Source organism: Canis lupus, chromosome 28, assembly GCF_003254725.2.
Source record: "Canis lupus dingo isolate Sandy chromosome 28, ASM325472v2, whole genome shotgun sequence".
In the NCBI taxonomy this organism is placed as follows: Eukaryota; Metazoa; Chordata; class Mammalia; order Carnivora; family Canidae; genus Canis; species Canis lupus.
Window position 1 is genome coordinate 19,544,635 of NC_064270.1, and position 72,089 is coordinate 19,616,723.

Here is a 72,089-nt window from a genome sequence, read left to right on the forward strand (position 1 = left end):
GGTGTGCAGAAAAGACACGGAGGAGACTGCAAGATTCACATTCAGGCTGGTCAGAATTCACAGCAGCAAGGCTCTGGCTTCTGGGAACAGACTACGAACGAAATCCTGAGTGATTCCCAGCCTCACTAGGCAATGGTGAATAATGTGCCCTATGTGTCCTGAGAGGCAATTATGGGTCCTGAGGAAGAAGCATGGAGAACTTGGGAAAGAAAAGAAGGAAGAAGAAAATCCAGGAGAAGGGTGGTAAGTGCTCAGTACCCCCCTCTCCATTACATGGGAAAAAGCACGTTCTCTTATCCTTTGACATGTTAACTCTTACTCTCTGAGCAATGCAGAATGTCCAGCAAAGGGTCATTCAATAAACTACTAATAATATTTCATTTTCCCCATTTTTAGAAAACTCCTGGTTTATAACACAATTTATTGCTTTAAAAACATGCCAACTTTGTGCTTTTATTTTCATATCCTAAGAATATCTTAGATACATATAATACTTTCAAAGTATATTCACATACATTACCTGTCTGATTTTTATAAAACTCTGTGAAGCAAAACAGATATTAATTTCCCCATTCAAATATTTATTTTTATTTTTATAAATTTATTTTTTATTAGTGTTCAATGTGCCAACATATAGAATAACACCCAGTGCTCATCCCATCAAGTGCCCACCTCAGTGCCCGTGACCCAGTGACCCCCACCTCCCACCCACCTCCCCTTCCACCACCCCTTGTTCGTTTCCCAGAGTTAGGAGTCTTTCATGTTCTGTCTCCCTTTCTGATATTTCCCACTCATTTTTTTCTCCTTTCCCCTTTATTCCCTTTCGCTATTTTTTATATTCCCCAAATGAATGAGACGATATAATGTTTGTCCTTCTCCGATTGACTTATTTCACTCAGCATAATACCCTCCAGTTCCATCCACATCGAAGCAAATGGTGGGTATTTGTCATTTCTAATAGCTGAGTAAAATTCCATTGTATACATAAACCACATCTTCTTTATCCATTCATCTTTCGATGGACACCGAAGCTCCTTCCACAGTTTGGCTATTGTGGACATTGCTGCTAGAAACATCGGGGGGCAGGTGTCCCGGCATTTCATTGCATCTGTATCTTTGGGGTAAATCCCCAACAGTGCAATTGCTGGGCCATAGGGCAGGTCTATTTTTAACTCTTTGAGGAACCTCCACACAGTTTTCCAGAGTGGCTGCACCAGTTCACATTCCCACCAACAGTGCAGGAGGGTTCCCCTTTCTCCACATCCTCTCCAACATTTGTGGTTTCCTGTCTTGTTAATTTTCCCCCTTCTCACTGGTGTGAGGTGGTATCTCATTGTGGTTTTGATTTGTATTTCCTGATGGCAAGTGATGCAGAGCATTTTCTCATGTGCTTGTTGGCCATGTCTATGTCTTCCTCTGTGAGATTTCTGTTCATGTCTTTTGACCATTTCATGATTGGATTGTTTATTTCTTTGGTGTTGAGTTTAATAAGTTCTTTATAGATCTTGGAAACTAGCCCTTTATCTGATAGGTCATTTGCAAATATCTTCTCCCATTCTGTAGGTTGTCTTTTAGTTTTGTTGATGGTATTTTTTGCTGTGCAGAAGCTTCTTATCTTCATGAAGTCCCAATAGTTCATTTTTGCTTTTGTGTCTCTTGCTTTCATGGATGAATCTTGCAAGAAGTTACTGTGGCCAAGTTCAAAAAGGGTGTTCCCTGTGTTCTCCTCTAGGATTTTGATGGAATCTTGTCTCACATTTAGATCTTTCATCCATTTTGAGTTTATATTTGTGTATGGTGAAAGAGAGTGGTCTAGTTAATTCTTCTGCATGTGGATGTCCAATTTTCCCAGCACCATTTATTGAAGAGACTGTCTTTCTTCCAGTGGATAGTCTTTCCTCCTTTGTCAAATATTAGTTGACCATAAAGTTGAGGGTCCACTTCTGGATTCTCTATTCTGTTCCATTGATCTACGTGTCTGTTTTTGTGCCAGTACCACACTGTTTTGATGACCACAGCTTTGTAGTACAACCTGAAATCTGGCATTGTGATGCCTCCAGCTATGGTTTTCTTTTTTAAAATTCCCCTGACTATTCTGGGTGTTTTCTGATTCCACACAAATCTTAAAATAATTTGTTCCAGCTCTCTGAAGAAAGGCCATGGTATTTTGATAGGGTTTGTATTAAATGTGTAAATTTCCCTGGGTAGCATTGACATTTTCACAATACTAATTCTGCCAATCCATGAGCATGGAATACTTTTCCATCTCTTTGTGTCTTCCTCAATTTCTTTCAGAAGTGTTCTATAGTTTTTAGGGTATAGATCCTTTACCTCTTTGATTAGGTTTATTCCTAGGTATCTTATGCTTTTGGGTGCAGTTGTAGGATACAACAATACATTAAGAAGATTATTCACCATGACCAAGTAGGATTTACCCCTGGGGTGCAATGCTGGTTCAACACTCGTAAAACAATCAATGTGATTCATGATATCAGCAAGAGAAAAACCAAGAACCATATGATCCTCTCAATAGATGCAGAGAAAGCATTTGACAAAATACAGCATTCATTCCTGATCAAAACTCTTCAGAGTGTAGGGATAGAAGGAACGTTCCTCAACATCTTAAAAGCCATCTATGAAAAGCCCACAGCAAATATCATTCTCAATGGGGAAGCACTGGGAGCCTTTCCCCTAAGATCAGGAACAAGACAGGGATGTCCACTCTCACCACTGCTATTCAACATAGTACTAGAAGTCCTAGCCTCAGCAATCAGACAACAAAAAGAAATAAAAGGCATTCAAATTGGTAAAGAAGTCAAACTCTCCCTCTTCGCCAATGACATGATACTCTATATAGAAAACCCAAAAGACTCCACCCCAAGATTGCTAGAACTCATACAGCAGTTTGGCAGTGTGGCAGGATACAAAATCAATGCCCAGAAGTCAGTGGCATTTCTATACACTGACAATGAGACTGAAGAAAGAGAAATTAAGGAGTCCCCATTGAAATATTAAAAGTAAGGGAGGCACAGAGAAACTAAGTGCCTTTTCAATTTCACATTTTAAGGAATATTTTTAGCTACGATGAAAATTTGGATCTCTTATTGGAGCACTTGGCTTCAATGTATTATTTGTGTTGAATTAATTGTCCAGGTTTGATTTAGAGAGAACAAAAAATGTCAGCAGCTAAAAGAAGGTTAAAAATCATGAAAACAAATGATGATTGAAGTCCCTTTCCAGAGAGGAACTAGAAAGACTGTAGAGTTATTTTCCAGGTATCCTGAAGTCTTCTTTGGTATAAACTATTTGGATTTGAAAGAAGCCCCGTGAAATGTTATCAATCCTGTCACCAGACTGAACAATATCTCAGAAAATTAGATAATAATGCACTGTGGAAAAGGAGAACACTTTCTGATCCTCCAAGGCAATAGTTTTATTCACTGAAACTTTATTATTCTTTTAGCTGACTTAAATGGAATGGCCACAAATGGTATCGGGCACCAGGATAATACCTGGCGTTATTAAAATTATGGAACAGTTCCACATAACCATGGCCTGCTCTTATGTACTTTGTAGCATTCAAGTGCATCATTCCATGAGTGTGCATCCCATTGGGGTCCAGTCTCAGGAAGTATTTGAAGTTAAAACTCATGACTTACTTTCTGTCCTCAGATTCATCAACGATGAATTCCTGAAATTGTGTGCTCAAATTTTTTGGTAGAATGAAATGACACTCCATATTTTTCCTACAGAAGGGAAAAAAATCAGACATCCCCACCCCAAATCATTAAATCTAATGTGGGTGCATTTTTCAACGAAGTCTTCTGATGATGAACTGAAATCCCTTTGGTTTGTCACAATGAGAACATAGTTCTACTAATGGGTTAGGTTTTGTAAGTCTTCTGAGAATCATTAAGCATCTATGTATTAAGCATGTGCTGAATGTGTACCACAGTACGTTCTGTATCTACTTTATCTTCTGAGATTGTCCACAAGTTTTGATAGTGTCTTTAGGTTGCTCAGGTGATTCCTCTCATAGGAGAAGCATTTTGAGGTATTACAATAGTTTGGCTTATTTATTGATTTAATGAGGGAAAGATTACTTTGTCTCCATATTACAAAATAAAGGTGTAATCTATATAGTTTTATAAAAATAACTGTGGGGTTAAAATAGGGACATTGGGGTGATGAGGTTGGACTAGGGAGGGAGAAGTAAGATGTACCTAAAATTAAGAATGAAGCTGAAAGAAAGTGAAAACCAATGAACTTATGCCATAAAGTTTTGAAATAGATAGGTAGGGCATTTCCAGTCTATATATATTTCTAAAGTTATAGAGTAATGAAGACCAGTCACACCACTCTCCTGGAATTTAAGAACTAATGCCAGATTGAAGGGAGTTCAGTCAGCTTTGTGTTCATACACACACACGCACCTTTTTTCTCTCTCTTAGTGGGTTGCAGAATTTAGTCCAAATGTTATAACTTGGCTTTATCTTCTCCACTTCTTCCATTTTTCTCCCTAGGTTTCAGCCTTGGTGGCAAGGCTGCTGGGAAAGTAGTTGCCCAGGACATTAATCAATAAACAACAAAAATAATGCTCAAATTTTACAAGAAGGAAATATTCACTAACCACAACTCATTTGAGGGTAATTTTACAATGGTTTAAAGTAATATTTTTCTGGGCTGCTTTGGGTCTATAGTGAGACTTCCAAAATGCAAGGTTGAATTTCATCATGTGGCCGCTACACTAGACACTATACTAAGACAAATGTAACTATGAAAGTAACTTTGGCTACAGGTGAACTTGGGATAGACACAAAATTTCCACTGTGATAGAAATGAGGCAGACTCCCAGTAGTCCTTTCTCTTGACCTTTATCTCAATCGACAGTAAGCCACACATTTTTAAATAAGTAATTAGTTATGTGCATGTGTGTGTATTTATATTAATATGGATTTATTTATAATCATCTAAAGAGACACCCAGATATCCTACTTGCATTTTTTGGCCCTAATTCAGTTACACCAAATGCTCTCCTGTTCCCTCAACACTCTGGGCACTTTGTGTCCTTGCCCATTCTCTTCTCTGAGACAGGAACACATTTAAATGCCTCTCTGCTCCTTGCAACTCATCATTTTTATCCTCAATGACTTAATTTAAAACATGCAGCATTTCCTTTTGGCTCAAAGTTACTTGCTTCTTCTCTGTAATCTCCTTGTACTTGGTTCAGACCTTACTATGCTGAGTGCAAAGCCCCTTTCCTATAGCAAGCTTTTGGATCTTATGAACAAGGAGTGCCTAATCAAGACTCGGCATTATAGTGGTGCTTCACAAATTATTTGTTGAATTATTCATGGTAAATTGTATGGTGTGGGTTCTAGTCCTGAGTGAGTTACTAATCACCTACTTAACTTTGGAAAAGCAGCTCTCTTTCTGAGGTGTAGTGCCTTCAGAAACATAAGAAAATTGCCACTGTCACACGTACCTTGAAGAATTCCTTCCAAGTTCAAAGGGAAAATACTTTTAAAAAGTAGAAAAGCACTCTATAATTCACTGACAGAGAGTGAAATGGAATACAGTGGATTAGTGGCAGATCAATGTCCAGGCTTGTGCAAAACATATTATTATAAAGGTTCAATGTTTGATTACAGTCCCTATCTCCACAGTGAAGACACTATGAAATCCATAAACACAACAATTTGGAATCTTCGTTCTTCCAAGAACACCTTCAAGATACGGCATTTATTGTCAGTAAGTATGATGCTCAAAGAGCCTAGCAATCGTTTTGTACCTGAGCATCCTTTGAGACACTGTGGAAAGTGAAGCGAAATCTTAGGAACTGGATTTTAAAATTGAGGCTCAAGATGGCAAAATCTGCTCAGGGGATTATAGAGAGAAAGGGTGTCAAGGGAAGTCTTTGCAAATCCTCTTTTGAAATTGTATATACAGTGAACCTCAATGGATTGAAAGGACATATTGGTTCAAACCAACATTTCTAGATTTATTTATCGCTTGGATTCTCTACTTCCAACCCACCTCATCAAAAAAATTTAGGAAACAAGAAACCCACACCTGCTTCACTCAAATTACTGGATTCCGTATGTGCTGATAGTGGATATATGTTGTTTTATTTGTCCCAAGTTGCAAATAACAAATTTCTTTTCTATTTTAAATTGCTGTATGACAAATCATTCCCAAACTCATTTACTTAAAATAGCTACTTTATTATTCTTGTGGATTGTGCAAGTTGGGAATTTGGTTATTGTTCAGTGGGGTACCCTATCTCTTTTTATGTCTCAAGCCTCAGGTGGATAGTCTCAGAGATTAGAGGTGACTCTCTAGCTGAAAACTAGATTCATCAAAGGGATAATTTACATGAATTCATATGACTGAAATGACTCAACAATTAGCACTTCCAACCTTAGAGTTTACATGTGACCATTTTATTTGGCTTGGCTTCCTCAAAGCATGGATGCTTCAGGGAACTTAAATTTCTTACGTGGTAGCTCAAGACTCCAAAGACAGGTGTTGCAGTGAATCAGGTGGAAGCTGCAATTAATCTGAGTCATACAGTGTCCCTTCTGCTGCACTTTATTGATTACACACAAGTCATATGCCCACTTAATGCAAGGGGGAGTAGGCATCTCAGGGGAAATGGGGCAGCTCACTCTTGAGGGAATCCATCAGTTTGCCCTTAGGAGGATATATGTGCACAATTGGACACTTCATTTTTATCACTCTTATACCAAGCCTAACCCTCTTCCTCATCCCTGGCAGATGAAATGAAGGCATTGAAAGTGAAGATTTGGGATTAATGTAGAAGTGAGGAAATTGGCATTTTGTCTCAGCACATCATATATCACCTAATGTACTGTATGTAAATCAGTTTCCTCTATTCCCCATTTCACAAGCCTGCTTTCTTGTATTTGATTACATTTGTCTTTGACAGCTTTAACATTCAGAAGTTTGCACATCCCATATCCTCATCAGGTGGCTCCGTGACAGTTTCTGTTTTTGGAAAACTCTGTTATGTCATGGGTTCTTCTGATAACATGCCTGGAAATGGGAGCTGGAAAGTTTACATCATATCATGTGTTCCACTATTAAAAAAGCTCTATATAATTGTGATGCAGTGGAATACCTTTTTTTTTTTTTTTGCAATGGAATACCTTTTAAAAATAATACCAATAAAATATTTAAAGATCTAGAGTAGGATATTTTGGATGATTTTTAAAAAATAATACAATTACTTTAGAAATTAATGTACTTTGGTTAGTTTGTGAGGAGAGGAGTTTTATTTTGGTATGCTTAAGAATGCATTTAAATTAGAATGCACTTATAAAGTAGAATACAAAAGCCTAAAAAGTCTCATCCAACTGAAAATATCACATGGAAGTAATTTCTTCTGTCTCCTTAGATGTGGTTTATGGAATCTATATTGTACTAGAGGGACAATAACAAAGTTTGCAGCTCCATGAGGACATTGAAATTGATTTACATTTCTTTTCATTGACGTATACATTTATTTCAGTTGCCATGAGAAAGTAAGGGGTTGATTTTCTAGCTAATTTTTTAAAGCAATCGAGAAACTTATTTTCTTCTCCTGTAAGAAAGCTTCCTAGTAATTTTCGATGGCATAACATTCTTCCCTGGGAAGGTTGAAAGGAGCTTGTATGGCTTACCTGGGAAATTAAATGGTAGAAGATTTCAAGTGAAAGCTGTTGGAAAAACATTAAATTTTCTATGAAACTTAAGTCCTTTATTTTTTTTAGATAGAGAAAGAGAGAAATTTAAGCAGCTCTACATACCCAGCATGGAGCCCGACATGGGGTTTGATCTCATAATTTTGAGATCATGACCTTACCAAAATCAAAAGTCCAATGCTTAACCAACTGAGCCACTCAGGTGCCCCTATGAAACTAAAGTTCTAATCTACTATGATAACTATCATCAGTAGTTATTTTATTAAAATCACCTGGTATTCTTTTGACATTAAAGTGAAGAGAGAGGGAAAGAAACATAGGTACTTATATAGAAGAGATGAGGAAGAGCTAATATGTTTACAGTTCCTCATTCCTATGGCTGTGTATATAATATAGTACTAAAGTGTGTGGCTTTGAAAATGGAATTCAGTAAATAATAGAGTAATGAACATTAGAATTATCAGAGGTCTTACTAGAGCACATGGGAGTTGGACCAAGCCCTGGTGACCAATGGAATTTGAATGAGTAGGTGAGAGGGCACAAAGTTTGGACTGACCCTGGTATAGGGTGGATGGGAATGAGGCATAAGCCTAGAAATCATCACTACTATGCCAAAGAATGTCTCTAGACCTCCAAGAAGCAAGAATGGTGTGACAAGATATGAATTTGTTTCTAATGAACATGATGGGCATCAATACTTTTAGCACATTTTTCAAACTTTTGAAGACTGGATGACACTGACTAAAACAGTTTACTGTCAGCTTAGCACAATGAATGAAAATATACCCAAAGCTAGGAAGATATTTGAGAACTTCAGACTGCCAGGGATAAAGAGAAGATCCCATAAGATACATTAAATATTCTATGATTAGTGAAAGCTTCCAAAAAAGTAAGAATGATCCTCCATCTGAGAGATGGATCAAATAATCCCACAAAACTTGAAAATATTGCAAGACAAAGCAGCACGAGGGTTTGGGTTTTCACAAAATGACCTGATTTGTTGCCTTATCCAAAGAAAGGTGTTAATGGGAGGAATGTCTTAGGAGATTAGAGTGGTCTGGTTGGTGCCAAGCTGGTCCAAGAGGGGAGATATTTTGGCAAAATTGGTACAAAATACATCCTCACTAAAACTAATATTTTGAATTTGGGGACCTCTCTTTGGACTGCTTGCCCAGGTCCCTCCCATGCTTGTGTTGTCTGCTGGAGGTTTGGAATCTTCCCATGACTGCTTAGTGATTCTTATTCCCCAGACTTTCCTGAGACAAAATGGGTCTTTCTGAGTTTACTTTCTTGGGGGTTCTATCATCGTTGTTCCTTTGTCCACAGGGGATGAACCTTTGGTGAATACAGGATCTGAGATCCTATGTATTCTAAACAGGTAATATTCAGTCCATTTAAATCATTCTTTATTGAGCATACCTTTTATTAGTAGCTAACATTTTTCAGCCTATTGAGTTAAAATTGACAAAATTGTATAAATGTATATTTATACATTGTAACATGATGCCTTGATGTGCATACATTTTGTGAAATGATGACCATGATCAAGTTAATTAAAAATATATCACCTCACATAGTTAGAATTATTAATTTTTTGTGTGTAAAATGCTTATGACCTATTTTCATAGCAAATTTCAAGTTCACAACACAGTATTATTAGCTATAGTTAATTTTTAATTTACATAAAAGCTAGTGACAGGGTTCTTTTAGCTTGTAAGCAATTAGGATATAATTATATTTAAGTTGAATTGAACATAACAAAAAATATAGCTGTAATAGATTTTGACTGTGATCCTGCCCAATTTCCTACATTGTACAGTTGAGAAAACTAAAGTCCAACAATGGTGAGATGATGGACCAACAAGCTCACCTAGAACGTGGGTGGAAATAAAATAAAATAGAAATATAGAAATCTTCTTGAAGAGTCCTATGCTCTTTTTTTTTTTTTTTTTACATACTGATCCTCTAACAGGATCTAGAAAATACAAACACCCTAACCCAATAAAGCCTTAATAGTAGAATGACAAGCATGCAGTTGATGTTAGGTGGCAAAAGGCCAGTCCTGAGGTAGATCACAGCACAACACTATGTTTTTGAAACTCTCACTCAAGTTTGATATTTTTGGGTAGAAATATAATGAATTTGAGCTGGTAGAGGAGAATACAGTAACTGTCTGTGATTGAGAGAGGACTGGGTTTGAGGACAAAGGCTCCGTAAGATGTGTATAGGTGTTGTAGATACCCTAGTGGCTCAGTTAGTTAGGCGTTCAATCTTAATTTCATCTTGGGTCATGATCTCAGGGTTGTGAGATTGAGCCCCGCATTGGGCTCTCTGCTGGGTATGGAGCTGCTTAAGATTCCCTCTCTCCCATTCCCTCTGCCCCTTCCCCTTCCTCTCTAAAATAAATAAATCAATAAAAAGCAAATGATTCCACCCTCGGCACAGAGGATTCTTTATGAAAAACAGCTAACACAAACACCTGTCCTGAGCCCAGTATCATGGAGTAGTGCAGGATTCTGTGCTGCCTTCGTTTAGCTACCGATTTCTGTTACTCATAAATGCTTCTCCTTCACAGCTTCCAGATTCTGTCTACAAGATCTTCAAACATGTCCTTACACAAATGGCCTTTTGTAACTGGAACTTTGGAAATGAGGAAAATATAGTAGTAAGGTAGAGTAAGAGGTAGGAAACCTGGATGCCCAGCCGACTTTGCTTGTACCTTATCTCTGTTCATCTCTTCTGCTATCCATAGGTATAAATCACAGAAATGTACATGGTTACCTACTCTGGGGTGATGGCCCCAGCCCTTAACTTCTGGCAATGCCCTTTAACAAAAAACAGCTTCTCCAGAGTTACATTTGCTCAAACTTTAGGCTATTTAAATGCACATAAAGTTCATTCCTTGGCCTTTCAGAAATCTTTTCCATATAATTAACATTGCTTTTAAAGAGTAAAAAGTGCTTCTTCTTTGTGTGTTTGACGTGAAAGAAGTCTAAAACATGAGGCTGACATGGGACATGGAGTGTTATCAGGTGTGTGCTAACAGGGAGCATCTGCTAACATGAACGTGCGCTAATATGGAGCATGCCTTCAACTACCTTAAGTACTCCTGAGAGAAAAAAATCCAGGGAAAAATATCTAAACTCCTGATTACAGAGAGATCATGACACCAAAATGACCTTTCGACAACAGTTTGAAAAATATTCAGGCGCAAGAGGCATAACAATTTTCCTAATATAGAACTTGGATGAGGGACTTCTAAGGGGGTTGGGGTGGGGACATCTAGGGAGAGTGAAAATTCTGTCACAATGGCCAAGCCTCAGTTTCCTGAAGCAGAGGTCAGAGAGCAATTGTTTGCCAGACCCGGTGAAGAACTGCATCATTTGAATCACTCTTATTAGGCAGGTCAGCATTCCCTGGAGCACCGAGCTGCCACAGAGTGCCAATCCCTAGCACACTTGGTGACTTGCACATAAGTTGTACTCCAGCAAACATCTGTTGGTAACATAGATGCAAATGGAATAGACTAGATTTTTTTTAGCTTGTTACGACTCATCCAGGACACAATCTGAAGATTTGAGAAGTCCAAAATGAAGCAAAAAGTTAAGTAAATGGTTATTACATATTTCCCTCCAAACTTTATTTTAAACAATGAGAAATACATCTTTTATTTGGGCTACATTAAGCCCAATGCACATAGAATATACTTAAATGACAGTAAGTTCATTCTTTGACTAGACTGTTGGCTGCAGAAGTTAGAAATTGACACCTCCTTCCCTTTTCTGCCACAAACATTAATGGTCTTGTAAAAGGGAACCAGATTAATCCTTTAACAAAGATGAGCTAAATATTTCCTTCTGTTATTTTGCCAGATAGGCAACCAAGCTGTCTTACTTTGCAATCGATCTTAACTGTATTTTCTATTATGTACTTCTGGTTGTTCCAAACAAGACTAATTTATTTTATGCAAGTCACTGAACAGTCACCACTAAAATGAGATTGATTTTGAATCTCTCTCAAGCAACCCCTCCATGTTTCTATATTTTTAAGGTCAGTATTAAAAAAAGCAGAGTCTTGCAAAATTCAGTTTATGTTTATTTTTTACCTGGAGAGCTGAAGACTTCTAAAAAAGTCGTTCATTTGTGGATCAAAAAAGAAACAGGAGATTTTTTTCCCAAAATAATTTTATAAAATGAAAAAAAGGGGAGGGGGCGGGGGGTGGGGGTGACTGGGTGGCGGGCACTTAGGGGGGCACTTGACGGGATGAGCACTGGGTGTTATTCTGTATGTTGGCAAATTGAACACCAATAAAAAATAAATTTATTATTAAAAAATAAAAAAATAAAATGAACCTGAATGTTCATTAAAAAAAAAAATCTGAAAAGCATTTTGAAAAAAAAAAAAAAGAAGGCATTTCTTTCTTCACATCCATTCCTTGAGGAATAGGAAATACTCGTTATCACTCAAGGATTTCCTAGTAATTATTTGTTCAGTCTTAATCTAAAATGAAACAGGCCACTGGAAATATTTTTATGTTGTATATAAAAAGTGGTATTTTAGTATATGATTCACATGCAAGGTTTTTTTCCCTCTGTTTTTCCCAGAATGAAACATCATTTCAGTTATTTTTTAAATAAAATCTCAAGATGACATTTAGCCAATGCTAGATTAATTTTTTTAGAGGTGGAGAGGGGCAGAGCAATTGGAAGAGAGAGAATCCCAAGCAGGCTCCATGCCCAGTGTGGAGCCTGACACAGGGCTGGATCTCATGACCTCACCTGAAATCAAGAGTTAGATGTTTAACTGACTGAGCCATCCAGGTTCCCCTAGATGAAATTTTGTAGTGTAACAAATGTTCATATGCTACAAAACAATAGTCTAATACATTATCATTTTTCTTTATCTAACCATCTACCAAATATTTAGTTAGCACATATTATGTGCTGGGTACTCTTATAGATGCTATTTATTTTTAATGCTACATTTACTTTTACAACTGTACTTTTCAAACCTAATATAGTTTACCCCACTCCCAATAAATATCTTTAAATAGTACATTAAAAAATAAAAATAAGATTACATTGTCCTGGGTATTTGGATTTTAAAGATCCTAAGTTGAGCATGATATATTTCCTGCTAACCATATTCATTCTAAAAATCAAATGGGAGGTAAGACCAGTGTATACTATAAAGTGTGTATTTAAAATCATTTCTTATATTTATGAAGTAAAGCTCAAGTAAGACCAGTATTTTAAAGCAAATATGCATAGGATTGTGTGCTGGTCCTGTCTGTACTGGAGTTCTTTGGTTAGATTCTATTATAGCTCTCTGGCACAGAGAGTGCATCATAACTTTGTTTTCATACTTTCTATTTGGAGCCTACAGTCATGTCTCATAACTGTTCTTTGTGACAATTGCCAAAACTCAGAATTTGGTGGGATAATATTAATGAAACCACTAGCTTTCGCCTTCATGAATTTTTCCTATTAGAATGCACTTTCTCCATTTTCCCCCTGCAGTTAGCACCAGCACTATAGTAATTGTCCTCACACTCTGAATATGTATGAGTGTGTATGCGTGTGTGTGCCCGTGCATGGTTTGTTGCACTTGAGAGTTAAGAAACTTCTCTCTGAATCCTGGTTCAATAACTTCCAGAGCATGATTTGTAAACTCCTTGGTCCTCATTTACCATGGCTGTCAAATGGGCTTGTTATATAGCTCTTTACAGGATTGTTTTGAGTATTACAAACTTTGTGCATTGGAGCTAGGTGCCCCCGTAGACAGCAGGTGTTTTTATTCTTTTTTTTAAAGATTTTATTTATTTATTTATGAGCGACACACACACACACATACACACACGGGGGGGGGGTGGAGAGAGAACGAGAGGCAGAGACATAGGCAGAGGGAGAAGCAGGCTCCATGCAAGGAGCCCGACGCGGGACTCGATCTGGGTCTCCAGGATCACGCCCTGGGTTGAAGGTGGCCCTAAACCACTGAGCCACCTGGGCTGCCCAGGTGTTTTTATTCTTGAATAGGAAACTATTTGTAATTTCAGTTTTATATCTGATTGAGTGTGTGTGAGAACAAGAGGATGGTTCTCATAAATATAGTAAAGGCCTAATAAATATTTTTAAATTGAATGCCTTTACTCAATATTCTATGTAAAAAAATTCTCAGTACTCCCAATATCAGAAATAACTCTTCTGATTACCCAATTACTGATGAATGTATAAAATATGTTCCCATCCAACACTGACACTTCACCTTTCATAATTCTTCCTAGGAGCAGATACTCCAACTATTTGAATAATTGCCAAATGATTTCAACATTTAGACCTCATTTTCCATAGTTCATTAGTGATAGTATAAGAATTATGTCAGTTTAAAAAGTTAATATTTATAACAGCTAGTTCAGTAAAATTGCAAAAGTCATTTGGACATCTCATTTAAAAAAAGTTGTGCAAGGAGACATACTTTTATTCCATGCTTTTATAAACTTGTTCTTCTCAAGATTTCAAGAAAAATATTGTCAAGTTCTGACATGGTTTAAGATTGAAGCAAATTATGCTGTCATAATTAATTAAAAGAGAAGACATTCTGAAACACATTGTTTGTTTTTCAACCTCAGTCTGACATGCTGATGAAAGCAATTAAGCAGTGAGGCCTGCCACCGAGAACAGCAGCCCAGCCCAAGGGACACAGAGCATTTGTGGAGAACAATTTAATAACTATATTCCCCTCATTTCCATTTAACCAGACTTGTTCTCAGAAATAAAATTCACTTTTTAATTTTATTTCAATAGTAAAACCTTCTTTTTTTAAGGTATCACTACTCTACAGCAGTATATTCAACATGGGCTGAATATAGGATGGATCACAGGAAGTTTCCTGGAAGTCAGCAGATGTGAGGCAAACACTACTTTCAAAGAAAAAAAGAAAAGAAAAGAAAGAAACTTAAAAAATAAAAAATGCTCCCCAGTTAACAAGATATTAATACGTGATAACTAATTTGCTGTTTTCTAAGTCCCACAAGTCCTCAAATAGAAGGAGAGCTGTGCATGAATTTATTCTGAGGAAGATCCTGAAGAAAGCAAGTGGTTACCATATTTCAGCTAATTTCCATACTACTAGCAAGGGATGACTTGGTGGCAAATAGGTAACTAAACCAAGACAAAAGCCACAATTTGGAAACGTGATTATTATGGATTTAATGGGGTTTCCAGTTCCCTAGACCTTTGAGTGCTGCTGACAAGAGCCAGGAGACAATGAATAATGCTTTCCTATTTAGCCACATTTCTATTGCCCTCAGCCTCTTCGAGAGGACCAGCTATAGAATTTATAGTCTACCTGCCTCAAACATCAGGGTCCTGTGAGCTTGGGTGTCACTAGCTTAATTCTGAACTATTATTTTGTAATAAGATATGTTTATATCCCTTAGTTCTGGGGCATGGGGAGTCCTGTTCAAAATTTCTTAGTGTTCACATTTTCCTTGATATTTTTTTCTACCTTAATCAAAGTTGCATATTTTTATACAATTGCAGAATAAATAATTCTGATGTATGGTTTAAAATTTAGTCATTCTATGTACTTTTCACAGTCCAATTTTATTACATCAGAAATTTCCTCCAACTGCTAGAAAGTAAGGGGAATGTATCATCTCCCTTCTAATATGGTTGTGAATTAAAATATGGTACAAAAGACAAGTGGAGTGAAAAACCCCAAAGAGTCTATGTTGGACTTAAATCAGAAAAATTTTAGCTAATTCAAAATAGCTCAGAATAAATGTGTTTCTTTTGTCACTAAGATATAAAAGAACCCAGGATGTATTCATTAAACATCACAGCAGTGTCAGTAACTGATGAACTTCCAACTTGCTTCTTAACCATTTTCATTTTATCGGCCGCGATGCTTACCTGTGCTTTCCAGATCACAACAGGTCACACACTGGCTGCTCATGCCACAGGCCTTCTATGCATCTGTACTCCATGGCAGGAAGAAATCTATGTCCTCCTGCATCTCTTCTGCAAGTATTCCATCTACCTCTCCCATCTCCCCTTCGGCCACACTTGTTTTCTCTTGGTGGATCCTGTCTTCCTTCTTCCAGGCTTCATTGACCTACTCTAAATCCAAATTAACCTCAAAGTAGGCTAGGAAATCAAATATCATCTGAATTTTTAGCCTTTATAAGCATTAAAGGGAGCGCAGAGTTAAAAGACAAGACACCACTTTAATTCAAATAGGGCCATCTGTGGAGTCCCAGCCATTCAAATGTCAGCAGTCTGTATTGTAGATCCTGTGCATGTGCTGTAGTGGGAAGAGTGGAAAGAAGAGATAGAAATGCAGAATGGGAAAGACACTGAGGGATCTTTAGTATGGGCTTTTCCTATAAGCCAGTTTTACCAGTAGGTATCAAGAACTAGTTAGAGGCCAAATGCCAAAGTACTCCATTTGCTTAGGAAATCATCTGGGAAACTGCACTGAAGGATGCTAAGAAATGCAGTTCAGAAGCTTTGTGGTTGCTTGGCAGGGAAGATTTTAAAATCAGCATGTTTGTGGGGCACCTGGGGGGCTCATTTGATTGGGTTTCAGACTCTTGTTTTCAGCTCAGATCATGATCTTGGGGTCTTGGGATCAAGCCCTGCATCAGGCTTTGTGCTCAGCATGAAGTCTTTTTGAGGTTCTCTCTCTCTCTCTCTCTCTCCTCCTGGATCTCCTCTCCTCTAATTATATAAATAAAATTAAAAAAGAAAATAAGAAATACAAATCAAAACCACAATGAGATACCACCTCACACCAGTGAGAATGGGGCAAATTAACAAGGCAGGAAACAACAAATGTTGGAGGGGATGCGGAGGAAAGGGAACCCTCCTGCACTGTTGGTGGGAATGTGAACTGGTGCAGCCACTCTGGAAAACTGTGTGGAGGTTCCTCTAAGAGTTAAAAATAGACCTGCCCTATGACCCAGCAATTGCACTGTTGGGGATTTACCCCAAAGATATAGATGCAATGAAACGCCGGGACACCTGCACCCCGATGTTTCTAGCAGCAATGTCCACAATAGCCAAACTGTGGAAGGAGCCTCGGTGTCCAACAAAAGATGAATGGATAAAGAAGATGTGGTTTATGTATACAATGGAATATTACTCAGCTATTAGAAATGACAAATACCCACCATTTGCTTCAACGTGGATGGAACTGGAGGGTATTATGCTGAGTGAAGTAAGTCAGTCGGAGAAGGACAAACATTATATGTTCTCATTCATTTGGGGAATATAAATAATAGTGAAAGGGAATATAAGGGAAGGGAGAAGAAATGTGTGGGAAATATCAGAAAGGGAGACAGAACGTAAAGACTGCTAACTCTGGGAAACGAACTAGGGGTGGTAGAAGGGGAGGAGGGCGGGGGGTGGGAGTGAATGGGTGACGGGCACTGGGGGTTATTCTGTATGTTAGTAAATTGAACACCAATAAAAAATAAATAAAAAAAAAATAAAAAATAAAAAAGAAAATAAGAAAACCTGTGTATTTGTATTGTGAATGTCACCTATGGGACATCCAAAAAAAGCTATTGGGCTTTGATACTTAAATGCCCAGAGTTTGGAATAAGAAAATGTAGCCTTTAGAAACAGATATTATTTTTTTTTTTTTTTTTTTTTTTTTTTTTTTTAGAAACAGATATTATTTTAATGAAATATTATCACTAGTTTATTTCTTTCAAAGCCAAAAGTTCTGTTTCCAAAATTTCATAGTTCATCATTACAATTTGAGAGGCATCTCAGATTCTGAGAGCCATTTTTTTCTGCAGATTATCCATAGGTGTTTTTATATGAGAATTCACAGAATCATAGAATATAAGTTAGGAAGGAAAAATAATAATCAAATCAAACACTTCTGACCCAGGAAATCTAACCCAGGACAGAGTGGGGAGCTGGGCCCTTCAGTCTTGGTTCTGCGGGTATTTGTACACTGTAAGGAAATAAACATGAAATTGGAAGATACAGACCCAGTCCTCAGAGTGTAGATATTGTACCTAGAGATATTAGAATCACACATGAAACAGTGTAATAATGAACCTTCCAAGAATTTTATGCAGTAGTCCAGAGAAGGATCATGGGCATAAGGGGAAATGTATCTTCTTTGGAGAGTTTTCCCTAAGAGAGGAGAACACAAGTGATACAAAGATAATCAAGTCCTACCTTGAAATCATGGAGCCCTTGAGAGGGTTTGTTTGTCAGTAGTCAATTTTGGATGTGTTAATTTTTTCCCATAGTCAAAGCATAACAAGTAAGTTACTGGGTATCTGTACATCTACCTCATAGCCAAAGATATAGATCATTACCTATTGAATGTGAGCCATCCATAAACTCTCTCAATATTTCATGTGATTATTTCCAAAACACAGTCATGTCCATCCAAAATACTGGAAACTTATGGTGCCAAGGTTATCAAAGACAGGATTTCCTAATTACTTGGAGGATACAAATGGCTAGTCACTCATGAAAATATGTTGTATTACAGCCAAACAAACCCATGTGGTAAAACATTATGGCCTTTTATCTGAATTTTGGTACAACTTTAAAGTTCAGGTTAATGATTTCTTTCCTTAATACCAAGTAATATACCGTGTATTTTTCATAAATCTTTTGTCTTCTCTTCCAAGATAAGGAAACTATACCTCCAAGTAACTGAAATCATTGAATAAGAGGCAGACATGAAAATTAGGGTAATTTGGATTTAAACTCAGTCCTCCTGGCTCTAAATCCAGGTCTTTTTCTCTATTATTAACAACTTTTTCTTTTTAAAAAATATTTTATTTATTCATGAGACACACAGAGAGAGTGGCAGAGCCACAGGCAGAGGCAGAAATAGGCTCCCTGTGAGAAGCCTAATGCAGAACGTGATCTCAGGACCCCGGAATCATGACCTGAGCCAAAGGCAGACGCTCAGCTACTGAACCACCCAGGTGCCCCACCAACTTTTTCATAGACATTTCAAAGCTTATGTTCTGTCATCATTCTGTTTTCTAATATTAATTTATTGTGCATCTGTGTTTGATGGCAAGCTAAGTAATCTATATAAACCTCAATTTACTTACATGAAAAATAGAAATAATATCATAATATATATTTGTTATAGAGTTACTCCAAATAGTAAGTGAAATTATTGTAAAGTGCTCAGCCCCGTGTCTGACACTGTTAAATAAATGACAGCTATTAATACCTTTACTCTTGGAGAAGATGAATTGAAAATTCAAAAGCGAACATTTGAAAGTCTTTTAAAAGGAAGAGTCTGCCCATAGGGTGAATGATGTGGATGTCACTATGGGTGTGATCATTTGTGAGTGCTAGGGAGCTAGGCTGACATACCTATAACTATGTTTGGGCTATGGTCTTGCTTATTATATATTATATAATTATATGTGTAATATAAATGACATATGCATGTATTTATATATATATATACACACATGTATATGTGTGCATGTTTTGTTATTAAAGGATAAATTGCTTATTATTGCTTAAGCTCAGAATTAATCCTGGCCAATTCAGGGGCACAGTGGATGACATGTTTGTCTCCTCAAGGCAAAAGTGTTTCCAATGGCAAACTTGCAAACTATTTGAATATGAAATCTTAAAGTTCATTCTAATGTTTCAAATGCAAAAAACCCTTCATTCCCAGGAAGGCTGAGGAGATTTTGATGCCTGAAAATAAAGAGTTGCTTTCAAAGAACTCTAGGAAGAACAATCTCGTGATATGGATAGCAATATTTGTAGTCTCTCTACAGGAAAGACAAAAAAAAAAAAAAAAACTCTAAAAAAATCAGCACATGTAAAGCATTTCTTATTCATCAGTCCAGATGACCAGTGAAAATAAGTTTGCATCAACTTAGTGGCATTCTTACATAGAGCTTTAAAAATTGAATGTTGCAAATGTCAACTTCAACAAACCCCATGGGCCTTTCTTTCAACCAAACACAAATACTGAAGTGGACAAGAGCATCTGAAGGTACATAGTTTGGAATATTGTTTTATGTAGGAAGCAAAGGAAGATTTATAAGCAAACACCTGACCTTCTCCAAGATACTTTTTGATATAATCTGTTTCACATTTTGCTTTTCCAAGAGAGACTTTTTTGAAGATTTCTCTAGAATGGATGACAATGATGAAATTTGTTAGGACCACAGACTATTGCCAGCCCTAATGTTACCTCAAAAGAAAGCATGGGTAAGAGAAGATCAAGCTTGTTCCCTATCACAGGAAGAATACTTTCCATAGAAGCATCAAGACCCAAGTTTTATCTCTCTCATAAAACCTCTGCCTATCTCCCCTCTCTTAACTTCGGCCACATTTAATTGCTTTTGGAGCTTACTCCAGTCACATTTCTCTTCTGTTTCTTAAATGTACCAAGAGTATGTCTGTCTCCCTTGGGTCCAAGCTTTATCTTCTTTCCAAGTTCCCCCTCTCCTTCCCCTCTCTGTTTCATTTATTTCCATTATTCAGAATAATGCTCACATCTGCAGAATAGATTAATTAATATTCAAAATACAGAATATCTTCAAAGTCCAATATAAATTAAGTCTCCTTGTTTTTCATAGTGGTCTGGACTATTCCTCCATAAGAATTTGATCCTGCATTATGTGTTTGATTATTTAATATTTGGTCCCTCATTTTACTGGGAGTTAAAGGAAGGCAAGAGTCTTCTGTGTTTTATTTGTTAATGTAGTGGTAGGACCTAGCACAGTGGCCAGGACGGAGTAATAATTAGTGTCATTTGAATCAATAAATGGATAGGTACTGTTAGTTCTTACTTCCTAATTCCCCATTTTGTGGAACCTCCACACAGTTTTCCAGGGTGGCTGCACCAGTTCACATTCCCACCAACAGTGCAGGAGAGTTCCCCTTTCTCCACATCCTCTCCAACATTTGTGGTTTCCTTCCTTGTTAATTTTCCCCATTCTCACTGGTGTGAGGTGGTATCTCATTGTGTTTTTTTTTTAATAATAAATTTATTTTTTATTGGTGTTCACTTTTTTTTTCAAAAAATTCCCCATTTTGTAGAATCAGTTTGTTATGATTGTCTTGTTGCCCCCTGTATTCTGTAAGCTCCATGATAGCAGAGATGCATTCTTAAGCCTTTTGAAGACTAACACTATGTCTTTTTTCACAAGGAGGCCGATGGTATTTTTTGCTTGACATTTGAAGTGTTCTGACAATAAACTTTATTTTTTTATTTTTAAAAAATAAACCTTTTTTAAAAGATTTTATTTATTTACTCATGAGAGACACACAGAGAGAGGCAGAGACACAGGCAGAGGGAGAAGCAGGCTCCATGCAGGGAACCCGATGTGGGACTCGATTCCAGGACTCCAGAATCACGCCCTGGGCTGAAGGCAGATGCTAAATTGCTGAGCCACCTGGGCTGCCCGACAATAAACTTTAAATATCTCATGGAGTAAGTTTACAAACATTATGGAGGGTTTTGTTTCTACTTAGGATGTTAAAAGCTGGTGGAAATGCAATATAAGATAGCCACATAGAAAAAGAGTGAATGGAGTCTCTCTGAACTTATGTGTGGGACTCCAAGACACTGCAGTATAATACGAATTTATGCTAACTACTAGAGCTGTCTTCCTGTCTGATGTGCATGTCTAGTGGCAAGAAAAACCAATGCTACAGGTATGAAACAACAAGAATCTATTCTTCAGGAAACTATAATCCATTATTATTATGAAATTGAAATAGAGTTTGAGAAACACTTGGGTAAGATGTTGAGATCACAAGAGGTTGAGGGTCAGATCTGGAGAAGCAGAGACGAAAAATAGCACCAAGGTTTGCCACAGGGCCCTAACCTCCACATCAATGGCAATGAATACCCCCCACCCCCAACTCATACGTACACCTGACCTTTCATTTAAAGACAGTTTCTACCTCTGGATTATGTGGATTTAATAAGGGGGAGGTCAGTAATTTTGCTCTCTCTACCTCTCTCAGGAGTGCTCTGTGCTGAATAGTGATGAATCTGCTAAACCATTTAGCCAGGCATTTGCATGCCAATTGTAAGTCAAAAATGCTCTGATGAAACTGTTGAAGTGAGATTTTTCCCCTCATAAATATATGAAAAATAAAATAGGAGAAATGCTATGTCTATTCATATGAAGCTGAGATTTTTGTTCAGTGATTTTAATGAATGTGTGGACTTACTTTAACTCCCCCTTCCAGGAATTGATTGCCAGATAAGATCATTGCCAAGTCTCTGCAGTATCCAGTTCTCCCATTACTCACACAAAAAGGGATTTCATTTCCATTCCTTTTTTTATTGGTATGACATTCCAGTGCTCCATTAAGAAAATATAGAAGCTGTATACTTACAAACACATAACAACATTCTTGGGCTTTTCTTCCTAGAAAATAGTCTCCCTTGAAGAGACATTGTGATTGGCTGTCACCCACTTAGAGTTCTGAATAAAATGAGTAGATACGAATTTTAAAATGATAGTAATGTCCAGAATGGTAAAATTAAGTACTATTTGAAAACAATTCTGGCCTGATCATATACCAGAGTTTTCTGTAATTTCTCTTCTTGCTTCATTTCAATGGAACTAGCAAAAAACAAGTTTTGTTTCTCAAATACCCAGGAACATTGGGAAAAGATGTTTGGAAGCAATATTTTGTCAATTAAAGGCAAGACTGAAGGATCCCGCCCCTTTATGTAATTGGTTTATTCTCTAAGATAACTGCCTGGAGAGTCTTAATTAGTGCTAGAACCTTCTTGATGTCAAAGAATTAGTACAATTACAGATCCCCACTTGTCTAGAGCAACAAAATGCATATGCTCCTAGAAAGGCTCCTATGGCCATTCCGAATTTTGGTATCAAACCACATTGGTCTTGAACATACTTATGGACTTGTTACCTATTTTAAAACTATTCTTCAAGAAGAATGGCAAGTAGGTCACCCGCATTTTAAAATATCTGTAACCCTACCAATCTTCTACTTTGGTACCTTAAGTGCCTCTTCCATAAAGAGCAAAATGACAAACTCCTGTGATTTCAAAATTAATAAAACAATGAAAATCTGGCTTCAGTTCCTTTTATTATGCAATTAGAACTCTGTCCTATGTCCCATTTCATTTTTGCTTTGGTTCTCTGAAAGATCATTAATGAGTTTTATATTTCATGATCTTATATCTTTTAAATGTTTTTATCTCAGTCCTATCATTATTACTCAGTATTGCTTAATTCTTACTTTTCCTCTGGTCATTATATTTAGCTTTGTTTGAGCTTTGTTTTCATTGTTTTGGGATTTTTAGTCAGTGAGTTTTGTCCTGTTTTGGTATTTGTACATTTTATTAAACACTATTTTAAGTGGCTTTTTGAAAGCTCTTAAGGAAAGAGGAATAACTGATACCTATAAATAGACTGGGCATTTATAGAAAGCAAAATACTTTCACATAAAAGTCAAAGTTCCAGTAAAGAGAGCATCATGTATAAGGCACTCCTTGTGTCTCATAACACTTTCAACACAAGAAGTACTACATTAGGGATCCCTGGGTGGCGCAGCGGTTTGGTGCCTGCCTTTGGCCCAGGGCGCGATCCTGGAGAACCGGGATCGAATCCCACGTCGGGCTCCCGGTGCATGGAGCCTGCTTCTCCCTCTGCCTGTGTCTCTGCCTCTCTCTCTCTCTCTCTGTGACTATCATAAATAAATAAAAATTAAAAAAAAAGAAGTACTACATTATTTCAATCAGACCCTTTGTATGTGAAGTGAAGGTAGAGAAAGGCAAATTACCTAATTTAATGACTTTAGGGAACCAACACATTTTCTTCACAGGCATTGTGTAAACTTAAAATGTGTAATGTAATCTATAGTTTTGATGTTTTCTAAATCCTGTAGTGGAAGTGGGGAAGGCATGAATTTGGGTAGGTTTTAGAGTCAGATGTCTTGGGTTAGGTACCTCAGTTCTTTCACTGCTATGAGACTATTAATAATGTGCTTGACCTTTATCAACCTTATTGTCTTTAGCTGTGAAATGAAGAGAGCGCTAGAATCTGCATTTAGTTATGTGTTCAATCAACAATGATTTAGTGCTTATTAGTGTAAATTAATTTCATTTCTTACTAGCTCATTTGATCTTTTTTCTAAAGAATTTTTCTTACTTTAGTGACAGCATGAATTATGGGGGGCAGAGGGAAAGAATCTCAAGCAGACTCCCCACTGAATTGCAGAGCCCAAGGCATGGCTCCATCTTATGACTCTAAGACCATGACTCCAGCCAAAACCAAGAGTTGGACACTTAACCTATTAAACCACCCAGGTGCCCCAAATCATTTCATCTTTATTGTTGCCCTATGATTTTGGTTTAAAATAGTGGAAGGAATCCAATGCTCAGGAAGACTGGACCAAGATCATGCAGTTAATAAGAAGCACACAGGCTCTGAGATTTTCTACCTTTTAATTGAGCTGATATTGAAATCCATCCTTTGGCATTGTAAAGTGTAAGTGTCCCTTTAGCATGCATCTCATCTGGGAAGTCTTTGCTTACCTCCTTCCTGAGGGTTCACCTGCCGTTTCTTTGTGCTTCTTTAGCTGCACCCTGGTTCTCTCTCACAGGGGGTAGTACCCTATTGCATGGCAATCATCCATATGTCTGTTTCCTCTCACTGGACCATAATATGTTTGAAGGAAGGGATTGTATCTAGCCTTTGTACTATCAGGACCATTATTATAACTCAATCAACATTTGCTTAATGAGTAAATGAGTATGCGAATGAATTAATATAATTTGCTTCATATTTAGATTCCTCCAAAGCAGAAGCTCATCTGCACGAGACTATCAGAGGTATAGCAGACATGGCTGTTTTTCTTCCCAGTATCCCGTCAACTTTTATTTTCCTTTATATAACCTTTATTTTACTTTGGCCAGTGATGTGGCAAACTAAAATATTCAATTTCCCAGTTTTTCTTGAAGGTAAGAGAAGCCAAATGACAGTACTTTCCTAGGAAATATAAGCAAATATCTACTGGGAATTTCTGGAAATAGTTTGTTTTCTAATGCAAGCATTACCATTTATTGTTGCTTCTTTCTTTTCTTCTACATGGAATACTGACATGAGCCAAAAGGAGGAGAAGCCTACTTGCAAGTTGAGAGTGAAATCCCTAAGTTAAGGAAAATAGAAAGAGCCTGGTTCTTTGAGCAGCTGCACAAGCCCAAGATTACCTAGCTCTGGGTTTCATTATACGACGAACATCAATAATCTCCATTTGGCTAAGCCATTATAATAGGTTTTCTGTTACATACAGTCTAATAAAATCCATAACTGACAGCATCTAAAAGATTGCTTGAACTAATTGCTTCGGAGAGAACAAATGAATATGTGTATAACTATGGCAGGGAATAGGAAATTTTCTATTTTGTTTCCAAAACTTAATTAGTATAGGAGTCAGGATCCATTTCTAGGAAGAAATGATAAATTTTGCAGTGCACTTTTCTAGGGTTAAGTGATCACTTGTGTGAAGTTCTAGAATGCAGGCGTGTCCAGAGACTGCTATGTGAGATACCTCTAATATACTCTGTAAGATTTTGTCTTTTAAACATGCACAAATTCATGGCCAATCCCAGCTCCAACTTGAAAGAAAGATATGTACGAAAGAAAGCAACATTGGACTAAAAAGTAAAAGTCATCTGTTACAGACTTAGTTTTTGTCACTTGATGGCCAAGTTATGTAATTTTTAAATGAGTTTCAAATCACTGAGGAAAGCAGCCACCACCTGTCACCCATTTTCCACTGCAATTGAGACCTTATCCTGAAATTAAAACTCCTCTGTTTCCTCATTTACCCTTCCAACTGCTGCCTACTGAGACTCATGGAATTGGCATCTTAAAGGAACCCACACATCCCTTCACACTCTTGAAAACCACAGCCAACCACCCCTGCTTTCTCGCAATTGTTCCCAGGACTGCTTGTCTTGAGCTGTCATCATTATTCACGCAACACCCCCACTGAGCAGGGATCAAGAGAGTGAATTGTCTGAGCTTGCTCATGAGTAAGTTGAGCTGTAAACTCTGAAAAATTGAGTTTTGTAGAGAGAGGCCAGAGTTTTACAGATTGTATTTCTAAGAAGACTTGGAGACAGTTGCATTCTCTATCCTCATCATTTGGTGAAAGATCAAACACCCTCTAGGAAGATGCCTCCCTAGAGGCAGTAACTACTTTGGTGATCCTTCCTTCCTATCACTGTCTGGAGAGCCCATTCTTTTAATGACACAACATATGTAGGGGACATGCTAACAATACTAAATATGACAATTATAATAATTGTAAATCAGATGGTTGTTGGAGCCTCTGGCCCTAAAGATCTAGGCAAAATTGCTTTAAATGTAGTACATACACAATTCCATGGCCTATGGGGGGTCCCCACATCCCCAAAAGATTTCTGTGAATTTCATGTGGGCTTCAGTTTCCTTGACCTCTCCTGCTTCTTGGGGCTGGTATCTTTGTTTGATTCCTGGACACTGATCCAGATTTTAAACTCAATCTTCCAATGCATTCCCCATCAATCCTACCAACACTTATTTTACATCTCTGAAAACTTAGAAGTCATGAAGAAATCATCAATCATGTGACAAGTTATATAGTAATCAATTTGATAGTTTTCATTAGACATTGTCTTCCTGAAGCCCTTTTTAGCACCTTACAACCTGGAATCCAGACCCTTCCCTACCAACTTCTCCTTTCTTTTGTGTAGCCAGCCTTTTACTTTGCCCTAGACTCGCCATCAGAGAGTATCCTGGGATAAGAACACAACAGTCATGCATCACCAGATCTTCAACAATGCAGAGACTCCGAAACCCTGGATGTGTGTATGTGTGTGTGTGTGTGTGTGTGTGTGTGTGTGCATGTGATAGTTCTATCAGTAAGGATCTCTCCATTCACCATAGTCTGTAAGTTTTAGAAATTATAATCAGTAAGGTACCAGATATTCTAATATGCTGGCATCCAAACCACTTTTTCTGGATTAACTTTTATCTCTTGGATGATATTAACTCTATCATCAGACCAAAGTCTTTTTTTTTTTATTGGTGTTCAATTTACTAACATACAGAATAACACCCAGTGCCCGTCACCCATTCACTCCCACCCCCCGCCCTCCTCCCCTTCTACCACCCCTAGTTCGTTTCCCAGAGTTAGCAGTCTTTACGTTCTGTCTCCCTTTCTGATATTTCCCACACATTTCTTCTCCCTTCCCTTATTTTCCCTTTCACTATTATTTATATTCCCCAAATGAATGAGAACATATAATCAGACCAAAGTCTTAACATTAGCCCAGCCACTAGAATCCTTCCGAACCTTGAGTGTTTGTAGAGCACTCTATGTCAGTGTGATATAGAGGTGCAACGAATTTGAAACTATATCTTATTGGGTTAGCATGCATTTTTGGAACATAAGTCATTTTTCTATATCCTAAACTGGTACAAAAATAGTCTACTTTAAGAAAATATCCAACCCTAATCTCTAAGCTTATACCCTGAGAAAGGTGATACATAAATATAATACATTTCTCTTCTTTATCAGGAATATTTATGTCTTATTATATGTTAAAGATTATAACAATATGTAATATGAACATGTGAATGTAGCCAAATATCTTATAATATGAAACAACAATTTTAGCACCTACTCCATGCCAGGCATTTTTCTAAGCATTCATGGAAATTATCTCAGATAATGTCACAATCCAATGAAATAGGTACTTTTGTCACCCATATGTGTTTTATTTTCTGGGATACAAAGCCTGAGTTTTAAACCTTATGCTGTGTCCCAGCATAAGGATTTTTTAAAAATTCTAATTCCAGTATAGTTAACATACAATATTATATTAGTTTCAAGTGTACATACTGATTCAGCAATTCTATGTATTACTCGATTCTCATCATGAAAAGTGTAATCTTAATACCCTTAATCTATTTTATCAATCTCCCCACCCAACTCCTCTCTTGTAACCATGAATTCCTTCTCTATAGCTAAGAGTCTGTTCCTTATTTTGTCTGTTTTTTTCTTTGTTCATTTGTTTTGTTCTTTTTCTTTCTTTTTTTAAAGATTATTTATTAATGAGAGACACACAGAGAGAGGTAGAGATATAGGCAGAGAGAGAAGCAGGCTCCCTGTGGCAACCCTGATGTGGGACTTGATCCCTGGCCCCCAAGACCATGAACTGAGCCAAAGGCAGACACTCAACTACTGAGCCACCCAGTTGCCCTTGTTTTTTTTTTGTTAAATGCAACATATGAGTGAGATCAGATGCTATATGTCTTTCTTTGACTGACTTATTTCACTTAGAATTATACACTCTAGATCCATCCATGTTGTTGTAAATGACAAGATTTCATTGTTTTCATGGTTGAGTAATATTCTATTCTATAGATATACCATATCTTCTTTATCAATTTATCTATCAATGGACATTTGACTTGGGCTGCTTCCATAATTTGGCTTTTGTACACAATGCTGTAATAAACATATACAATAAGCATATCTTTTTGAAATAGTGTTTTCATACTTTTTGGATAAATACCCAGTAGTGGAATTGCTGGTTCATATGATAGTTTTATTTTTAACTTTTTGAGGACCATCTAGGCTGTTTTCCACACTGGCTGCACCAGTTTGCATTCCCACCAACAGTATACGAGGGTTCCTTTTGCTCCACATCCTCGTAAATACTTGCTGTTTTGTCACCCTAGTTTTCATATTAAGAAACTGAGGCTCAGGGATATTAGATCAATAAGATCATAAACATAATTGTGCAAAACTGAGATTTGAATACAGATTTGTGTGGATCTGTACAGTACATCTAACTTCTAACATTTGGTTTGCAAAGATTTTTAATGGACATAGCCATTGAATAAAAGTGGCTCACATGGTTAGATAAATTTAAAATAGTTAAGGGAACTAATAAATGGGGTCAATTTAGGGGTTATAGGTTCAAACAAAGCAAGGAAGTATGTTCCTGACAGCACGTCCATTTATATAAGCCTTGTCAACATTGAATACTCAAACTGGTGAATTCCTAATCCAAAGTGAAGAAAGAGTAGGTGTTCAATACTTACAAGCTTATTGTTTTTATTTATTTATTTATTTATTTATTTATTTATTTATTTATTTATTTTATTACTTATAAGCTTCTTGATTGCTATACCTAGTCATTAGCAACTGCCCCACCCACAACTCCATCACCAACTGCACTACTCTAGTGGGGAAGCTGTTGGAATGTAACAGTCCATCTGTTCACTTGAGAATAAAGGATCTATCTGCTCCCATTCCAATGTGTGCTGCTTTTACAACATTAAATACAGCACCAGAGGTAGGCTCTGGTATTTCCTTCACTTGTTCTGGCATTTCAAGTTGGAGATCCTAAAATGAACTCTAATGAAGTTTATTATCCATCCACATCTCAGATACAATACGCAATACCTAGGAACCGCACACAGATTCCCAAGTGTGGCTTCATTAGGTAATGTGACTATCTAAGAATAAAAGTGTCCCATTGACTAATAAATGATATCTAAAAGGTAACAGGTTACACTCTGCTGTCATCATGTCTTCTTTTCTAAAGTTCATGAGCTCCACATGAGCTCTACTGCTCTGCTGCATTTGGTTGGGTAAATATTCTCCCCTTTTTGTTCTCTTTGGAACATAAGCATTGTATGTGAATGTGTTTTTTTTTTTGGTATAAAAATTATTCAGTGTTCCATTAATGAGATAATGTATTTATGTATTATGACAATAAACACAGCTGCAAAATGGACCATAAAGAAATAGATGACTTGCAGATTTCTGTGCCCAATGTGTCAACTGTAATTGAGAAATAAATTAAATGATCCATCTGCTTCCCATCATGTACTTCTTTATTTTTGTCAGTATCCATGGTTTTTAAAACCAGTCCAAATTATTTATACTAATTACTTACTAAAAAAAAAGAAAATCTATATAGAAATTAAATGACTTTGTAATGCAATTTTGCCAACCCTTAACATACCGTGCTTCTTTCCAACACTCAAATCTAATGACTATGATGAACTCTTTCTCCTTATTAATAGTTTTCACTTTATCATGCCAATACTATTGAATTTTCTCTTTATTACTGTCTTATAGGCACTGCTAAAATAATGTATCATATAATAGACTTAACACTAATCTAATCTATTACCCTGGTAGTGCTTGCCAAGGAAAAAGAAAACAAACAAACAAGGAATAAAAATAAAATAAGCAAATGAACAAAAAACCTATTTAATGTAGGTTACAATGGCAAGACTCAATCTGCTCACTAGTAATATTCATAGGTTAGGGTTAAAATAGCCAACAGCCACTGGAACTAATTAAATATAATTGTACAATTTTTTCCTACTTCGATGTTATAATTATGCCATTAAGAAACTACACATCAGTGCTGGGAAAAGAAGAAGAAATTTCTTTGCTTTCGCAAATATTTTCATGTTCATACTTCTTTATTCTGGAACCTTTGCTTATTTCCTTGGGCCTCCAGGGATACCCTGAGATAATCCTATAAAATATTTGTAGCATTTGGGGTGAGATGGAGGGGAATAAAAATGGGAAACTCTTTTTCAAAGGTATTTATTGGCATCATTTTCTTTTTTTTTAAATTACAAATGAAATCTATGTTCACCATTAAAAAATGAAGGGATATAACACATAGAAAACCAAAAAGAAAAGAAATAGAATTCATCTACACCCTAAATAAGCAAATATTTACTTTGCTTACTTGTTACTACCTCTAACATCTTATTTATTCTGGCAGTGTTTATCTGTGCAATTTTTAAAAAAGTAAATTGAGATGCTGTGAGATTGTTTCATAGCTTATTTTTCTCAATTAACAAGATGGTACATTTTCCATATTTATAGATGTAGATTCATATAATCATTTTAATGTTGCATAGATACAAGTTATGCTGCCAATTCTCCATTGATATGTATACAGTTTACTCTTTAAACAACATGGGAGTTAGGGGTATCAACCCTCACTCAGTCAAATTTCTGCACATAACTTTTGACTCCCCCAAACTTAACTACTAATAATCTACTATCAACTGGAAGCTTTATTAATAAAATAAAGAGTCAATATATATTTTGCATTATTTGTATAATATACTGTATTCTTACAAAAAAAGCCAGCTAGAAAAAGTGTTATTAAGGAAATCACAAGACAAAATACATTTATAATACTGTACTGTATCAGAAAAAAATCTGAATAAAAGTGGACCCATGCAGATCAATCTTGTATTGTTCAAAGGTCAAATCCATTAGCTATGTGAGTGTAGCCAGTGTATTTGGTTCAGTTTCTTTCTGATTGCTCTCTCAGAGTCTAGTGGGAGGAGTGATATGGGATGTCCCTCTAAAATGAGGATGCTGTAGACCCATGCTAGAAGCTCTACGGATCAGTGACAGTAATTCTTCTACCCCAATCTTTTTTTCTAGTTTTATTGAAGTATAATTGACAAATAAAATGATATAACTTAGGGTATATAACTTGATGTGGTGTATCACATATACACAGACATCATGAAATAATCCCACCACAATCAAGCTAATCAAGATATCTGTCACCTTATATAGTTACTATTTTTTCTTTCTTTTTTTTTTGTGATGAGGACACTGAAGAATTACACTCTTAGGACATTCAGGTATACAACACAGTATTGTTAACTAAAGCCACACTGCTATACAAAGTTATGCGAGATGGCTACCTTCTAAAAGTTACTCTTTTTAAAAACTAGATAAACCAAGGCAAAGCTATTTTTAAGATTTTGAGAGTAAATTATTTTTTCCATGTCTCTAGTCTCGGCATTTCCTGTTGTTGCACAAGCCAAATCCTCTGCCTAGTCAAAGTCTTGAGATTTCTGTCTGTGACAGGGACTATTGTGGTGGGCGTAGGGGAAGCAAGTAAAGTCAATTTCCGTTTACCACTATGTCTCTACCTTAACAGTTGCTCTTACCTCAGCCCAGGGTATCCTGCAGAAGAGCTTTTTCACTCAGGATATGTGTGCTTTGGGGCAAGCTGCTTCACTTGTCTCTATCTCTCCATTTAGCCATTTTTTGTAATGGAATAATAGTAGTTCCTACCTTATGAGACATATATAATAAAGGAATTCATAAAGCACTTATTAAAGTATCCTGCCTCTTACCAAGTACTTGAAAAATGTCCATTCTCATCGATTAAACTTTAAATATCTCCATCCTTCAAATTCCAGCTCAACTATCTCCTTTAGGAAAACTTTCCTGTACCCTCGGACAGATCCGAGCATTCTTTCTTTTGACCTCCCATTTCCCCAGGGTTTCTCTTTTTACAAAGCATTGTAATTAAATATATTCATTTCCCTTGCTAGACCATATATTCTTAAGAGGCAAGCTATCTCTTTCTTTCTGTTCATTTCTGGCTAAATAGTATCCTCACCAACACCATTACCTCCCCACCATACATACAGATTTATTTCTTAATTCCACAAATCTATGAATCTTACCATATGGAAAAATGGTTTTGCAGATGTAATTAAGTTAAAGATCTTGAGATGGGAAGATATACTGGATTATTCAGGTGGGTATGATATAATCACAAGGATCCTTAGAAATGGGAGGCAGAGGGAGATCAGAGTGAGACACAGGAGACAGATGACAGAACATAAGGCAGAGTAACACAGTAATGAGCCCAGAAATGCCAGCAGCCTCTGAAAATGGAAGAGGTAAGACAAAGATAGAAGCCTCCAGTGGGAACCAGCCCTACTGACACCTTGATTTTAGCTCCATAAGATTCATTTCCAATTCTGACCTCCAGAATGCAAAGAAAATACATTTGTGTTGTTTTAGGCCACTAAGTTTGTGGTGATTTGCTACAGTAGTGATAGGAAATGAATGCACCATCCAATATGATGATTAGCACATTATAAATGTTTAATAAATATTTAATGAATCAGTTCATTATAAACACAACACAAACTATAAGAAGAGTCCATTTAATCATACCAATTGAGGAGGTCTTAATAAGTTCATAGGAAAAAAGAAAATAACAATTTCAGAGCTATGTTTTTTCCCCTGGAAATAAAACACATTTTAAACTGTGGAAGTTAAATTATAATTCAGTTTCATGGGCCCATCACTTAGAGGTCAGAGTGGATTCTACAATGGTAATTTAATACAACAGGAAAAATAAATCATGACAAATGAGAAAACACTGACTAGGATTTTATTTTTCATTTTATTTGTTGTGATGGTACCATAAATCCCTAGAAAATGTGATGATTGATTATACACTATGTTTATGAAACAAACCTCAGCTCTAAGGGGCCTAAACTTGCCTAAAGAAGCATTAGTAGTGTCCAACCACATGTTGCTGCCCAGTCCCTTTTCTGCTTTCTGATATAAATATCTGTTCAGGGCATGCCCACACAAAATAATCACTATATTAAGATGGCAATTTAGGAAGAATGACATAGAACAGATTCTGTCTTATGATTTATAATTTATAAGAGATACTCCTCGTTCACCCATATGGAAACATAGAACTCTGAGTATAATTTGCTGCCAATTTCTGAAACTAGCCCTGCCAGTATTTCAAAATAAAAATTAGGATGATGTTTCTACCACAAAAATGGAATTGGCCAAATTTTTCTTTCTATCTTGCACTTCTCCTTCTCCCTCTGTGATTCTTGGGATTTGTTTTCTCTGGAGTTACACAGGCAGCCAATCACATTGCGTATATCAAGTGCCTGAGAGCCTGTCATTTACCTCCTATGCAGCACTGTTGAGATTAGAAACAGAAAAATCTGTCATGACATACATTAAGAGTCTGGGCAGGTCAGTTCTCAGGCATATGGTAAGAATGAAAAATACCAAAGGATAGAATCTATGTTCCTGAATGTTGTTCTATTGTCCCAAGAATATCTAAAGACTCCAGTATATCCTTTCCTAAGCATTAAATCTATGAAGTAGCTATCCAAGTGATCAGTGTTCCCCATCAAGGCAGGCCAGGCTCACAAATCACATGGCTTCCATGCTCCAGGCAAAGTTCTTCTTTCTCACTAAGTGTAAAGATCTCTTGGACAAAGCCTTGAGCCGAGAATCAATAAACCTACATTCCATTCCTGAGTGTTGTCATTAATGAAGATGCTTTTGGCTACAAATAATGGAAAACTCAACACCACTAGCTTAAACAATGAACAGATTTATCATGTGAAGAGTTTGGCAGTGCAAGGATTATTAAGACAGAAGCTTAACAGCCTCCTCGCAACTGTGCTCTGTCTCTGCTCACCAGCCTCACTGTGTTCCCCTTATCCATCAGATGAGCTTCTTTAATGTTCACAAACTATCTGTTAGAGGTTCATATATCATACAGGTATGAAAAGATCTAACCAAAGAAATACTACAATCTCTTCTCTTGTGTTTCTTTTTAAGAGAAAGACATTTTACTCAGAGAGCCATCCAGAGGATTGTTCATCAGTCACATGGATCTCCTTAAACTAATCACAGGAGAAAAGGAAAAAAAGGAAAGTGAGTAAAGAAAAAAAAAAAGGCTAATTTGGCTTAAACTAACCAATATTTCCCCTCTAAATCACATGTGAAGAAGTTAACATCTAGCACTGATCCTTGGGTAGGAAAATAGAATGGTTATTATACTACATCACTGACTAGTTGTACAAATACAAAAGGCTTATATAAAATTAAAATATATATAATGGAAGCATAACTTATATCTGATAATTCTGGAGTCACTGAACTCATCTAATTCAACAGATCTTTATCTAATGTATCTGTTAAGGATAGATTACTAACATAGATCTGCAAAGGCATCAGAGTTTGTACTCTTAGGAATTACATGTGCTTATGGGGCACCTGGGTTGGCTCAGTTGGTTAAGCCTCTGACTCTTGGTTTTGGCTAAGGCCATGATCTCAGTGTCATGGGATTAAGCCTCATGTGGGGTTCCGTGCTGAGTGTGGAGTCTGCTTGGGATTCCCTCTCCCTGTCCTGCCCCTCCCACCTGTGCTCTCTTTCTCTCTATAAATAAATGAATACATCTTTAAAAAGAAAAGAATTACATGTGTTTGTGGAGAATTTAAGAGAAGTGCAAGAACAGCTATAAGACAGGCTCATTATATAAAGCCACACAAGAAATATAAAACTCAATTAAACCTAAATTAGGAGGATATCTAGTTCAGGTTTAAAAGAGGTCAATGAGTCAAGATAGATTTCATAGAAGCACTAGCATTTTAGACATCACTTAAAGGCTGGTTAGGATTCAACAGGTTGAGATGGTAAGGGACAGTCCTTCATATGAAGAAACAGCATAGGTGTGATGGAAAGTTATATCTGCCTCTTAACATCAGGTCATTATTTTCTTAATAAAAATACCACAGTTGTTTTCTGTAGAAATACCTGTCCTACTTAAATGCTTTTTTAAATTCAGATAGCTTCATAAATCCTTGCTATATGGAGTGTATGTGATCACAAGTACATGTGGAGTGTATGTGATAAAGGGCATGTGATTACTCCAGGTGTGTATGTGATCACAAGCATGTGATCTAGGTTCATTATTCTATTTTCCTGTCCATACTGCTGGTTCAGATCCAATCAGAATTCAGATCCAATCAGAATTAATCCTGAGACTTCTTTAAGTACTGAAAAAATTGTTATCTTTGTCACTGAATTTGAACATGGGGTATATAGACAGACCTAAGTTTTTTACAGAAATTTTGCAATTGCAAAAAGATAGAAAAAACATAGAGTCAGAAAATGGACATACTGAGATCTGATCACACCTTTTGATCCCCTAGTTTAATCCTCACTCAAAATCAGGTGACTAGTTTCTTCCCTTATTTGGGTCACAAAATGTCTTCTTTTTATCATGATTCTTTTAAAATTTTTGTGCTGAAAATCTGATTTTAGTCAGACATTCAGTCACTTATAACATATGGATCCAACTGATTATTGAACACATGTATAACATTGGAGAATAAAAAAAATTCTCTGTTGGGCAGCCCCAATGGCCCAGCGGTTTAGCACTGCTTTCAACTGGGCATGATCCTGGAGACATGGGATCGAGTCCCACGTCAGGCCACCTGCATGGAGCCTGCTTCTCCCTCTGCCTGTGTCTCTGCCTCTCTCTCTCTCTCTCTCTCTCTCTCTGTGTCTCTCATGAATAAATAAATAAAATCTTTTAAAAATATTCTCTGTAATTGACATTTTTATCCAGTGTGAGTCTGCACTTCACATTTTCATGAAAAGCAATCTAGAAGAGAACTCTTTTTATGATTAAAGAGGCTGAAAAATCATTTGCTTCTTTTCCTATAGCGAAGTAGAATCTAATTCTATCTTGTTGGATCCAATGTGGTATTAGTGACTTGCTTTACCAAGCATATATGATGAAGAGATGTTCTAGGCATCTGATGCTAGGTTATTACAAGTCCTGTAGCTTCTGTTTGGGCTTCTTGAAAAACTCATTGAAAGTGCTAAGCTCACAAGTAAGAAAAACAAACCTGAAAATCCATGCTTGAAAAGCAAAATGTAAATGTTTAGCTTGAGACTATCACTTGAGCCCAGAATTCCAGCTATCCACATCCAGGTACAAGAAATAAGAATCCATGTTGGACCCTGCAGACCAACTCATTCTACATACGAATATAATTCATTGACCTACATTAGTGCTATGTGAACAAAAGGATGACACAGCCAATCCTTGCTCACAGTCCAGCCTCACAATATTTATAATTTAAGCCACTAGGTTTTAGAGTAGTTTGTTACTCAGCAATCACTTGTTGGAATAGAATTTGGTAAGTGGAAGTGGGGTGCTTCTATAACAAAACCTTACAAAGTCTAACATTGAAATAGGACTGGGCAGCAAGCACGCTGAAAGAGTCTCAGGCTGACTAGTAATGAAGACTTGATAAAAAGCAAAACTTGTAATGTGGTGGCAGAAAGTTTGACAACATCGTCCCCTGGGGTAAAATGGAAAATATAAACTAGGATGAACTTGTGATTTGGCTAAGATGATACCTACATATATCATTGAAAGTGCTATCTGTTCTCTTTCAGTGACAGATGATAAAATATGGATATCTATCTATCTATCTATCTATCATCTATCTATCTTTCATCTATCTATCTAGAGAGGTTTTAAACAAAGAACTATTCAGACTTTAGGCAAAATTATATGAAATATAAATAAGCTCAGTTCTTTCTGGATTCAAAAATAAAACTATTTTCATTACCAATCTATCTAGAAAGCAAATACCTCTCAAAGTAAGACATGGCATCAGGATAAATAACATTTAAAAAGTTTAAAACCTAGGCCCCTTTTTAAGACTTCAAGAGAACTTAAAGCTATGCTTCATAGACCCTCTTTACAAGATAAAGAAGCTTTTAAGAATCTTAGGAGACTTTTCTCTACCATTCAGGCTCTCAGCCCACCCAGAGAGGAACCTGCTTTGAAGAGATTTGCAGGTATGATTTCTTCTAATGAACTGAATTCCAAAACATTCAGAAGAATCTCATGAAGATTTTAAAATAATTTCAATTAAGAAAAAAGTTAAAGAATGATTCGCAGAAATGAACTAGGGGCAAGAAGGTAGATTCAATAGCTGCAGAGAAGCATTCTCAGATGGTAGAATTGAACCTTAATCAACGAATAGACCATGTTTCCAGCTAGATTTTGGAATCGATCTGGACCAATGACTGCTATTTTCCTCTTACTGTACTCCTTTTTTAAAAATCAGGATTGTCTATTTCAGCTCTTATTCTTTGGAAGACTCTAAAGTTCTTTATCCTCTCACCAAGAACAATCAGTTGTATTGGTCACAGCTGTGGCTGATGAAGAAAATAGAGGAGTTTGGATTCAGAAGCCCTGTGTTTCCATATTACTTTCTCTATGTACCAGCCATTTTGGTCAGGAAAACTTTCATTTGAGTGATAGATGCTTACTGAAAGGGGGACAAAAAGACCTATCTTTGTAGAAGTGTCAGGAGGACTAAAGATACCACCCATAAATGTGCCTAGTTGGCATGTTGCCTGACATATAGTAGGTATTCAGTAGATATTAACCTATATCAGGGATGGAAATAGTACTCTATAAGTCAGATTCTATTAAATCTTTGGCAACACAGACATTTGGCTTTCCATCACTTTTCCTCTTCTTTATGGGATTTAAGGACTGATGTAAATACTTTGTGATCGATAAACCATGACACTAAATCTTAGTGACTCACTGTTTCCCATACTTAGGTTATCATTACTGTAGAACTCTTGCCTATTACTGAGAAGTTTAGTGTTAACAACCTACTAACTCTTTAGGAGAGGAGGGAATATGAGAAAATAAACAGGACCTGCCATTAACATAAGCACACCTTTCCTTGGATGGGCAACTTTTCCTGACAGATGTATGTGGCCATCTGAGGAGGGTTGCTGGAATGTATGCACTGCCAATTGGTACTTTTTGATAAAGCAAGCTGAATGTTGCCAACAGAACTATGAATTCTGAATAAGACTGCCCCCCAAGAAACTTTTTTAAAATAGGTTTCCTGGATGAAATAACTTAGGAATTAGTGTACATATTACATTCCTTCTTGAAGAGCCACATTCAGCACAAACACTTTAAATGCAGCAAGGAGTTCTGCTATATGCACTTTTAGTTAATTTAGAGAGAACCTGGAAACTGTTAATGTGAAAAACCTTTTCACAAGTAATATCTATTAATATTCCAAGGAATTAACCTATAGGGAAAATATTCACAAAATGAAAATCTATGCTGATAGTAAACAGTAGACCTCAGACATAAGAGCAATTGATGCATCTGTACATGCTGTGAAAAGTGGTTTTCATTTCAACTGGGTTAAAAAATCACTGGGTTCCACTGAAAACCTGGAAAAACACGCTTTTGGAAAAAATAGGATATTGTTTCCCATACATTACCTTCACTTTTATAGAAGCAGTGCATTTTAGAGGTACAAAGGATCTAAGCATCTATTTAATCTGATGTGAGAAGACTAACACCAAGTAAGGATCAGTGATTTGTCTGGAGTTTACAACCTGAGCCTCTGAAAGAGCCGGAACTAGAAGGCAGATCTCCTGACTTCAACTAAGGGGAATACCATGTAGTGATTACTCTGCTCAAATTTAAATCCCAAGCTCTGTGTTCTTACACATTTAATTTATTCTTTATAAACCTCAGTGAACTCATTTGTGAATCAAGGATAATAATCTTAGTACATTGATCATAACGTCACTATGTGGACTAAATGACACAATAACTTGTGAGAATACTTTGCTTATTGCCTATCTTTTAACAGGTACTTTTATTAATGGTTACCATATTATTAACAAGTTTTATGATTTTCCATCACATTATGTTTTAGAAAATATTTTAGTAATTTATTTTCCTACTTTTATTTTATTTTATTTTTTTTAAAGATTTTATTTATTTATTCATGAGAGACACAGAGAGAAAGGCAGAGACACAGGCAGAGAGGAGAAGCAGGCTCCATGCAGGGAGCCCAATGCGGGACTCAATCCCAGGTCTCCAGGATCATGCCCTGAGCCAAGGGCAGACGTTCAACCACTGAGCCACCCAGGTGTCCCTATTTTCCTACTTTTAAACACATTATTTTCCATGTATTTCTCTGATGCCCTTTCTTCTATCTATCATTTAAAATAAGTTGAATTTGCTGATGGTGTGATTTGGCAGGCTGGAAAGGACTGGCTGAAATCAGAAGCTCATGGTTACCATTCCAAAATCCACTATTTGCAAGCTCTGTAACTTGAGCAAACATTTAATTTGCTGAAGGCTAAAAGTCTCATAAAACAGAATAAAAAGTTTACTTTCTTAAATATGATATTAGCATGGAGTGTGCCTAGCATAGAGGGCCAGATTTTGAGTATACAATCTATGCCATCACAAAGGGCTCCATTCTTAGAAGGTTCTGCACTTGGTTTTTAAGCTGTACTGCTTCTTACTTTATTTATTTATTTATTTATTTTTTTGCTTCTTACTTTAAATTCTTGGTAGTTTTGAACAAATGAGCTCCATTTTTATTTTTAACTCCTTAAATTATTTAGCTGGCCCTAGTAGCACATTTTTTTCACATATTAAGTGTTCAATAAATATTAGTTAAATCAGAGGATAAATAACTAGCATGTTCTAATTACTTTTTGGCAACACAGAGAACTCTTTTGAATGCTCACTGTCTCCGTCTCTTTTATGAGATTGAAAATCCCTTTGAAAGCTTTTGAAACTCATTGAAATTAGCCCACTAAAATGATTTTTAGTGATTTAATTGTCCTTTCAATTAAAGCAATTAGAGAGAGCTGTCTTATTACCATGAGATTTGATTTTTAATAAACTACTAAACTTGTAAGGGTTGAATTGGGAAAGCATTTGGGCCCTCCTTTATTATAAACCCATTCTTTTGAAACTTTTACCTGGGTAGGAAAATTTTACCTGGCACACAGAAGATCTATGGTGTATTGAGAAGGTGAAATTCCTGTGTTGATATTTGGTGACTGCTTGCTAATTCAACTATAAGTACCTAGTGAGAACAAACAAGATCTGATTATGCCAGCATTCACCAGTCATTTAAAAGGTAGTTATCCCATAAACACACAAATAAGCAAACAAACCTTCCAAATGAAAGTCACTTTTAGTCAAGCAATTTTGGGAGTATTTCCTTGTGTTAATCCTTACTTGGAAAGCTCCATTGTACAGGAACAGATGAAAAATTGTGGTATGAGTCACAACTACTTAACTTTGAATACCTTTCATATATAGTTATTTAATTATAAATATTTTAAATTAAAATCTATTAATATGAGAAACATTCAGAATAATGGAGTAAGGATTGCCAAAAAATGATCTTCCATAATACCAATCAGAACCCTTGCAAACTTTGTCAAATCAAATTTTCAGAGCTCCAGAAATTAACCAGTATTACAACAATCTGAGGAGCCCTTATTTAAGAAAAATGGTGGAGCAACTGGGTGACTCAGTCAGTTAGGCATTTGCTTTTGGTTTAGGTCATGATCTCAGGGTCCTGAGATTGAGCTATGCTTCCTGCACAGGGAGGAGTATGCTTCTCCCTCTCCCTGCTCATGCTCTCTCTCAAATAAAATCTTTTAAAAAAATGGATAACTCTCAGAAAAAAACAATGCAATTTGTAGTATTGTAACTTGGTCAACTCCTATACTCCTCTCTACAGGTCCAATGTAAACTTGAAAACTAGTAGCTTCAGAAACCATGGAGGCTAAGAAAATCAGCAGTCTAACAATCACCTGAGGAGATAGAATAGGTTTGGCAGTGCAGTGCAAAATTGCCATCCCTAGGGAGTTGCCACAAATTGACTTCTTTGGGGACACACTGAAAAATTTCCATTCATAGGACTAGTCTTGTTCCCAGAACTTTCTCATGGAGGAAAGCTTATCCCTAATATGTTTGTTGAAAACAACCAGCAGCAACTGTTTAACATTGTGGCTACCTGAAATGGTGAATAAATTGGGCCGAACAAGAAGCTGGATAATAAACTTAAAATGAAAATCTGGAGAAATAAATGTCTACTGACTTTTTAAAAACTTTAATATATTCCTAGGGATCTAGAAGGCCAGAAACATATAAAGTTTAGCTTATCCACTGGAAAAAAAATCTAAGAAAGCTCCAATCTTTCACCTCTGGTTTGATATATAAGAAATAGATGAAGACTAATGCAGAGATTTAAACTTCTGGAATGTTGAGGGTGTGTCTCAACACCTGCAGGGAGGCCAGCAGCAAACGGTGGGAGATTTTCTGGTTCAAGGACTTTAATAAAATCTTTGTTCAGTTATTAGCTGTTAATATTACTGAGCAGAGATTTCAGTGGCCATACATAACAAGAATATAGAATATAGTAAAATATATGAAGTGTATGAAGGGTGTGGAATTGAGGATTTTTCCTTCCCACATCTTAGGCTTTGGTGAAATTGTGTCCCGTATAGGGAAGGTGGGAAGGAACAATCTGGGAATGTTTTTAAATGATTATTTTTATTGTACTTCTGATGGAAACACAGGAAATTTGTCTCTGATATTCACTGTGAGAACCTCATTAGGTTTCTGGAGGTAAACCACAAAAGTGTGGAAGTCCTCAAGACTGAGACTCCAGGAGTCTCTAACTCTCAATCTAGTCCATGCTTAACTTTCATAAATTTGTCAATTACCATTTAATTTTTCCTAGAAGTTTCTGCCCCCAGCAGCTGCAACTCCTAGTATGCTTCAATTCTCTGTATTTATCTGTCTCTCCAGTTTCTGGGTCATTTGATTGTTCTGAGACTTGAAGTCTCTGATGTATTTAGCAGTTGCTGATTTTGAGCTTGTTCACTTTTTTTTTCCTTATTGTAGGATGGATGTGGTGACTTCCAAGCTCTTTACACGTTGGAGCAAAAGCAGAAATTCAAGTAACTTTTAATAATACAAAGAACAACTAGGCAGAAGACCAAAAGGAAATAGAAAACCCGAATCACACTATAAATCAACTAGACACAACAGACATCGATAGAAAAATTCACCCTAAACAGTAAAATACACGGTATTCTCAAGTGCATATGAAACCATCCCCTTGTTAGAAGATACTTGAGAAATGCTCATGAATATGAGTAATATGGATATAAACATATGAAATAAAAATTGTGCCCATACTTGGTTATGGTATATAGTTTTTCATTTGAATGACATTTGAAACTGAAGAAAGCATATTTTAGAATAGTGCTGTCCAATAGAATTTTCTTAGTTTTGAAGATTTTCCATATATGCATTGTCTAAAATGGCAGGCAGTAGCCACACCTGGGTACCGTGCCCTTCAAATGTGGCTAGTGCAACTGAAGAACCCAAATTTTATGTTTATTTAGTGCCCATTAATATATTTAAGACTCTACTTAAATACCAGCTAGTGTTTCCAATATTGGACAACACAGAGAACAGAGGGAAGGGTGGTTAATTGGCTTCTTTATTCTACTTCCTTAGCTGCTTCACCTCTCTTCTTCCCTCCTCACTATAATTCAATGGCATCAGTTATTAAACAAGTGCTAAATGAAAGGACTAAAAAAAGCAATTATCTTTTCCTAACCCTGTCTATATATGTCTTTGCTGAAGTAGTAAAATAATTAGTAAAATAATTTTTAGATCTTTAATTTTTAAATCTTCCTTTCTAATGGCTTCTGATCTAAGGATTCAAATTCAGAGGTGTGCAGCATGGGTGTAGGGCTTATTAATTAGAATATTAGCAAATATCAGGAATATTTTAAAGTTCATTTATTTCTGTAGGAAAATGATAGAAGTTAACAAATCAGCCACTTCAAGTAATTTCCTCATGTCTTTATAAACTAAATAAGACATTAATGTTATTTATTTTCTTTTATATAAACATATTTACAATATGAATTAGTGAACTGTGGTCTGCAATTAATAATTTTCCATTTAGTGCAGCATTATATTCTGTATTTTACTCTTCCTTCTATTGATTTATACTATAGGTTGTTTTTGTTTTGTTTTGGTTTATTTTCCCTGAGTATACATTGACATTAGTTATCTGATCTTAGCTTGAGACTTGTCAGGGTTTTCTGTGTTTATAGAGTTTACAAGATTGCTGTTGCCTTCTGTGAATGTGTCAGGACAATATTTTGCTATCTACCATACCTAATCAAGGAAATCTAAAACCTAGCTCTTCTTTTCTCCCAAACCACAATCCACTCAAGAGGAGTTTAGCACCTAGAGTGGGTATGGCATTATTCTAATTTATAAACACAGTTATTTAAAACATAACTGAGAGCTATATCTCTTATATACTATCATATTTTCATTTTAGAGAAATCTCTTTTCCCCAAAGATAAGCATCTTTAAATATTATTGTTGAGAGTAACCTAGTTTTAAAACTCATTGTAACCAGTTGCTATGGTGGATTATCTATTGGACTATTGGAGAATGGCATAAAGTATGTTAAGTTCTACTTTATTTTTTTTTTTTTGTATTTTGTTATTTGAGTTCGATTTTCCAACTACTTTATAGGCAAAAGGAGTGAGAGTGAAGGGAAAGAGCAAGAGAGACTGCCTGCCTGATACCATTCTTTGTACGGTTGTAGCTCAGAATGAGAAGAACATTCAAATTGCACCCAGGAGTGAAATCTTCTGGTTTGACTTGGATAGAGATTGCCCCTTGATAGCAGTTTTCTTAGAGTATACGGGAGGACAGAATCTTGTAAAATTAAGACAGTGTCATGCTCGAAGTATTTGCCAGTAAATTGAATTCATTAACTCTTTCTCCTGCACTGTCCTAGTTATTGGCCATACAGCTATGAATAAGAAAAATGAGGTTGCTGCTTTTATTAAGCTTATATTCTAGAAGAGGAGTAAAAAATAGGCATAAGATCTACATCTGTTACTGTATGTCCTCATTTCTATGAAGCAGTTTCTGTATCAGTTATCTTTTGCTATGTAACTAACCATACTCAAATTTGGTAGCTTACAACAGCATTTTTTTAAGCTCACAATAATGAGTCAGTTGGGCAGTTCCTCTGGTTGATCTCAGCTGGGTTCACTGTAAACCTGTAGTCACCTGGCTGTAGCTAACAGATTGGCTAGCAGGTGGGGGAACTGGGCGCCAGTCATTCCCATGTCTGGCATTTGGCAGGTTGTCAGCTGTGGCAACAGTGGAGGGCCTTCAAGCCTCAGTTTCTTCACATGGGGATGCAGAAATCCACGAGCAGCAACAGCTGAAGCTGCAAGACATCTTCAAGTCTAGGCTCAGGACTTAAGTTCACAAGGTCCCCCCTGCCAGAGCACAGAGGAAAGAGCTGGGGACTCAGGCCCCATCTTTATTTAATAGAGGTACTATAAAATACTGTCATCATTTTTATAATCAACTGCAGTTTCCTTTGCAGATTTTTAGCATTCTGTAACTGGTATTTATTACTAATGGTTATTTCTATTCACTCATTATTACTAATGGTTATTTTCTATTCACTCAAAGCTGATAATATTTCTAAATTAAGAAAAAAAATGAAAACAGGAAATTATGTTTCTATTGAGCAATATGTGCATGAGAAATGAAATAAACAGGCAAATGCCCAAATGGCACACAATCATTCCCAGGCAGAGTAAGAAAACCTCAGCAGGTGCTATTTTTAAAACTAACATGCTATTCTGTGGCAACAGACAATGCTGCTCTGGGAATGCATTTCAATAACAGAGTATTTCCACCAGAAAAAGAATTTCAACCAGTGTGGTTTTGTCCCCAGAAAAAGGTGCTCCAGGAGCTAGAAGGCCCTAAAGACACTGCTATTATTGTTCTCTGTTTACTCCGCTAATGCATCCACAAGGAAGAGAAAGCTCACACATCACAATATATAACATTTGTATGGCACTTTGGAGTAACACTTCAGGAACATTTAACAACATAAGTTTTATTGATTATGGCCTGGCTTCCATGGTGTATTCCCTGACAGAAACCCAATAATCAGCCACCATATAAGAAGAAAATTTTATTCAGTTAGCTTCTAGGAAGACAGGCTCCTACCACAGGTCTGGGAAACCTGAAAATTCTGAAATTTATGTAATAGGGTGAGATAATCTGAAAGAAGAATAAAGAAAAAAGGCTTTTTAATGTCTTTAAACCACTGTGAAAGATTCATCTTATGGCCCCCAGATAAGAGATCTACCTCTCTCATCTCACGTGGTTCAAGGAATTTCATTTTTTGAGGAATGCTTCACAGCTGATAGGGCAGATTTTCCCTGCCCTGTGCAAAGAGTTGGCAAATTACACGCATAAATTTATGGTGTTCTGAAACATCATGGTCAGACTAGGCAAAAGTCTTCCATATCATATAGTTCAACCCCTACCTGATGCCTGCATCCTTGTGATGAGATCTACCATGTGAGATCATTTGGGGAGTGTGAAAATCTCCAGTGATGGGAAACTCACTACTTTTATATTTATAAGTTCTTAACTTTTTCACTTGTGGAATGTATATATATATATATTTTTTTTCTGTCTCCTATTTAGCAATCATTCTTCCAACAGGGGAAACATAACAGTTATCAAGGAATATGTGACTCCTACCCTAGAGAAGAAAGAATATATTGGGAGAGAAAATTGAGTTAACAGAGATAACATTTTTCCTTATTTGGAACTGTATTTTCCTCAGATTGTACACACTATTCTGGGATAACACCTACCATTAGACACAAGTCTAATTTCTCCCATTAAAGATATTCGTAAAGAATTTGAAGACAACTGACCACAGTCAAGTCCCATTGGCAAGCTAAAGATTGTCTTTGTTGTTCATTTGCTTTTTGGTTAATCCATAAAGCAATTTCTAGTTTTGGCTATGTGCTAGGCCCGGGAGAGACACTGGAAAAGATCTGTGTGTGTGGGGGGGGGTGTTAAAAATTTTTCCTCATGGGATGCCTGGGTGGCTCAGTGGTTGAGCATCTGCTTTTGGCTCAGGGCATGATCCCGGAATGCTGGGATCGAGTCCTACATCAAGCTCCCTGCATGGAGCCTGCTTCTGCTGCTGTGTCTCTGCCTCTCTCTCTTTCTCTCTCTCTCTCTCTCTCTGTCTCTCATGAATAAATAAATAAAATATTAAAAAAAAAGTTTTCCTCAGCATTCCTAAGGTCACTGGAAGGGTCTGAAGATCAAACTGATTAACAACAGATTAACCAAGAAAACTGTACTCATTTATCTAAGTTTTATATTGACATGGGAGCCTTTATAAGGAAATGAACATCTGAAGAATGGTTGCACTAGGTTTGATGAAGAGTGACAGCTGTGGAGAAATATGATAGGACAAAGATTATGAGCTAAGTGCAATAAAGGATGGAAGCCTTCACAAAGCCTGCTGCTCACCTCTTTCTTCATGTTGCTCCATCTTGGAGATAAGGATGCTCTTTCCTCTGAGTAAAGAGGGCACTTCTCACATGAAAGTCTTATGACCTGCTTCAGGGGAGAAGAGCAGGGGGATGGCCAGAGATACCTTTAAGCTTCTGCCATCTTCTCAAACTCCTTCAGCTTAAAATATGAGGTGTCATGCTTTTGGGGAATATGTCCTGAACTCTATCAGAACACAGATACAATTTCTACTTTCAATAGCTATCCTGACAACCATTTCTGCGTATACCATTGCTTGAGATTGAAGAACACTCATGCAAATCTCTCTCCATTTTCTGTTTGAAATACTGACCACAATAGTATATTAGAGTTTTGTTTACAACAGTATTTCTTAACAGAGGGACAGTTTTTTTCCCTCAGGGGATATTTGGCAATGCCTGAAGACCTTTTTGGTCATAACAGCTGTCATGCTACTGGCATCAATTGCAAGGATGCTGCTTAACATACACAATAACGCACAGAGCAGCCCCCAACCAAGAATTATCAGACCCAAAATGTACGTAGTTCCAAAGCTAAGAAATCCTGAATCACCTAAAAGGGTATAAAATAGGTACTGCTTCAAAGAATTTATATTCTGAATTTTATATTTACATTTTGAATATTCTGAATATGGAATCATCCATGTTCCATGTATGTTCATCCATGCCATTTTTATTAACTTACCAGGATAATGTATTACTGAAAAATACATCAGGTTTATATATATTTCTTTACCAGAATTACAGATAATATCTGAAAACAAGGAAAAATACTTAAATGATAAGGTTTAATTGACATAAATATGGCATAACACATTTGTCCAATAATGAACATTTGCTGTATACTATATCAAAGGAAGTTTCCTTGAGAAACTGAGCCTGTTGAAACTGGAAGTCTCAGCTCTCTACTTAGCCTTGCCTAGCCTTAGTGGCATTTGGCTGAAAATACAATGGTTAGTGTATAAAAGCTTTCTATATTGCTAGACTGTCCTTTCCATGGACCTTTGGCTAGAGAGAGAAAAATTTTGTTGGGCCTGTTTAGTCTGCATCCATTAAAGTCTTTGGGTTGCCAGACAGCTGGTGCTGGCTCCTTATTGGGATGTGATGAGGCTCATCATGAGAGTGTGGAGAATAAAGTAAATTGTTGTAATGAACTGTTATTTCTAGGATGAACTCCCACAATCATGGTGAAAAACTTTGGCTGAGATGATGCTGAAAGTAACAGAAAGGAGTGTATCTCTTTCCTTCCAGAGACATTAAGATTCTTCTCAGTGCCACTTACTGGTAGAGCCTAATAGGGAGCAGCTGGAAAAGTAAATGCATGGTTTGCAGAGTTCTGGCCCAAATATCATGAAGAAAAGTGTAGAAGGATGGATTCAAAGTGAAGAGACACTAGTTTAAAGCTGCAGCCTTCCCAGAGAGGTATATTCTGACCAGTCAGCCTAACTGGTAACTCTTCCTTACATGATCTTGTCTTATTTTCTTCATAGTTCTTTTCAGTGTCTGAATTGAATTTATACACATATTTAAAAAATTTCTTCCTTATTTCATTTCCATGAAATATGACACCCAGCTAGAATATATGCTCCGTGGGGGCAGGCCAGGCTCTGGTGGTTCTATATACCAAAATGGTCTTTATTTGCTGAAGGCATGCTTGAGGTGAAGATATATTTGCTTTAAATTTTACTTATCTCACAAAGAACTATCAATTAATCTAGGTAAATGCTCCATCTTAGAATTCATGTTTGGTTTAAATGGTCATATCTCATGCTCCGATTTATTTCTGACAATTATAGAGACATGAACTCAATTACTTTCAATTAATTAACTAATAGATTTGGCTGGTTAATCACTAAACATATTCTTTTTTTTTTTTTTCGGCATGAAAATCTGGAGTTTGAATGCCCATGTTTACTTTTTTTTCTTTTTTTAAATATTTTATTTATTTATTCATGAGAGACACACAGAAAGAGAGGCAGAGACACAGGCAGAGGGATAAGCAGGCTCCATGTAGGGAGCCTGACATGGGACTCGATCCTGGGTCTCCAGGATCACGCCCAGGGCTGAAGACTGCGCTAAACCACTGAGCCACCCTGGCTGCCCAAATGCCCATGTTTCTGTAGCATTCCTAACATTTGTGTGAACACACATCCACGTATGCATTATGAACTCCCCACATATATATGTGGTTGGCAGAGAGGAAAGACAAGCAAGGTTATGGGAATCACAGTATGTTCCTTAGTCAGAATTTCAGACATCAGAAGAAACCTTCAACTCACTTCATAAAAACGTAGTGCTACACTTTCAAAAATATATATCCATCATTTCTGTTCAATGAAATTCCTTTAGAGGGAGGATTTAGTCCAGGAATGATATGAAGGATTAACCAGTTCTAAGATATCTTTCTCAGAGTTAGTTTTTTTTTTTTTTAAGCTTTATTTTAAATCATTCTACTTTTACAGAAGAGTTTCATAGTATGGAAAATTCCTGTCCACTTGACACCCAAGTTCCCCTAATGTTAACATCTTATATAACCATAAAACAGTTACCATAATACAGCTTGATATCAAAATATCAAACTAATATTGACACAACACTATTAACTGAACTGCAGACTGTTTGGATTTCAAAACTTTCTTCACTAATATCTTTTATTTATACTTTAAAATTCAATCCAGAATACCACATTACATTGAATTACGTCTACATAATGACTTCCAATCTGTGATGATTTCTAAGGCTTTCTTCGTCTTTCATCACCTTAATACTTTTTAAGAGTAATGGTCATGTATTTTGAGTAGTGTTTCTCAAGGTAGATTTGGCTGAATAGACCTTGTAATTTAACTGGGGTTATAGACATATGGGGAAAAAATGTCAGAGAAGTTGAGTTCTTTTCATTGTATCATATCATTGTGTGCATACTGTGCATACGTATGTGTGTATTGCATGTATGATGTGGATATACATTGTGTGTATATGTTATTTATTTTGTATATCATGTATATCAGGTTATTTATTTTGCTATTTATATTGTTCTGACCTTGGCCATTGGAATTTCTGATTGGTTTCAGTCCCTTTTGACATCACTTCAGCATGACTTACTATTGGTGACATTCAGTCTGATAGCTTAGTTAAAGTGAGATCTGCTCAATTCAGAGATTTCCTTACAGTAATTATTTCCCTTTTCCATATTATATATGGTGGAAGTAAGTCATTAAGTCCAGCCCCCACTCAAGGGAAGGGAATTAAGCTCTGCTTTCGCAGAAAGGTATATCAAACAATTTGTGGACAAGAGTTAAAGCCACCATGGTATTTAGTACTTGATAAAAGATACTTGCTGGCTAGGAAAATGTACTGATTTTTCTTAAAGTCCTGCCTAGAGGATCTTGTGTGTGGTAGTTATTACTGAGGTGTTCTAGTGATAAGTTTTTATTTACCTCATTGTTCTACATTTATTATTTGGAATTCTTAGAAAAGGCAGATATATCCCTTTTCCAACATTCTTTCCTCTTTCTTTCTTCTTTCTTTCTTTCTTTCTTTCTTTCTTTCTTTCTTTCTTTCTTTCTTTCTTTCTCTTCTTTCTTTCTTCATTCATTTATTTATGTAATCATGTATATCAATATGGACTCATATTCATTTTACTTCTTGTGTTAGCATCCAATCTTGCTGTTATTTATTTTGTTCATATTGATGCTGCTTTGCCATTCTGGCATATGCTCATCCTTTCTCTAACCCCAAGCATTGATTTACTTGTTGGTGTTAATAGATGCTACAGGATCATCATATTTCCCCTTTCCCCAGCTCTAGAATAAGCCAATATCCAAGGGTTCCTGATTTCTTTTATATAGAATGGTATTTAGAAACCAACATCTGTGTTCTAGGTAACTTTGGTTTGGTAAACCATATATTATGGTTTTACTACTTCTAGGACCTCTCAGTAGACCAAACTGGGAAATAGATATATTTATACTAGACAACATATACAAAGACTTCTATATTTATTCAATTATCTATTCAGACAATGAACTTTATAGTTCTAGTGTTTCCAGATTGGAATCTTTATAGTTCACATTTATGCACTGAAATATCACATCTTATCCTGCATGATGAACATATTTTCTTATTTTATTTTGGGTATATCCTTGGATGTTCTAATAATAAATGCTCTCATTTTTTTTTCCTGCAGATTCCAACAGCTGAGATATCTCAAGGTCATTTTCTATTGACTGTTTTTATCCCTTGACTTTGAGTCATATTTCTCTGTTTCTCTGCATGTTTAGTAATTTTTTATTGTATGCCTAATATTTGTAGGTTACATAGTAGAAATTATGGTGATAAGTAGGTAACCTGGTTTTGAATGACTAACTCTATTGCTTCTATAGTGGGAAGCAGCTGAAACCTCTGCTTAATTCCCTCATTTTTTTACCTTATACCTTGAACTTGATTCCTTGGTACTTCCCCTAGTAAGGGTATTTCAGGGTCAGTCATGGAGCTAGACTGAGTTTACAGGCAGATAGTCATTCTTGCTCTCACTCCTGGTCTTTGTCCTTTCTAGGAATTTCTCTCTTATCTTCTAGTCTATTTGGTGGCCTTAGACTCAGTCCTCTACTGTCTCAATCCAGTAATATTCTTGCTTTATCTTTGCATTTCAACTGATACCCGGACTATAGGTGAGATATGCCCAGGTGAAATGATGCAGCAATGCAAATGATTCCCATCGCAATTCCTTTATTTCAAGGCTCAATTTTTTTCTAGGTTCTGTTCACTTTTTTTCTGCTTTCTCATGGCTTTGAAGAGATTTTTAAAAATATAATATTTATAAGAATTTATATTTTTTATCTGTGGGAGAGTTATTCCAATAAAATCTACTATTATGTAAGTGAAACTAATATAATATAAAGAAGAAATTGAAGATTTGAAGATTTTCTTTAATCTTGGGTAACATAAGTTGTAATTTATATATTATTATTTATTCTTTAAACATATATCAGTGTAGATTTTGCATTTTTCTGGACTGCTTTGACATGCTTATGTCAAAATTCATGCTTTCCTATATCACATAGTTTTTTTTTCTTCCATGTAAAACATAAACTAGATAGTAGTAAGATAGGTGTTTATGGAGATTGAAATTCCCATTATTCCAAAAGATATTTTTTCCCCAAAAAACTTTAAAAAGTGGAAATAACATATTGTTCCTACATTTGGTTTTTATCGTAGTAGTAAGCAATTGATCAGTTAGCACTGGGACAATGAGCTTATAGTTAATTTATTTGTCTCTATTAAGAAAGTATGATTTTCAGAGGATATTATGATGTATTAGTTATGATAATAATAGCTGTTCTGTCACATTCTTAGAGACCTGATCTCAATTTTAGTATTAGACATATATTATTTAATTTGATCTTTATAACTTAAAGGTGAGAATAGTGTCTGCCTTTAATAAATTAGTAGACTTCTGCCAGGAATATGTAGGTAATTTTTCCAAACTCCCAATAAAATGAGAGGTAAAACCAGGAGTTCACAGATAAGTAAGCAGATTAGGACTCTACGCCACAGAGAAGACCCATGAATATTTAGAAGAGATTGGTAAGGTATGTTGTGAAAGTATTCAAGAAATTGTGGTTTTAAAATTTTTGACATAATTCACAAGACAAATGGCAGATAGATCCTCATTTTAAATTGATATAACAGATCATCTAAACCTATGTTTAAGATCCAAATCTTATTTATATAACAAGCTATGGCTCCCACCTTAGATCAGCAGCCCTGAATATGAATCTCAACCAGTCTAAGTCGCTGTCCTCACATGTTTGCAAATTAGCACAAATTAGCCAAAAACTCAAATTAAAACCCCGTATCCACACATGTACTCATCCTTTTGTTAATTTATTCAAATATTTATATTTCTATAATAATGTGGACACTTAGGTTACTCAGCTTATGATATCACAATAGGTACTGACTTTATAGGGAAGAAAATTTAGTGTAGACAATTATTTCAATTTTTTTGGAAATGGGGGTACCTGGGTGGCTCAGTGGTTGAGAGTCTGCCTTTGGCTCAGGTCATGATCCCCAGGTCCTGGGATTGAGTCCCGCATCAGGTTCCCTATAGGGAGCCTGCTTCTCTCTCTGCCTATGTCTCTACCTCTATGCATCTCTCATGAATAAATGAATAAAATCTCTAAAATTTTTTTTTGGGAAATGACATATTTAATACCTTAAAATATCCTTAAGTGATATCTGAAATTCTGATATTTGTGGAGTAGTTCAACAAAGTCTAGGGAATATTTGTCTATAAGGCATGAGCACTTGTAAAACTTAGTTTTCTCATTTAAAAAAAAAAAATGATTTTCCTTCCAAAAGGTCCTCAGTTTCTGTTTGAGTCCAACACTTTTTCAGCACTTCTCATTCTCTTTTCTCCCTCTCTCTTTCTTTCTCTCCTCCTCCTCCTTCTCCTCCTCCTTTCCTCTTCCTTAAATAAATAACAAGTATGACATGATTTAACATATGAAAGTTTATGGAAGAATTGTCCACCTGACTCTAAAACTGTCAAATCATGAAAAGGCACTCTTTGCTTGCTGAGTGACTACTTACAAGCCAAATATTAATGTGAGAATATTATTTTTAAGTATAATGTAAGGGTTTCAACAATTTCCCTTATATTGATTAATTTTCAAGCAAACTAAAGTTCAACTGTTAAGAATATTGTGTCACCTCTTAAGACTTGTCCTGTGGGTCTATTTCACTTTGACTCACAGCCCTTGTCCCTTTAGCTTTGCCATGGGAGAGAGATTAAAGTAAGGCGTTAGATGACCTCACACTTTTAAATTTCAGGGATTCAGTGTGATAGAATTTCTCTTGAGGAAAATTCAGAAATGTTATAGTTAGTTAAATCTCACCAGTTAGAACAAGTAGCAGAGACAGAGCCCTAATTTTATGCACAATCATAGGGCCATAGGTCACATTATTATAAATTGCCTAAGAGTGGGTTTTTGTCTCTGCCTTGTGAAAGTGAAACACAACTGCATTGATGAAGCTTAGAAGTCAGTTGTTGCACAAATATCTTTTTAGTCTGGTTTTATTTAATTTCATTCATTCATCCATTTATTCATTCATTCATTGAGAGAGAGAGAGAGAAAAAAAAACACACAGACACATACACATGTACCAGGAGGGTAAGGGGCAGAGAGAGTTTTAAGAGGTTTCACACCCAGATCAAAATCTTTCCTAGGGCTAGAACTCATGACCTGAGATCATGACCTGAGGCCAAATCATGAGTTAGTCACTTAACCTACGGCGGTTGATCCACCTCAGTCTGATTTTAAAAGTCAACTATCAGGGTGCCTGGGTAGCTCAGTTGGTGGGCATCTGCCTTTGATTTCAGCTCATGTCATAATCTCAGGGTTTTGAGATCAAGTCCTGTGTTGGGCTCTGTACTCAGCTGTGAGTCTGCTCAATATTCTTTCTCTCTGCCACTCTGTCTACTCTCTCTCTAAAATAAAAACATATATATATATTTTTAAAGTCAATTATCAGTTACTTTTCTGTAATCACTAGGCTTTTATTTTATTTTACTTTTAATACCCTGGAACTTATTTCATAAGAAACATAAAACATAACCAAGTAACCTAAACAAATTAATCACCTATTCTTTGACACGCAAAATTGATTAAATTCTTGAGTTTCATTACTATTTAAAATGTCAGCAATATTTTTCCTGCTAAGAGCATACATATTCTTCCTGTTTTTTCAATCTTTCTCAAAACACTATTGCATATTTTATGAGTCGTAGTGGCCAGGGCTTCTAGTTGATGTTTTTTTTAAATTATAAACCCTCAATCTCATGATGACATTTTGTTAAGTGGCTGTTGCACGTATAAAGTTGTGAAGCATTTCTAGAAAAAAAAAATTCAGCGAGAAAAATTCTTGTAATAAGATTTATTCTCTAGTGTATGACCTTCAGAAGCAGAAATAATAGGAATTCATTGAGGGAACAAACTGAGGTTCCCCAAAGCATATCAGCTTTCCATTTCACCTGGAAACATAAATAATAATATGACAAAGATTAATTTTAGTACTGAAGATGTATTTGATAGACATGATGTGTATCTACCTCTATTTCCATACTTTAGGGAATACCTTGTATACTCATTTCTAGGACTCTTTCCTTTTATTTAATGTGGTATAGTCCATAAGCTATATCATCCTTCTCAACCTCTCTCTCCCTCTCTCTTTCTCTCTTTTTTTTCACACATACACTCTGTAATTCTGAGAAATTTCAGCTAGCATCATGTGGGTAGACATAATAAGCTATATATGTATATGTACATATGATATAGTGAGAGTCCTGTACACTCCTGTTTTGTTATTTTTGCCCTACACATTGGGATACTGTGAATTTAATAAATTTCTACTAAATATTTCCACTGTGTAAGGTTACCAGAAAGATCATTCTCCTTGAAGTACATGAAATTTAAGGGGCACATATGGGAAATATAGACCAAAATAGCAGATGGAAATCTTAGAATTTTAGGAATGTGATTTTATAAAATTTTTAATACACATATACCTATACACACAATATACATTATACATATATGTGCATGCATATGCATTTGCATGTGTGTAAATATATGTGTCCATGTGTACATATACATATATGCATATATATTTAATACTTCAAAGAGTGAGAATCTTGGGTGATATGGTAAGTGAATTGCTAAACACAAGTTCTTACATATTATGAATGCTCAATAATTGTTAGGTGCTCTTAAGATTTCAGGACATTCCTCTTTATGTCATTTATTAAGATTTCATCAAGAGTTTGGAATAAAACTTCATCCTGAAGGTTCCTAACTGCAGCAAGAAAGGTATAGGAAAATCATCCTGTATGTTCTAGGATCCAAAAACAATAACAATGCTTAGAAGCTAATAATACCCAGTGGAGCTGTGTTTTTTAAAGATTTCACTTATTTATATTAGAGAGAGAGAGAGAGAGAACGAACGGAGAGGGGAAAGGCAGAGGGAGAGGGAGAAGCAGGTTCCCCACTGAGCAGGGAGTCTGATGCAGGATATCCCAGGACCCTGGAATCATGGCCTGAGCCATAGCTTGACACCAGTTGATGACACCATAGCCAGGCACCCCCAGTTGATGAGCTGTTTTTATATAGAAAGGAAGAGAAAAAGAAAGAAAGAAAGAAAGAAAGAAAGAAAGAAAGAAAGAAAGAAAGAAAGAAAGAAGAAAGAAAGAAAGAAAGAAAGAAGAAAGAAAGAGAAAGAAAGAAGAAAAAAAAAGAAAGAAAGAAAGAAAGAAAGAAAGAAAGAAGAAAGAAAGGAAAGAAAAAAGAAAGAAACAAGAAAGGGAGAAAGGAAGAGAGAAAGGAAAGGGAGAGAAAAAAGGAAGGAAAATAATGGGAGCTTAACAAACTGTTCACTGCCCAAAATTGTACTTTAGAACATATGTAATCAGTGACCTTACAATTTATCAAACCAGGGATCCCTGGGTGGCGCAGCGGTTTAGCACCTGCCTTTGGCCCAGGGCACGATCCTGGAGACCCGGGATCGAATCCCACATCGGGCTCCCAGTGCATGGAGCCTGCTTCTCCATCTGCCTGTGTCTCTGCCTCTCTCTCTCTCTGTGACTATCATAAATAAATAAAAATTAATAAAAAAAAACAATTTATCAAACCAGCTTTGTCTTTGGTTTTCTCAGAAAGATAACCTTATAGAAAGTGATGTAGCTCACTTGAGGACACAATTTTTTACCTGGGGAATAAAGAGTAGTGAAATAGGCAGCTCAGGCCCAATAATTTCTGCATTCTTTTCTTCCTTCTTTCTAAGAACCACATCCTAGCCCTATGTTCACTTTGAAAAAAAGGGGATAATTTTCTCAAGTCTTCTCAATGTTGTATTCATGTAGGAGATGTACCCACCTTTATCATGGTTCATTCCAGATTTAGTATTAGAAAAAAAAAAAGAGAGAGAGAGGACAAAGTTTACCCTTTATCCCACTCTCATCTATTCTATTGATCTCTCCTTTCCTCCTATTACCATTAAAGATGCTTCCAAATTCTAGGAACTTTGTGCCCAATATTAGAATCATGGGATCTGCCTCTGGAAAGGGATGCTTAAACTATTCCACTAGAGCCTGTTTTCCTATTCCAATCAAAACGAAATTCTAGATATCTTTTTCCTTTGAGTTTTAGCTCTTATATTTAGATCTATAATCTTTGTCAAATTAAATTTTGCATGCAGTATAATAAGGGGTTCAATTTCATTCTTTTGCATGGGTTCATATAGCTGTCCTAGGATTATTGAAAAGACTATTCTTTTCCCATTTAATTTTCTTGCTAGAAAATGGTACAAATATTTAAAAGGTGATATTTGAACAACTGAGCTTGTGTTAGTATAGTCTAATGTAGTAAATTAATAAATTACATTAGTTTGCTAGGCTTGCCATAACAAAATACCACAGACTGAGTGGGTTACATACTGGAAATTTATTTTCTCACAGTTCCAGAAACTAGAAGTCCGGAGTCAGGATTGGTCTTTCTGAGTTTTTTTTTTCCCCCTTTGGCTTATAAATACACATTTCTTCCATTCTTCCAGTATCTCCTCATGGTCTTCTCTCTGTGTATGTCTGTGCCCTAATCTATTCTTAGTACGAGGACATCAGTCATATTGGGGTAGGTCCCATTTATATGACTTTGTTTTACCTTAATTACCCTTTTAAAGACCCTATCTCCAAATACAGTCACATGCTAAGGTTCTATGGTTAGGACTTCAACATAGGAGTTGTGAGAGGATGCAATGTAGGCCTTAACATATATAAATACATAGAATTTATCATATTTCCTTTATAAGAAGACTTGTCCAAATTCAGTAGTCTGCATAAATCAGCATGACCACAGCACAGCCCTTTAAGGAAAGCTCTATAATCCCTGACCCTTTCAGATTCTGAGCACTTGATCCAATGGATCAATAGTATTCACTATTATTATACACACAGATTACAGTTCCCAAGAAATGTTCAGCCCTTTAGACAAGTAGTTAACTGACATGAAGTGGTTCACTATGATGTCAGGCAGCCCAGATAGCTTTGGCTCCAAGAAGGAAATCATATTGCCCCTCCTATCCAGTGCTTTATTTTCTAACTCTTTTCGATTGATTTTCTCTGATCATTTATTTTAGAGTAAAGCAAAGTTATAAAAAACAACAGATAACTCTTCCAACTTAGAACTTTAAAGATTGCCACCCAAAGATATCAGGGGAAAACAAGACAGGATGTGAGCCCTGTTTAAAAATAATGTGAGGATAGGGATGAAGTCAGCAAGACATATCATGTGCTAACATCAAAATAGTGTTTCTGAGAAATTCATACTATGTCAGAAAATGAGCTTGCAAGATACAAAGATATAATCTTGCATATACTTCAGCCTAGAGATCCAAATGTCAAAGTTATGTCTGTATCCACTTCTATAGCCATTCTATGTCTATATCTATTTATTTGTATCTATCTGTATCATCTCCATGTCTCTATCTTTGTCATCTATGTCTTTACTATCATAGTCTCAATCCCTTCCTATCTAGGCTAGATTTATAGGGCACTCAGGCTTCTTTTAAGTGAAGAATCAAATATTTCCTTTCTGGATATGTTTTGGTTTGTAAGTGCTTGATTTTTATTTTCTTGTTAACAATGAAATAATTATAACAAACAAGGTCATATTAGATCACAATTGTATTTTTCAAACCACAGCCTAATCTATATGCAGAACTATCTGTATACACAGAAGCCCCCAAAGGGGCAGTAAAAATGAAATACAACAAATAGATACATAGGAAACAAAGAAGATGGTAGATTTTAAACTCTGTCTTATCAGTAATCACATTAAATTAAATGATTTAAACAGCCCAATTAAAAGATTATCAGGTTGGAGCAAAAAGCAAGATATGTGGTCATTGTTGAGATGTTGGTCAACGAGTACAAACTTTCAGTTTTAAGATGAGCAAGTTCTGGAATCTAATAATTAGCATGGTGACTATAGTTAACAGTACATGACTATAGCTAACAATACTTGTGTTGTATACTTGAAAGTTGCTAAGAGAGTGTATTTTAAATGCTCTCAGCATGTACACAATAAAAATTGTAATTATGTGAGGTGATGTACGTGTTACTAACCTTATGGTGGTAATCATTTTGCAGCATATTCAGGTATCAAATCATCACATTGTACACCTTAAACTTAGTGTTACATGTCAATTATATTTCCATAAGCTGAGAAAAAAATGCTTGAAATATAAATACAAAAATGAGTTAAAATGAAAGGATGGAAAATGGTATATGACCTAACACTAACATTAAAAGTTAAAGCTAAAGAGGCTACATAAATATTATAAAATTATATTTCACAACAAATAATATTATCAGGGATAGAAAGGACAGTTTATAATGAAAATTTATTTAAAAAGACAAAACAAATCTAATTAATTATTCTCCTCTGTGCAGGCCTCTCTTGTCCAGTGTTCTGCCCTGAACTCTAGCTCCTTGTCCTCTTGACATCTAGCTTTATCTCCTCAACTCAAGGAGACCACCAGTCTCTCCCTGGGTTTCCCCTCACTGTGCCATAGCTTGGAAATGCTGTCCAGGCAGTAAGCTATCAATCATCATTGACCTTGTCCATTTCCCTATTTTCAGGGATCACTGTTCTCATAGCCTGGTGTCCATTGTTTTGAAAACTCTTGCTTCATTTATTTTACTTTCCGGTTTCTTAAATTAGTTGGTGCAAAATGGTTAGTATGGCTCTGGTTACTCTTCCTTGGAGAGAAGTGAAAGTACACTTGCTTATTATCGAATTTATTTCATTGATTCTATATAGTTTCTGCCATCATGAACTCATAGTTCTGTGGAAACATCAGGAAATATCAGATTAGATAACAATGTTGTAAGGAGTAAAAATCACAATGCAAAGAAAAGTCATTAGTTCACAAGGTGTAGAAGCAAAAGAGGTGATATTTGAGACTTGTTTTGAGGTCTCAGTATGAATTTTTCCAGGGAAGTAAGTCTTAAGTGAAGCATTTTAAGAAGAAGAAACAGTGTGTATATTATTGCAGAATCATTTGGAAGCCTGACACTTTACATGGACTTAGAACCACCAAAGGGTGTTTAAGAGAAAGGCTAGCATACAACAAAAGATAGCTGAGAAATCATGAAAAGTCTGTTATGTAATTCCAGTTAAGGAGTCTGTAAGCCTTGTAGTCTGAGATTTAATAAACCACCCTGGGATTTTAAACAAGGAAGAAACAACATCACATTTGCATATTAGTGAAATCACACTGGTGACAGTATAGATAGATGATAAGGGACAAATCTGGAGTCAACAATCTAAGGGTCTTGTAGTAATTCACCTGGGAAAAATAAATACATTAGTAACTTCTGTGGTTGACAGTTGGCAGCTTGAGAAACAACATTGAATGCAAAGTCAACAACCACTGGTGACAATTAGATGTGAGATTTGAGAAAGGACAAAATGTAGGAAAATGTCTCTGCTTAGATGGCAAAGCAGGCAATAATACCAGGAACTGGGATAATGGGTACTGAAAGGAGAAGACCGAAGGAAAGGAGTCCTTGAATCATGCTGACCCAAGAAGATAATGGACTTTCTGCTTCAGATGAGCAGGAGATCATTAAAAATACAAGTATAGGGCAGCCTGGGTGGCTCAGCGGTTTAGCACCGCCTTCAGCCCAGAGCCTGATCTTGGAGACTCGGGATCAAGTTAGGCTCCCTGCATGGAGCCTGCTTCTCTCTCTGCCTGTGTCTCTGCTCCGCACCCCCCACCCCCGCCTCTCATGAATAAATAAATAAAATCTTAAAAAATACAAGTATAGATGCTCTTTTAAGACCCAAAGCAGTCATTTTATAACAGCAATAGTATATACATTGCATCAGAGATGAGGCATGGAGGGCCTGGTTACATGAAATTACGAAGAGTCACAGGAGACTAATTTGCAAGAAGACCAGGAACGGTAGTAAGAGGAGAGGGGAGAAAAGACTGAGAAATGAAAAAATGATATTTTCATAAACTTTATCTAGTTACTATTGAGGTTTGAAGGCTGTGAAATAATTTTTAGTAAATGCCCTGTTTTCACCAGGAGATCTCCTTTAATCGGACTCTTTTATCTAGAATCTCTTGGATTTCAGATGAATGGGGTTTTATAGAAGAGAGCAATGAGTTTGAGGTAACTGTTCTATTGCTCCAAGGGGCAGGCACCTCCACAGTGAGCTGTGCCATTGTTCATAATGGCTTCTTGTAGCTAACAATAACCAGCACAGAATATGGATGAGAACTTCTATTGTAAAGTTTGTTGAGCAATCACATATAGCTCAGCAGTTAGCATTAAAACCCCATAAAAAGCAAATCAGCTGCCTTAGTATATGTCACTATCTATGCCACCCCCTCACCTTAAATCTTTTTTGGGCTCAGCTATGTGGAGTAAGGCCAGCAAACAATGCCAGAACACAGAGCTCTTAAGGGGAATCAAGCATGTCCTCATGGGAAAGCAGAGGCTCATAAAGTCAAGAAGTTGCAATTATTATTAATGGTGAGTGAAGAGTGAAGGGGCAGATTTCTTGTCTCTGAGCCACAGCTGTGACATCTGTCATCTTTTAGCTTTCCCAAAAAGCTTGAAAAGCAGCAATGACACCTGTTCTCAACCATTAAAATGATGCATTTTCTAATTTCACCTTAAAAGAGAGACTTTCTCCAGGGTAAACAAATCACAGGAGTTATATATATTCATCCTTTCTAGCCTTCTTGGTTGGGTGGTGAGCTGGGAGTGGGATGAGGAGGGGCATCTTGCTGATGAACTGTGCCATAGCCAACAAGCATAAAGGATAGAAACACGTTAAGTTCCTTCTTTCCTTCCTTCCTTCCTTCCTTCCTTCCTTCCTTCCTTCCTTCCTTCTCTTACCTTCATTACATAAAAACACTATCCCAGAAGGGACTGAAATAAAGTTCTGCATGCTTGTAATTGGTGGCATACAAGTTCTCTGAATTTTCTTGTAGTGAATATAATGAGAAAAGTTGGTGCTCTTTGTCACTCCCAGAAGTATCAGGTTCTATGCTTAGAAGTCACAGTCCATCTAGAAACAGAAAGAAGCTGCAGTGTGGACAAAAGGAGTGGAGCAGCTTGCATGCATTCTGATGTCTGCATGACAATGAAGAAGGAGAGAGAGAGAGAGAGAGAGAGAGAGAGAGAGAGAGAGAAGTGAGGAAATGTAGCCATAGGCAATGCCGTTTCATATGAAATTAGGAAGTCAGGAACAGTTGATTCTGAGCAAGTGCTTTCAGCCAACCAGGAATTCATGCATCAAAGTCAGCTAAAACCACAAGCTCTCAAATAGCACTTCTGAAGGACAGTTACATGAGAATAGAATAGAAGGAGCAAGTCAAGACACGCTAGCCTCTTTAGCTACACAAAGACTGGTGACAAGTGCATCATAAATACATGTCATAGACCAAGATCAATAACTATCTCAAGTGTGGAGCACAGAAAAATAATGGCCAAGTCCATTAGGCACACTTCTATCTATCAAGAGTAATAATTTGTTAACAGTGTGATGGTCTATCCTAATTAAGTCATTAGTGGCCATTAAAATGTTTTTCTGTGCTCACTTCTATTTTAACTTCATATATATTATTAGTTCACGGTAGGACGTCCCTTAAGTTCTTTTTCTACAAGCAACTCAGAGCATATGAAAAATAAATCACCTTTCACAAGAGAGGTATAAGCAGACCATTACTTCATTAATTTGCTGAATACTCCCCTTTACCCTAGTTTATCTATTTACTAAATGCTTTTGACTTTTAGTATTGGGCAGAGTTTCATGTAAAGCTTCAATATTTTGTGACATCAAAATATAGATGAATTAGATTATTGGTTGTTGAATAAAAGTTGGTGAAGGTTACTCAGATTGCCCTATTTTGGAGAGGAAAGGCAAAGTCTATCTAATTGATAACAGCTTGCATGTTGTCTATATCTTTATTAAGTAAATGCCCAACTAGTATGTTTAGCCTTGTAGGCAATTTATACTCTCAAGCACAGTTTGTTGCCTTTTTCATGTATCTTCATAATGAAGAGATAAATAAACAGTATTGTTGGCTGGTTTTCTTGGAAACATAATCAGGGTATTCATTATTTCTTCTATAGTTACTATAGCCTCAGCTTGCTTTCTAGAAATGCATTTTAAAGGAAAGTAGAAGAATAAATCTCTTTAGTTGACTGTTAGCAGTAGTAAAATGCAGAAGGTCACTGAGATATTGATTAGCAAAAGGACTTACTCCTGAGGACCTGGAGAGGGGTCCTTCACCCATTTTTCCTGTGGCAATGTTGGTACATTGTGTATGTGAGTGGTGTCTTATCTGCTTTCATTCTATTGGGGAAACATTGTCTAATTAGAGTGCTTAAAACTGAACTCTGGCTTACAAGGAGCCAATCATCAGACAGGAGGTTGTACTGAGGCTGTGCCCACCCCTCACAGAGTCCACCACCAAGATCCCTACTGATTTTTCATAAAAAATAATTAAATATCTAAATATTCCTAGAAGACAGACCTACTTTATCTCTTTCCTATCTACAGAAAGTTTCAATATACTACACACACAAAGCATGTGTGTTTATATTTCTATTTTCTGACATCCTTATTGTATAAGTGAGCATAACAGAATGCAAAAACAAACAAAAAAGATGAACCTTTGCCTTTGTTTATGCCCATTTCTTCTTGTCCCTTTACCCTGGCGGCATAACATTCATCAAACCTGAGCTCTGGGTTGTAACTCAGCTTCCCTGCATCCATCCTCTTCATGAATATTTCAGTATTTACACTTCTGCTCAATGTACCAGGATGGATAATGCTGTCCCTTGACAGATAGCCACCTAGGCTCCTCTGCTATTGATATGTTTATTCCCCCTTCTAATTTTCTATTATAATCTGAAGTTCATTTCACTGCTCATATCCTTCTAGGATGCTCATTTTTCAAATATCCATATTCCAAGATCGTATTGTCAGGGTAACAGCATTTACCCAGAGGAATTATTTGATTAGTGAAAACACAGTGTGGTGTTTCAAATGCGGCAGCCTGCACAGGTTAGTTGGCTTCTGTCTTGCCTTCTCTCATGTAGGACCTCTCTGTGAGTGCATGATGACCTGAGGAAGAGCTCACAGAACGTGGACTAGAGTTTGGAACTATAAAGAACATAAGGAGGGAGGAAGAGAGAAAGAGAGAGACAGAGAGAGAGAGAGAGAGAGAGATTGTGTGTGTGTGTGTGAGAGAGAGAGAGAGAGAGAGAGAGAAAGTGGTTAAAAAAAGGAGATAGAGAGACACAGAGAAAGGTGATAGAAAGAAAGAGAGAGAGAGGCAGAGGGAGAGAGAAGATGGAAGGAGAGAGAGGGAATGAAGGAGGGATGGAATGGGGGACGAAAAAGCAATGAGGAAAATGAGAGAGCCTCATCTAGTGAAAAGCGATACTGCTAGAATGTTCTTAAGTCCCTAATTTTGCCAAGAAGCCATTTCATTTTTACCACAACTCTCTAGATAAGAAAGCAAAATGTATACCTAAAAATAAATCCAGGCACACATCACACACGATTTAAAAATCTAACACTGCACACACTATAGCAAAAGACATTGAAATGTGTCATTAGAAAATCTAAAGTTAAATGTAGAATAACAATAACAACATATATTTTTTAGATAGCTCATGCCTCAGAGGACATGAGGATTCATTGAAGGAAACTGTGAGGAGATATAAGACAAGAAGAGCCTGGAGAGAAGGCCCTCCTGGGCACTCCTGCCATCTTTGATAGGCAAAACCAGCCAGCTATTAATAGTGCTTACATCTGCATGAGAGTTATATTTATCTTTTATATTATGCTTTATCAATGGTGAGATGAGAGAGAAGTACATGAATACAGAAACTGAGGAGAATGATGGGGCACAATAGGCAGAGGGGAAGAGGCAAAAAAACAGATGCAGGTATATTCATATTCACCCAAACTACCTTAGCATTTCTCTCAGTTTGACTGCATTTTGTGCTGAATTCTTTCTGCCTCTAGGCTCCTGATTTCCCTTTTCTTAGAGAATTTCCTTTTGGAAACCCATAATTATAAATCCTTTCCCTGCCCTTTGAGACATAAATCTTTTTTAAAGTCTCTTGCCAATTTTACAACCCAGGAATGTCTTTCTGAAGGACCTGGGAGCGATCTGTTTGAAATGTCATCAGCAAGGAAAGTATCACTTCTATCTCCCCATTTCTGTGGAAGGGTAGGAGCCTAACTTCCCCTCAGGGTGCCTTGCCCGAGTAGTAAAACTACCTCCTGTCATGAAGATATGAGAAAGTTTACTTTTCCTTTGGGTAAAGCCAGTTAGCAAACACAAATGGCCTATGATCTCCTTTTAATCGAACTCTTAAGACCCCACTATTTGTTTGTTTCATTGGAGTTGCATTCAGATCAGTTCCAGCTTCTTTTCCTTATTGCAATAGCCTTGAATAAAATCTTTTTTGTCTAATGTTGCCCAGTGCATTTTTTTTTGCTTTGACATATATAATAAGGATACCCCTGCACACTTTTTTCCTCCTATTTTTTATCTTGATGCAATGGAGAATGGAAGAACGTTGAATAAATATTGAACTGGTGGGAATCTCTGCTGTGTGATATACCAGCTGTGTATCCTTAGATAATGTATTTGATGGTCGTTGAGACTTTTTCTCTTAAGTTATATAGTGAACTATCTTGCAGTGTTATTATAAGACTAAATGTACAATTCCTGGCACAAAGCAATCAATAAACAGATTTTAGCCCTATCTTCATTTAGCAAGTGTGTTGGGTGCCCTGAGACACATGTTCGAAATGTGATTCTTCAAAAGTTTGGTATTGGTGATGTCAGTAAGGCATATGCTCACAACAGATATTTATTGGAAGAAAATATATACCTTCCTCATGGGAAGCTGTCTTTGGAATTAGAATAGATTCAGTGTTAAAATGAATTGCTTGGAGTGGTCATTGCTTTATTATCTGAATGTCGGAGAGAAGTCATATACTTGTGGTCAACAGTATACCTATTTCAAATGAAATAGACCTTACGTCTGGTGTTTTTTTATGCTGCATATTATTATGCTTACATATATACATTCATATATACACACGTGCATATAAAAATATGTACCCATATGCATATATATATATATATGTTGTGATATGAAAAGCAAAGCAAATAAGGTGGTTATGAAAATGGCCCCAAAGCTAGCATGCTGAGTTTGTGTAAGTAATTAACTCAAAATCTCATGAGAATAACGCAGCAGCCCAATTTTACTCAGTAGGAAATATAGAGAAACAATTAAAATATAATATCATCTCTACATGGATTTATATTTTTATTTATAGCAAGCTGTTTTCCTAAGTAAATTTTATTCCAGCTACTTTGAAAACAAAAATTGTTTCTAGAACACCAAATTGTGGTATCATGTTTGACCAGAAATATGTTGGGAGTTGGTGGAGTGAGCCTAGTTGTTACATTTTTTAACAAGAAATTAAGATCATTGCAACATTTCTCCATCAAAAATCTACTGTGTGTTAAGACCTGAAACCCTTCACTGAGTTGAAAGCAGTTGCTCTGACTATAGCCATTACATAGCTGGCCACCTGTATGAAGCCTGCATTCTATTATCAGGTATGTACTCAAGGACCAGGGTGTCTTTGGAAATGGAATTGGTTCTACCTCTGACTCTTTGTTAGGATAATTTTAAAGGGTTAGTGGAAGTTTTCTGGGAGCCCTGGAAAAAACGTAGATGCATAATTAGCCCTGGCTGTGATTTACCCATGAGCTGGGTTATGACGTACACCCAGAATGTCCACAGAATACCTGGGATCTGAGAGCAGGTAGTTCCATGTCATACTTTATGGATTTCATTGCAACTTTAAAGAAAGAAGAGGTACCTGCAGATAGAAGAAGAAAACCTCTAGTCCATCTTGAGTTAATGATGTTTATCTAAGATCAGTCTGGTTTGGAAAAGTTTCCTATTGCATTCCCTAAAGATTAAGTATTTTTAAAAGAGCTACTGTTAACATTCATCTCCTTTATTTTTTGTACTGTCATTTTCCTAGGGTTTAATTTGGTTGGAGTCCCAGGGGCCATAGTATATATTTACATGCGATTAAATTTGTAATGGGGCTATCATTAACTGTACCCACACGAAGATGTCAGAATGTGGCAGATATTGCCCCCAGTGGATTACTCCTACCACCTTTCAAGGTATTTAACTAATATAATTGACTAGTGACAGATCCAATTTTCCTCTGGTAGAAAAGTAAAGTTATACAGCTCAATAGCAGTGGGCTGAATAAATGTCCATTGCAATGGCAGAGGGAAACTCTCATTAAAAATTAAGCTTGTAAGATGCCACGCAAGGCTTTTTATAATATTCCTTGATAGGCCTTGGTACCTTATGTCTTCTTTTCTTCCTGTCTTTTTTTCTTGCTCTTCGTCATCCTGATCCTCTTTTCCCCACTTCATTCTTTTACTTCTCTATGACACTGATAAAATGTCAGTATGCACTATATACTAGATACAGCACATATTAGGCTAAGCGCTTTATGAGCACTATCTAATTTACTTCTCAGAAAAAATTCTGATGAAGCAGGAAATCTCACTATAGTCAATACACATATGAAAATCAAAGGTATCTTCAAATTGCAGAAAGCTAACAAGTTTGCAAATGCCAGACATGGAGTTGTCTTTCTAAATCTAGAGCCTGAGTCTTTAACCATTATGCTATGCCCCCTCTCATCTGAAAGCATGTCTGAACTCTTTGGTGCAGAGGTCTTGGTACATGCTGAAGTGATTAATTAGCATCATGTTTTATCTTGAATATAGTAGCATTTAATGTATAGGGAGTAAGACTGGCTTATTAATGCACAGAAGAAATTTTCCTAACAAAAAATAACAAATCAGTGTCAACATTGCAAGGAAAATCCAGGGAACTAATGGCTAATCTTTTTTAAGAAACAGCTAAAAGAGAGAAAAGTAATTACTTTTGGAAAGCTTAATGGGAAATGGGGTAGGGTTAGGCATAAGACTGACGCATTTGCTATTATTTCTAATAAGTCTTTTAGTGCATTTTAAAATTGCTAATTACATGAAATGTTTTTGGAAAAAAAATCAAAATTACCTAGGAATTAAAAATCAGCTAGCATGGATTGGAACCTCTGCTTCCAACCTTGATTTTGTAGCTGGAAATGGAAACTCCCTCCTCATTTTAACAGTGAGGAAGCAGAATAAAACATGAGAAATGACTGTTTTCATGTATTGACCCACTGGCAGAGTAAAGCTATGGTGTCTGATAGCAGGGAAACTAATAATGTCAGTCCTACAATAGTCCTGGCAAGAAATATTTTGCAAATCACCGTTTGGGGGTCAAAAGAAAACCAACAGAACTTGGTACATGTGCTGAGTTGAAATCTGAGATGTAGTTTAGAATTCAGGGTAGTTGAGGCAAGTGGAATTTGAGGAACTGTGTACTAGAGATTTCTCCCTAGGGAAAGAATATCAGAAATCAACTTTCAAGTCCCTTGAGTTTTGGATTCAGTACTAAGAAACCTCATATGACATCCCAGGATACTGAGCAAAAAATTATCAAATAGCTGCAAGCTAAGTATTCTTAGCATTTACCCAGGGCTGGAAGGTTTTAAAGTCCCTACTAGCCAGAATGGGGAGTCATTGGAAAATATCTAGCACATTCAATAGAAGCTCAGGAAATGTCTGTAACATCAAATAAAGGCTACTATATCCTAAAAAAAATAAAACATTTATCTTGAAAGTATGAAGTTGTTCCACACATAACTTAATTGCCTTTCATATCCAAGTCCAATGATTTGCAAACATGGGTAGAAAGTAAATCAAGCACAAAACTCACCATATACAACAACCAATAAAAAATTACTAGACATGAGAAGAATAAATGATATCACCATAACATAAGGAAAAATCAATCATTAGAAACCTACTGAGAATAAGAGACAGGATGGGATATGCAGAGAAAGGTTTTACCACATCAGTTACAAATATACTTAAGGAGAAAGCATGACTTGAATGTAGAGGGAAATGGGTAATTTAAAAGGTAACCTGAAAGAATTTCTAGAATTGAAATATATCATATTTTAAAATTAAAAGAAATAACTAATACATCAGCAGGTTAGACACAGCAGAAAAAAAGAGAGAAACAATGTGGCTGACGTCATAGTTATAGAAATTATCCAAATTGGAGCAGTTGGGAAATACAAATGACTAAAAATAAGCAAAGAATTTGTGACAACAGCACATTTTTTATGCATGCATAATTGGAGTCCAAGAAGGAAGGAGAGATGAGTTGGGCTAGAGGAAAGAAAGAAAGAAAGAAAGAAAGAAAGAAAGAAAGAAAGAAAGAAAGAAAGAAAGAAAGAAAGAAAAGGGGTGGAGGGAAAGAAGAAGATGATGATGAAGAAGAGGAAGAAGAAGAAGAAGAAGAAGAAGAAGAAGAAGAAGAAGAAGAAGAAGAAGAAAAGAAGGAGGAGGAGGAGAAAGGAAGAGGAGGAAGGAAAAAACATTAAAAAAAGACCAATTTCAGATGAATGAAAACACCATTAATGTACATAACCAAGAAACTAAAATAACTTGAACCAAGAAAATCACCACAAAAAGGGCATATCATAATAAGATTAAAAAAATAACAATGAAAATCTAAAAGAAGCCTGAGGGAGCATAAAAACATTATTCAAAAGGGAATGAAGATTAAAATTGCACCTGGATAAAGTCGCGGAGAATGGCAGAATAAGGACCTCTGAAAATTCTTTCCTCCCTGGAGTAACGAGAACAGTGGGAAATATTGTGAAATCAATATTTTCAGAGCTCTGGGAATTAAGCAAAGGCCTATAACAATGTGAGGGACATTTATTAGGGAGAAAGCCTGAACTCTGGTAATAATAATGAGCTTTATTGCATTTAACTTGCCACACTCCCATCTGCCTCTCTCTGCCTCTGTGGTAGCCTTGAGAATCAGCAGCCCTATAGTCATGGGGAAAGCCACACAGTCAGCAGCGCTAGACAGAACAGAACAGGATTTGAGTTTCTGCAAAGCCCTGTTCCCAAAGAACCACTATTGATCTGTCTAGAAATTCCCTGTCAAACTCCACTCATTTGTCTTTATTTGACCTGACTCAGAGTTCACACCATGTGGATACACTGTTTCCCAGGGGTGTTTGTAACAGAAAAAAAAATAAGTCAGTGTCACTTGTTTAATACCACATCTACTTGAGGTAGAGAAAAGAAACGGGGCACAAAATAAAGTCTCACCAAAGAATAAAAATAATTGCGATAAATGAAAATGCTTGTTGTTCACGGCGGGCTTTGGGAATCTCTGACACATTTTTGGGAATGTAGAAGGCCACACACATACACAGGGCTGTTCGCATGTCCAGGGCCGTGCACAGGGGCAGGAAAAGACCTGAAAAGTCTCTGCCCTCTCACCTCTGGCTGACCTTGAGACTGTGGTCATGAAACTGAAGCTAAGGCAGAGTTGTAAACTTCCTGCCTAAGCATTGGAGATAAGCACTAACACAATATAAAGAACCCGTTGGCAAGGACTAGTAGGGTTACAGCAGTCTTCGATACTCTACTTTCCATAATGCATAGAAGAGCTAGACAGAAGGTCAATAGGAAAAACAAGACTGGGACCAACGTATAGACTAATGAGCCCTAACACATCTATATCTATACAACATTCTACCCAACAATAGCAGGATTCTTCAGAATAAACCATATACTTGGGACTTAAAAAAATTCAGTAATTTTAAGAGCATGAATTCATACAAAGTATGTTCATCAACCACAATGAAATTTAATTAGGAATCAATAACAAAAGGAAATTTGGGGAGGCAGCCTGGGTGGCTCAGTGGTTTAGCACTGCCTTCAGCCCAGCGCGTGATCCTGGAGACCCGGGATTGAGTCCCACATCGGGTTCCCAGCATGGAGCCTCCTTCTTCCTCTGCCTTTGTCTCTGCCTCTCTCTCTGTGTCTCTCATTAATAAATAAAATATTTTTTAAAAAAGGAGATTTGGGAAATTAACAAATATGTAGAGATTGTGTAGTGCACTCCTAAGTACCCAATGACATGAAAAATAAGAAAGCAATCAGAAAATACTTTGATACAAATTAAAGTGAAGACACAACATACCAAAACTTCCTGGATAAAGTAAAGCTAGATAAAGAAGAGTAAACTGAGCTCAAAGCAAATGAATGGAAGGCAATAATAAAAATTCAACCAGAAGTAAGAGAAATAGTAGAAAAACATATAGAAAATTTGTAACAACAAATTGCTCTTTGAAAAGGTCAACAGCTCTGCAGGGTGAGTGTTGTTTGAACCTCCATTTCATGCATGCAGAAAGCAAGATCCTGAAAAGATAGACAGCTTGACCAAGGTCTACTTGGAGAGTGATAGAGTTGAGATCTGAACTAAGATGGTCTGACTGCTGAGCAACCCTGTGTTTCCCATAACCAAGTAAAGTAACTGTGGCCACACAGCTCAGCCAGACAATGCTAAGATCAGCAATACTGGAAAATCATAATCTGAATAAGGTCTAAACAACTGCTCTGAGGTTGGAAAGAAATTACACTCAATCGGAGTCAAGTATTGTGTTTTCAACTATGTTTCCCACCTGCCTGTCACATAAACTCAGGGTGATTGATTGGCTTCATAAATCACAAGCTGCTACCCTCCCCCTCGAGATTGGTTTCTTTATCTTTAAATCTGTGGTTGAGGAATATCTGTTCTTAGGAAGGGCATTCCTTCTTAATTCCATATGCAGTAACCCTGCAAGGTATCTCCTTTATAAAGGAAATGGATTCTTCTACCCCTGAGCTGACAAGTTAAATTATATTCTTTATTTAAAAATAGTTACATATTATGCAATAATTTATGCTGAAGAATTTATCCACTAAGGCCCTGCTCCCTACACACAAACTATAATATCCTAGACTTTTCCCAAGCCTTGGGGAGGGCTTCCTCTGCTTGTAGAGGCTGTGGGGCATGACCAGACCTGCCCAGGAATAACTATATTTGCTGTGAGCATTCTGTTTGCATTATGACTTCATTTGGTGCTGCATTATAATATGTACGGACCAATTTTCAATTTCTCTAGGAATATTATTTTGTGCCCAAGCTTAGTGCAACTGTCAAAAGTTACAGTTTCCTGCTTGGAGGTTTCAAATCATAAAACTAAAGGTAAATAGGACTGGCTCTTTTTTTGTACACATTTTTCATTCATATCCACTATTATTCCCCACTTTCACTGAAAAAAAAAGTTTTTTTGTTTGTGTTATGGCAGAGTTTATCAGGAAAAGAAGGTAATCACAAACCTA

At 36.5% G+C, this 72,089-nt stretch overlaps 2 long non-coding RNA genes across 2 annotated transcripts; one reads left to right on the top strand and one right to left on the bottom strand.

Moving 5' to 3' along the window:
• The first annotated feature begins 5,669 nt into the window (after positions 1-5,669).
• Positions 5,670-10,619, top strand: LOC112672310 (uncharacterized). The gene is made up of 3 exons (XR_003144182.3): positions 5,670-5,751; positions 9,030-9,081; positions 10,279-10,619. It is a non-coding gene; the product is annotated as an uncharacterized LOC112672310 (long non-coding RNA).
• A 22,108-nt stretch (positions 10,620-32,727) lies between these two features.
• On the bottom strand, positions 32,728-48,533 carry LOC125753900 (uncharacterized). The gene is made up of 3 exons (XR_007406691.1): positions 46,621-48,533; positions 40,198-40,285; positions 32,728-34,230 (listed from the first exon to the last, which is right to left on the bottom strand). It is a non-coding gene; the product is annotated as an uncharacterized LOC125753900 (long non-coding RNA).
• Between the last annotated feature and the right edge of the window lie 23,556 nt (positions 48,534-72,089).